Source organism: Podarcis erhardii (genome assembly GCF_964252035.2).
Source record: "Podarcis erhardii genome assembly, chromosome: 2".
NCBI classification, from domain to species: domain Eukaryota; kingdom Metazoa; phylum Chordata; class Lepidosauria; order Squamata; family Lacertidae; genus Podarcis; species Podarcis erhardii.
This window is the reverse complement of record NC_138498.1, coordinates 117,705,889-117,765,237: the sequence shown is the minus strand read 5'-3', so window position 1 is coordinate 117,765,237 and position 59,349 is coordinate 117,705,889. Positions and strand designations below refer to the sequence as shown.

At 46.1% G+C, this 59,349-nt stretch overlaps 3 protein-coding genes across 6 annotated transcripts; 1 reads left to right on the top strand and 2 right to left on the bottom strand.

Annotated features, from left to right (window-relative positions):
* Positions 1 to 29,598: 29,598 nt before the first annotated feature.
* Positions 29,599 to 43,505, bottom strand: LOC309336880 (uncharacterized protein). Of its 3 annotated transcripts, none has more exons than XM_081853351.1 (3): positions 42,247 to 43,505; positions 32,929 to 33,115; positions 29,599 to 31,237 (listed from the first exon to the last, which is right to left on the bottom strand). In XM_081853351.1, the coding sequence occupies exons 2-3, from the start codon at positions 33,026 to 33,028 to the stop codon at positions 30,204 to 30,206; spliced, it is 1,134 nt and encodes a 377-aa protein (XP_081709477.1). In that variant the 5' UTR covers positions 33,029 to 33,115; positions 42,247 to 43,505; the 3' UTR covers positions 29,599 to 30,203. The 3 variants fall into 3 exon arrangements, with proteins under 3 accessions (XP_081709477.1, XP_081709478.1, XP_081709476.1); XM_081853352.1 differs by having other exon boundaries at positions 32,929 to 33,079; XM_081853350.1 differs by lacking the exon at positions 42,247 to 43,505 and having other exon boundaries at positions 32,929 to 33,685.
* An 898-nt stretch (positions 43,506 to 44,403) lies between these two features.
* On the bottom strand, positions 44,404 to 50,632 carry LOC309336590 (uncharacterized protein). Of its 2 annotated transcripts, none has more exons than XM_081852593.1 (4): positions 50,339 to 50,632; positions 47,855 to 48,716; positions 46,869 to 46,989; positions 44,404 to 46,062 (listed from the first exon to the last, which is right to left on the bottom strand). In XM_081852593.1, the coding sequence occupies exons 2-4, from the start codon at positions 48,605 to 48,607 to the stop codon at positions 44,600 to 44,602; spliced, it is 2,337 nt and encodes a 778-aa protein (XP_081708719.1). In that variant the 5' UTR covers positions 48,608 to 48,716; positions 50,339 to 50,632; the 3' UTR covers positions 44,404 to 44,599. The 2 variants fall into 2 exon arrangements, with proteins under 2 accessions (XP_081708719.1, XP_081708718.1); XM_081852592.1 differs by lacking the exon at positions 50,339 to 50,632 and adding an exon at positions 49,578 to 49,684.
* LOC309336324 (uncharacterized protein) lies at positions 49,862 to 54,771 on the top strand (the record flags this gene model as incomplete). The annotated part of the gene is made up of 4 exons (XM_081851945.1): positions 49,862 to 49,924; positions 51,215 to 51,265; positions 52,057 to 52,177; positions 53,496 to 54,771. 4 exons carry the CDS (start codon positions 49,862 to 49,864, stop codon positions 54,506 to 54,508), a joined length of 1,248 nt encoding a protein of 415 aa, XP_081708071.1. The 3' UTR covers positions 54,509 to 54,771.
* Between the last annotated feature and the right edge of the window lie 4,578 nt (positions 54,772 to 59,349).

Here is a 59,349-nt window from a genome sequence, read left to right as displayed (position 1 = left end):
GAAGTTGCCAAGCGACTAAAGACCCCTCTTTACTATAAATCCCGTATTAAGTATATCAATCTCCTAGATATACCAATCCTTACCACCCTTTCTCTTCCCTCTTTCTGTCTAGACACGCGTAAAACATAAAATGGGTACCCAGGCTTCCAAACGCGAGCGGGCTCACTCTGGGAAGAAGGCTTCTAGAAAGCCATCTCAGTCTCAGAAGGACCCTGACTCTCCTCTCCAATTTGTCATCACGTATTGGAAGACGATTCCTGGCCACAAATTATTATCGAAGCAAAATTAGAGAACCTCTGTTCTGAAATCTGGCCCGCCAGCACCGCCTCCGCCAAGCCCGAATTGCGTTGGCCGGCTGGTTAACTGGTGGTGTTTGAAGAGGCAAGGAGGCAAGGAGGTTAACTGGTGGTGTTTGAAGAGGCAAGGAGGTGTTTGAAGAGGCAAGGAGGCTGTTTTAACTATGCTTTATAAGAGATCCTCTCCCTCTTAGGAAAAATGTTCACTTCAATCTTCCTTTAAAGATAATTTCTCTAGGAACTTAAAGGAAGCAAACTCACTCAAACTAATCTCAAGATCTGCTAAAGGGTTCTGTATAAAGTTGGGAATTTTTATTTTCCTCTTCCTTAGTACATGATAGGAGCACTGATTGTGCTCTCTTCCCCAGTAGTGCCTGTGTACATAAGTATGTGTGTGTAGTACAAATCTTGCTGTGAAATCTTGCTGTGAACCCTTTATTTTGGAGGGTTGGACTAGATGACCCCAGGGACCCTTTCAACCCTCCCAATTTGTGGCTGTGTGGAAGGACATGTGTCCGCAAGCATTGCAGGGTAATTCTTAAATTCTGGTGTGGTGATGGAGTTGAAATTCAGCCTAGCTCTTTAGTTTTAAAAAGGTGAGAGGTGAAGCTGTGATGTTTTGAAGCACAACTGGTAATATCAAGCATTTGAGTGATTACAGTGTTTATCATTTTGTCTACTATTTAAAAATCAGACAAATACATATGGGCCTTGACCAATCCTGTAAATAAAGGGGCAGGAAAATTTTTGTCTGCAAATGGTAAGGCCGAAAACTTAGAATGTTAAAAATATAAATATATATATATATATAAAATAAATCCTATGAATTCTGACTCTCTGGCCATTTTTTTTCCCATATATAAGGGCGTGGCATTGTTCCGCGAATGGCCAGAGGGATATTAGCCCTTTACTGTACATAAAGGAAGCAGTCTCTTTGCTTGGGCTGAAATTACTAGCTTTTGTTGGTGAATACTTCAATTGCTGAGTTTCTCTTTTTTGTTTTAAATCTAACCCTCTTTTAAAATCTTCTCCTTACTCTTCCCTTATTCAAATTCTAATTTTGCCAAAAGATGCAACATTTCAATAGTAAAAAGATTTGCTGAGACATGAACTCCGCACATGCACAGAGACTAGATCAGCTTAAAAAAAAAAAAAAAGATAGGAAAAGGAGAGAGAGAGAGAGGAAGGAGGGGGAACTGTAGAGGGGGGGAGAGGAGGTTTATGTAAAACTTGGAACCATTGAGAGAACTCACCCTTAATGTGTCCCAAGTTTGAAATCTTAACATGCCAAATTCTTTTCACAGGTAAATATCAAAGAATTCCACCTCTCAATGGGATTTAAATCACAGACTTACTTTGTGTGCATTTTAGGAACAGCATTTCCTGACAGGCTTCTCACATGAAATAATTTTCCCTTTTAACAGGATATGTGAACCCCGATAACAAAGTGTTTGTCCCTTTTTCTCCCACAACAACTTTCTTTCTGTTCTGTGAAATCCCTGCTGTATTAACTTTCTTTCTGTTCTGTGAAATCCCTGCTGTATTAGTGACTTCCATCTCTTCGTGGCTTTGACACTTTTAAAGTTACAAATAATCTGTTTCCATTTATTTAATCCGTTTTTCCATGATGTCTATGAAATTAATCGAAGCATCACCAAACATTGTTTGTGGAATGGTATTTGTTTACCTTTTGCCTGAGCATTTCTTATTAATTCTGTCATTTTGGCTAGTTCAAGGTACTTGCAGAACTTTAAATTGCCATTAAGTCATTTTCCAGTATTTTGCTATTAACATTCTAGCCGATGTTGTCACATCAAGAAACACTCTTTTATTTTCATTGTTACTTCAGATTTCTTAAAATTGTGTGTCTTAGCATTTATTTATTTTTCGTTCCTCATAGGTCACTGTGTGTGTGTGTTTGTGTTTTATTATTATTTTAACCTTGTATTTTTTTTACAGTTCTCTTTCTCTCCAAAGTGAAGGAAAGCAAACAAACTTAGCAGATAATAACAGTAATTATATGGAAATGTGATAATAATATTGGAATGAATGAAATGCTTAATCCGCTAAGGTTTTTATTATTTGCAGCTTCCCAAGTAAATTGAAGGACATCCTTTTGCCCCTTCCCCTTACTAACTCCTGTCTTTTAAGTCTCCAAAACCCTGCCCCTTACAGGACGTCACTTCTACAGATGTGTTACTACAGACCTATGATGAAAAAGCTTCGCCACCACCTGCAACAGCAGAAGACACAAAAGTTTCAAAGTGGCCACAGCTATCTCTTTCAAAGGATATAGACTGCGGGGGGGAGTGGGGCTGACAAAGGGGGGTGGAGTTGAATTACAAGGACATTTTCTGACTTTTGAACCTCAAGATACATAAAATATCCCAATTGTCTCAAGATATGCAACTGATATTTAATTAGTTTGTTTTGTATTATGTGTTATTACGTAGGAATGTTGAAATGTGTCTGACAGTGTGTCATTTCCACAAATGGGGGGGCTATTTTGTGGCTATTTTTGTGTGTAAGTGTTTTATGTCTAATGTCTTATTCCTTACACCCCAGTGGAGGATCCTCATACATTTTATACCTTTTAACAGATCAGGCTATTATGTAGTCCAATGTTTAGACTTAGATAAATTTATTACCATATTTCGTTGTTTCACCTGGCACTCTGCCAACTTCCCTACCCATTTTAAAAAATGTGCTAAAACCCACTTTACCAAGGAGAAGCTTCAGGACGGTGTATATGCTTTGGTTTAGCCGGAATAATCCCTTATAGAGTTAAATTGACTTATTTGGAGAAATGCCCCTTAAGAATGGTTTTGCTTTAATAGATTGGTTGAAAAGTTGAGAACCATGGGGCAAGATAAATTCAAATTGGACTCAGTTTGAATTGGGCAAGTGTATCCAGGCTGCAATTAGCTTTTGGTCCTTAAAGTGCAAGTGAGCAACTTCCCATGACTGCAAGACCTGAGCCTACAGTAATAAAACCCCCATAGGAAGCCAAGGCAAGGACATTTCCCTCAGGACGTGTCCAAACCTGTGGCAGCTGTGGTGAGTGCCAGGCAACATGGTTAATATGAAAGCCCTAAGTGGATTCACCAGGGATTGCCACTACTGTGAGACCACAGAAAAGCTACCGTGACACCTGAGAACACAAAAATGGCGGGGGACAAAGCAAACTGCATTTTTTTCAGTCAGTAGTGGACCTTCCTGCTAAATGTAAAGCATAGACCACTATTGAACAAAATACAACAGGTGTCCTTTTATGCGATATCCTATATCCGGCTATCTGCACTACTATACTTGCAAATGGCCTTAGGAGGCATGATTTGCAAGTCCCCTTCAGGTTTGCACAAACCCACACATCTAGTACGATAGATACAAAGTTATTATTTAGTGCATATCTATATAACATACACATACATTGTATTGGTCCGTGTTGCTCCCTCCTTTGTTGCCCTGCTCAACCCACCTCCTTTTCCATTAGGGCCTATTCCCACTCACACGGCACCCCTACCTTCACCGAGATTTAGGGTGCGGAGAAAAGATTTGCAAGTTCTTACAGAACTTTAATGCAAATCTATCTCCGAATGGGGGACTGTTACGGAAGGGGGGGGGCATGTCTTCTTCACCTTCTTCTTCGCTACAATATATCAATTTATTTCCAATTGTCAAAAGGGACTAAAATCTATAAAATTCATAGAAAATCAGCGTGCCAGTTTGCTCAATTACTCTAGGACTCCATCACATCTCCCCTGTCCAGCATAATCCCTCAAGCAAAGTGTCAAGACCTTAATCCTTTCAAATTGTTCTGATCAGCCTTTCCTCCAGACAATGTCAGGTGGCAGACTATGCATATTTGAGACCATTGTCTTTTCATCCCCAGGAAGTGTTTATCTGTGCATATCTCCAGCTCTGCATATTCCCCCCTCCCTCCTCCATATGTTAATCTGTGCAACCCCTACCTTACTGAACTGCTGATCTGTGTAACCCCACCTTTCTGTGATGTATTCATGACGTGTTTTGCACTGTATTCTGGGACATGGAGGGAGTTTCAAAAACTCATGTCACCCCTTTCTCACTGTTCAATCTCGCCTTGAACCTGTTGCGCAATAAACTTGGATCTTCTGCAGTTTGCTCCTGTCTCCGGCTGAGCTCATTTTCCTCCGCAGGGACCCACGGACTTGGTCCGATGAGCTGGGTGGCAGAGTAGCCTCGCACCCAGATTTTTGCCGTAACAACTCTTAACCACTACACCACACTGGCTGGAAAAAGGGGAAGTTCTTTTCTTGGCATTAAGTTGTGAAAAATAAAGCAATAAATTTTAAAAAACAACCCTTCTTTCAATGCTTTCTTTTTAAAGCAAAAAAAGAGGTAGTGCCATAGTTTGAACAGTTTTGCCTTGTATGGGAAGGATATATCTGAGATACAAATGCACACACAACGCTCTCCCCTCCATCCAGGCAAGGAGGAGGCATTGTCAGGAGTTTAAAGGGACATCCCGGCTGGCTAAGGTGCGAAGCAGAGCCATGGAAGGGGGTGGGGTGGATTCTGAGGACCACAGACCACATGTGCAATTGGCCCCCCCAGGTATGAATTTCTCCACCCTTGGCACCACATAACACCAGTCTTGAAAGATCTACATTGGCTCCCAGTACGTTTCTGAGCACAATTCAAAGTGTTGGTGCTGACCTTTAGAAAGCCCTAAACGGCCTCGATCCAGTATACCTGAAGGAGCATCTCCACCCTCATTGTTCTGCCCAAACACTGAGGTCCACGCTGAGGGCATTCTGGTGATTCCCTCCCTGTGAGAAGCCAAGTTACAGGGAACCAGGCAGAGGGCCTTCTCGGTAGTGGCACCCGCCCTGTGGAACACCCTCCCACCAGATGTCAAAGAGAAAAACAACTAACAGACTTTTAGAAGACATCTGAAGGCAGCCCTGTTTAGGATGCTTTTAATGTTTAACAGACTATTGTATTTTAATATTTTGTTGGAAGCTGCCCAGAGTGGCTGGGGAAACCCAGCCAGATGGGCGGGGTATAAATAATAAATTATTATTATAAATTATTAAGTGCAAATCAGGTAAGTGCAAAGAGAACTGTTTCAACCCAACTGTAGTGCATATGTAATACAGCCATACCTTGAATGTCAAACGCCTTGCAACTCAAATGTTTCAGAAGTCGTATGTCTGACACAGCTTCTGATTGAGTGCAGGAAGCTCCTGCAGTCAATCGGAAGCCGTGCCTTGGTTCTCGTACGGTTCCAGGAATCAAACGGACTCCCAGAATGGATTAAATTTGAGAACCAAGGTACGACTGTACAGGGATCAGGATCAGTGTGTTTGCAACTTCAGCTGAAAGTATTTTTCACAACTTTTTTTAACAGTAAAAACTTTTAATTAGTTCTATTTGACAAGAACATTGACAGCCACCAACAATTATGTGGATTTGTTTGCTAAAAAGGACAGATGTAAACAAAGCTCGGAGCTAAACAGGTAACTTCACAAATGAACCTTATATTTTCCTGCTTGACTAGACCAGCTGCCATGTTTGGGTTGTTTTGTTTTGGTTTTTTGAAAGGAAAAAAAAAGGCTCAAGCATCATTTTGACAGGCAGCAAACTTTCACCCTTAAGAACTATGGAATCTCTTATCTGCCACACAAGAAACAAGGCCTAATTCCACCCCCACCCCACCAACACACACCTTAATCCTCTCTAGCTATTTGCTGGTCCATCAACCCTGATGGACCTAGAAATATTCCCAGTTCCCCTAATTGCTGTCAAAACTATCCCAAGGTGGTGTCAAGCAGATATTTCCCCTAATATTTCCACACCTCAGACGATCTGATCCAAATCAACATTCATAAGCATGGAAACCGAATATGTTGATGCTTGCCCAAGTTTCCCAGATTGGCAACTTGCAATCCCAGTTCCTGGCAGTCTGTTTCTGAACTGTGCGTGCAGGTCCATTTTCAGTGCCTTGACCTTCTACTCGCGCAGCTGCCCTTGGAACTCCTCGTACTGGATGTGCTTCGTCCTGTAGTGCCTCTGCAGGTTGGCCTTCTTCAGGATGGAAAGGGCCTCACCACAAATGAGGCACACGGGCATGCCTTTCAGCTCCAAAAAAGAAATAGTCTTGTGTCCATTTCTTATTGAAAATGCGGCACTCCAAATCTATCTTCCTCTTCTTGTGCGACGGCATTGCAACCAAATGATCTAACAAAGAAACAGGTGGAGCGGTTAACTGGATTTCTTCCAGGGTGAGGGGAGTGATGATATAATTATAATCAAGAGAAAATACTGGAAACGAAGGCTCCACAACCACCATCTTGTGCTTCAGTCCCCTTCAGCCTTATTAGTGGGAGAGGAAGCCCTGCTGATGACATCCTTCCATGGCAGGATTAGAAACTCAGATATCTATCAGTTAATTGCTAAATGGCACCTTAAACCTAGGCTACGATCGCCACAATGGAATGTTGAAGTGCCGTTTCTTATTTTTGGCAATGAAATTATCATTATCATTATTCATTTCATTTCTATACCGCTTTATATTTTAAAGAAAAAGCCTCAAAGCGCTTCACAACACATCAAATAAAACAAAAAATAAAAAATAAAAACCAATTCAAGCTTCAAGGAAAATATTTCAGATCCTTCTTCTCCCCCTCTCCTCGTGTGGGTTCTCCCGTGTGTCAGGAGAGAGGGGCTACCTGGCTGAAGCTCTACCTGCAGTCAGGGCAATGGGAAGGTTTCTCTCACCTGTGTGGATTCTGACCCCCAAGCTCTCCCTGCATTCAGAGCACCTGTATGGCTTCTTCCCCATGTGGATCCTTTTGTGTGAAGGGAGCAACGATTTCCAGCCAAAGCTCTTCCTGCCCTCGGAGCACCAGTACAGCTTCTCTCCTGGGAAAGCCCCCTTGCACACAGTGAGCTCCTCAAGGCTTTCCCACACAGGCTGCAGTGATTGGGGTCAGGGCCATAGTTAGGGGACAGCGAGGAAAGCCCCCACTAGGGGCGCAGGTGAGGAGGGCCCCCCAAAAGCAGCTAAAAAATATGTCAGTAATATGTCCATAAATAAAAATTTCGATGATCGCCTGATAAGAAAAAGTTTTAAATAGAGGGTATTTATATGTTACCCGAGGGCCCTGCAACACAGCCGCTCAGAACACAAAAGGGATTGGGGTGTGGAGGGGGGTGTCGCCCAGAAGAGAAGCGGCTCTGGCCCAGCAGAAGCCCCCCCACCCCTCCCTCTCGGCAGCCTGACCAAGAGGGCAAGTTGAGGTTGAGGGCAGTGCGCAACGTGAGGGAAGGCAAGAGGGTGCATGGGTCTCTCTCTGTGTGTGAGAGTGGGTATCCAAGTGGAGGGATGGTGGAGGGAGCCAGCCCAGCACCAGGCTTCAGAGGTTCCTTTCGTTAGTGGAATGAGAGGGTTGCTGCCTCTGCCGCTGCTGCCGCCATCACAACACATGAAGGCAGCAAAGGCAGCAGCTGGCAATTTATTGTATATAGGCTCTACCACTCGAGCTGTGGGGGTTCGGATTGGTGAACACCGATCATGTATTAATAATGCTAATTTGGAGGCACCTCTGGTAGAACATTTTGTTTCTCATAATCATTCAGATACAGATCTATTATTTACAGTTTTATGGGTGAATCAGAAGGCAATTGGCATCAGAAAAGATTATGAGTGACAGTTACGGCAGCAAGAAACACGGTTTCTTTTCATGTTTCAAACCATTTATCCAGGGGGTCTCAACTCTAAGTTAGACTTTAATTGTTTCAAATTTCATTTCACTGGTCAACAACAATTTTGTTGTCTGTGTTTTTTCAGTTGATTTAGGACGAATCTGATGCACTGAATCCAAAAATCACATTGGTTTTGCTCAATCAGGTCAAGTTTTTGAGCTATGGCCACATGTCATTTTTTTACGTTTTTGTTCACATGTACGCTTGTGTGGGGGACGCGGGTGGCGCTGTGGGTAAAAGCCTCAGCGCCTAGGGCTTGCCGATCGAAAGGTCAGCGGTTCGAATCCCCGTAGCGGGGTGCGCTCCCGCTGTTCGGTCCCAGCGCCTGCCAACCTAGCAGTTCGAAAGCACCCCCTGGTGCAAGTAGATAAATAGGGACCGCTTACTGGCGGGAAGGTAAACAGCGTTTCCGTTTGCTGCGCTGGCTTGCCAGATGCAGCTTTGTCACGCTGGCCACGTGACCTGGAAGTGTCTCCGGACAGCGCTGGCCCCCGGCCTCTTGAGTGAGATGGGCGCACAACCCCAGAGTCTGTCAAGACTGGCCCGTACAGGCAGGGGTACCTTTACCTTTACCTTACGCTTGTGTGGAGCATTTTAGAAGAAGTTGGTGGGGGTAAAATGCCATGTTGAATAATTGTTTTGATTGGAAATGATTGTTTTAATGACAAGAAGTATTCAGGTCCGATAGTTCTGGGAGATTATGTCGAAAAGGGATCAGTTTGAAGTCATAAAACCTTGAAATCTTTCATAAATTGGTGCGGCAAAGCATAAAGTTGGGGGATCAAAACTAAGTTAATGGGGCAGCCGCCCCATGAAGTATCCTGATCTTCAATCAGCACGTCGTCCTGTAGCTCATTGTGATGAAATTCTAGTGCCCATCTTCGGAGAACTTCCTGACATTAGTGACGAAGATGCCTCCAGTGTTGAAGGACATGAAGAAGAAGAAGTGGTTATTGAAGATGATGCTCCACATCCATTTTCCCAAAAGGAGCTGAATTATCTAGTTCACGACCTCAGCTTGTCAAAAGACTCTGCCGGACTGTTGGCATCCAGATTGAAGGGAAAAAACCTCCTCTCTGACAGTGCTCGCATCAGCTTCTTCCGCAACAGGCATCAAGAGTACCTCCGTTTTTTCTTGGAAGAGAAGGACTTAGTGTACCGTGCAGATATTGCGTGGCTTCTGCTCAAGCTTGGAGTGCCACAGTACGAACCCAAAGATTGGAGACTGTTCATTGACAGCAGCAAGCGATCACTGAAATGTGTTCTGCTACACAATGGCAACCAGTTTGCCTCTATACCCCTGGCTCACTCGAATACACTGAAGGAGAACTATGAAGCGGTGAAGTATGTGCTGGAGAAAATTGGTTATGATCAGCATAAGTGGTTTATTTGTGTTGACCTGAAGATGGTGAACTTTTTGTTGGGATAACAGTCTGGCTTCACCAAGTACCCGTGTTTTCTGTGCATGTGGGATAGTAGGGACCGTGCTCAGCATTACACGGCCTGTGCGGGAGGAATTGGTGCCTTGCAAAGAAAGGAACGTCATCAATGACCCTCTGGTGGACAGAGACAGAATACTCTTCCCACCGCTGCACATCAAGCTCGGCTTAATCAAGCAGTTCACCAAGGCTCTGGACAAGGATGGTGACTGCTTCACTTACTTGTGCCAGGCGTTTCCAGGATTGACCATGGAGAAGTTGAAAGCTGACATCTTTGACGGTCCTCAGATCCATCAGCTCATCCGAGATCCAGAGTTCGGAAACTCAATGAACAAAGTGGAACTGGAAGCGTGGAAGGCATTTGTTCTGGTAGTGATGAACTTTCTTGGCAACAATAAGGCCAGAAACTACGCAGAACTTGTCAACAACATGCTGACTGCTTTCAGAAACCTGGGCTGCAACATGAACGTCAAGATGCACTACCTATTTTCACATATGGACCGGTTTCCTGAGAACCTGGGTTCCATGAGTGATGAGCAGGGGGAGAGACTCCATCAGGACATGAAAGAGATGGAGACCAGGTATCAGGGTCGCTGGGACGCAGTCATGATGGCTGACTACTGTTGGACTCTGAAGAGAGACCTCCCTGCCGCTGAGCATTCCTGGAGTTCCAAGAAACGGAAGTTGAAGCCCTGAAGTTTGAAAAATGGTGAAGCAACATGCAATTTACGTGAACTTACCTTTATCAATGCCCACCATTCAGTTTACAGTAAACTTGACCTGATGGAGAAAAACGAATGCCATTTCCTGATTCAGCAGCGTAAAAATACCCTAAATCAGTTGTAGAAATCTAGACAACATTCAAAAAGTATTTTGTCTGTAACTTTACACTGCTCCTTTAATCCCAGACTCCTTGTATTTGTATTGTTACTTTGCACTGTACCTTTAAACTCAACCTCCTTGTTATTAGCACCACCTGGAGTTGGCTTTATATGTTTTTCAAAATATATTGTTAGTAGCAGTGACTACATTATTACATGAGCACTGTTCCATAGCATTTGGTATTTTCATTTACATACATTCCTTCGAAATAAGATGGGGTATGTACTCTTTTTCATTACTGTTTGTATTCTAGTTTATAATTTTTGTAAAGTGGTATGTCATGCAGCTCATCGTCTGCAAAACTTTATTTTCAGTTTATGAAGCAATTCTATATCCTCCCACCACGCTGACAAGAATTCCACAAAACAGTAGTCAATATCCGGAATCACTGTTCAGTGTTGGACATCATATTTGCTGAACACACAAAGCTTCACAGCTTGTCTTTCATCCTACAAAGTCTGGTTCCTCACTTCATTGAAAGATTTCCACAGACTTTGAGACTAAAGATTTCATTTTGTACTTGTTATGGTTTGAAGGAATGCTGTAAAGCTTGTCCATTGTGTATATACATGGTAATCGTGCTGCCTAGACATTGCTGACGTGAGCTTAGGGGCGACAGCGGCCACAGTGCTGAAAAGTCCAAATAAATGGGCAGTCGCAGATCATGAATCTGACTTTCCTCCAACTTCCAAACCAAAACAGGAGGAAAAAAGCTTTCAGGTTTGAAAGTGGCATGTTAGTCAGGTTTGCTAAAACAAAACTAAGCCAAAATTTAGCTTAGTAAGTGTGAGGCAAAATACAGGGCAGTAAAACAAGGAACAGGGTGGTGAATCCAGGGCAGGACCCTTGTTGGGTCGAATTGCAGCTATAAAGATGAATGTATTGCCGAAGATGTTATTTTTGTTTCAGACCCTACAGATCGTGGACAGAGTGGAGTGTTTTGGGAAATGGCAGAAAGATATTTCTAAGTTTGTCTGGCAGGGCAAAAAGCCCCAAATAAAATTTAAAATACTAACAGATGCTAAAGAGAGAGGGGGGTTTGCCCTGCCAGATTTAAGATTATATTATGAAGCTGCGGCTTTCTGCTGGATGAAAGATTGGTTGCTCCTCGAGAACACTGATGTTCTAGATCTGGAAGGGTACTGTCAGGGTTTTAGGGAGAGAGGAGACAGAGAGCGAGGGCGAGGAGGAAGAGGACGACAACGAGCCGAGGTTGTCCCAAAGTCCGTCTAGCGAATCAGAGGATTCCCAGAAGGGAGCCCCCCTGGTCAGGCCAAGGGGCAATAGAGAGGGAATCAGTCAGAGAGAGGGGAACGAAGAGGGAATCCCCAGTGGGAGTGGCAAAGCGGGACCAGCTCCCCCGTCGGAACGGAGTAGAGGGGGGGGAGTTGCCAGTGTGTCAGAAAGAGCAGGACAGGAAGGAGGAAGGGGGAGGAGTTCGGAGCAAGACGTCCTGCCTGAAAGGGAGGAGTGTAGTACCGAGAGCAGCGTAACTGTAGAAAGGAAGGTCAGAGGCAACGTACGCGCGCCAAGTTCAAATATAGAGGCGCGTGGAAATGAGGAGAGCTCTGAGGAGGAGCCTGGTGCCAAAGCACGAAGGAGGGGGGAGCAGGCGGGAGAAGACTCAGCCTCTGGGGAGTCCCGGAAAGAGGGAAGACAGGGGGGCAGGAAGACCCTGCGGAAAAGGAAAGAGAGGAAAAGGTGGAGCAGTACAAGCCTCTTAAATTGGTGCAGGGGAGGGACGGACTCAGAGGGGACTTCTAACATCTAAGGGTAACAGATGCGGAGCCACGGAGTTTGGATGTAATGACGACAACGATCTTCAATAAAACCTTTTGTATATAGCTTGGACTGGACTTTGGTCTCTTGTGAGCTGGGACCCAGGGTGGCTCTGACAGAAAGTCCCCTCCAAAGAACGCAAAATTTTTTTTTTGCAAAGCTCACGAACGGTGACAGCCATGACTGCGGAGGAGCAGTTGACAGCGCTGCGAACTACAGTTTCCGAACTCACTGCTGCAGTCCTTGCGTCTCAGAAGAAGCATGACGAAATGGAGAAGCGCTGCCAGGACCTGCAAACAAGGTGGGAACGTGCAAGCAGGGAAGGGTTCCCAGGGTCCAGATCAGAGGGGATTGGACTTGGACGGAGGGGGGGCAGCCTAGTCACCCACTTCGATGGGAACCTGAAGCACTACCCCAGTTTCAGAGCAGACGTTTTGTATGCATTGCACTTGCTTCGTCATGACTTTAAAGATGAGGAGGAGAAAGTGGGGTTTATTGTTTCTCACTTGCATGGGCCGGCCAGAGACTGGTTGCGCAATTTGTGGCGTGAAGATGGCCCTGCCCGCCGCGATGCAGATGAATTCATTAAAGCGATGGATGCCTGCTTCCAGTCTACTGTAGATGTGGATCTTGCACGCAGGGAAATTTTTGGATTGCGGCAAGGCAAAGCCACTGTGCGTCAGTACCATTCTAGATTTTTTGCTTTACTGACTGCGCTAAGCTGGGAGAAGGATTGTGCACCTGTGAGGGATTTGTTCTGGGAGGGGCTCAGCGGTCCCATTAAGGATGAACTTGCCAGGGGAGACAGACCCCAGACCCTGGAGGAGCTTGTGCAGAGGGCTTTGGCGATTGGGATACGGCACGAGGGACGTCCTTGGCACACTGAGGAAGAACGTCAGGTGCGTCCACCAGCGAGGACGTCTTCTTTCATCCCCAGGGAGTTCAGTCAGTCACATCCTTCGCCACTGGGAAGGCAGGGGGAGGAGCCCATGGAACTTGGTGGTGCTAAGGCTCAAGCAACAGCCAGAGCCCCAGCTTCCGGTGCAGTGAAGGCAAAGCCTCCTAGAGGGACCAGGAAGTGTTACATTTGCGACAGTGCACAGCACATGGCGAAAGAGTGTCCCCAGAGGCTGCAGAAACACACTGCAGCTTTAGCAACTGTTGCAGCAGAAATGATGCAAGCAGAGCAACCTCAGGGAAACGACAGTGCCTGGCTGGAAGCAGAGCTGCTGGGGCTCAGCCAGGCGAATCTGTAGAGCAGTCCCCAGCGCTTTTGCAACGCACAGACCCTTTACCACCCAAGCCAGCGGTGCAGCTCACTGCAACACTTCAGTTGCCGAATGGAACCACCCTGGAAGTCCCCATCACGATTGATTCTGGGAGCAACGCAGATTTTGTGGGGACGCACTTTGTCAAGCAGCATCGCATAGCGCTTCTGCCAGCGACAACGCCTCTGGACGTAGTCACGGTGGATGGCAGGAAATTGCTAGGAGGACAAGTTGTGCAACAGACGCCTCCCATGGTGATGAGGATTGGAAATCATCGAGAAGTCATCAGCTTCAATGTCACCCGCCTTTCAGACACGCCTATAGTATTAGGCATGAGTTGGCTGGAGAGACACAGTCCTGCTGTAGCGTGGTACCAACGGCAGATCACCTTTTGCTCATCGTACTGTGCTCAACATTGCATCCAGTCCAGCCAGGAGGAGGGAGCTGAGCAGCAGTTGCAACTTGGCATGGTGCAGGCAGTACCCCGCAAGTACGAGGGGTTCCTGGAGGTTTTCTGCGAGAAGGAAGCTGACCAGTTGCCGCCCCACAGGCCTTATGATTGTGCCATCGACCTGGTGCCAGGGGCGCAGTTGCCGACTGCAAAGCTGTATTCCATGTCTGAGGACGAGATGCAAGAACTCAGGGAGTTCATAGAGCACAATTTGAAGCGCGGATTCATCCGAGAATCGAAAGCGGTGGGGGGCAGTCCTGTTTTCTTTGTAAAGAAGAAAGACACGCCCCAGAAAAGACTCATTGTGGACTATCGATTCATAAACAGTAAGACCAAACCCAAGGCCTTCCCCATGCCCAAGATAGATGATCTCCTGGCAACCGTAAGGAAGGGGAAGATCTTCACCAAATTGGATCTGCGTGGAGCGTATAACCTCATACGCATCCGGGAGGGCGATGAGTGGAAGACGGCCATGTTCACGCCTCTGGGCACGTACGAATACAGAGTTATGCCATTTGGTCTCCAAAATGGATCTCACGTCTTCCAAGCATTTATGCATCACGTGCTAGCGGGACTTCTCTACAAGAAATGCGTGTGTTTCCTCGACGACATCCTGATCTTTTCGGAAACGGAGGAGGCCCATGAGAAGGACGTAAAGGAAGTCCTGCAGAGACTACGGGAGAACAAGCTCTACGCCAAGTTAGAGAAGTGCCAGTTTGATGTGACGGACGTGGATTTCCTAGGCTACAAGCTGTCCGACAAGGGGCTGGCCATGGACAGCGCCAAGGTCCGCGCGGTGTTGGACTGGAAGAGCCCTCGCAATCGGAAGTCCAAAGATTCATCGGCTTCGCCAACTTCTACCGCAAATTCATCAGAGGTTTTGCAAAGGAGACGGCAGCGATCACGGACACTCTCAGTTCCAAGAAAAAGAGGTTCGTGTGGACGGAACAGGCGGAGCGCTCTTTTCAGAAGCTTAAAAGCCTTTTCGCCTCCGAGGAGCAGCTGCTGCACGTGAATCCAGGCAAGCCCATACGACTAGAGACCGACGCGTCAGACAGAGCGGTTGGAGCTGTACTCCTGCAAGAAGATCCACATGGAAACTGGAGACCCGGTGCCTTTTACTCCAGAAAGCTCAGCAAAGCGGAGCAAAACTACACCATATGGGACAGGGAGCTGTTAGCCATTCACGCAGCTTTCAAAGCGTGGCGACACTTCCTCATAGGAGCCAAGCACACAGTACAGGTCCGCACGGATCACAAGAACCTAGAGTATTGGCGCACGGCGAAGCTCCAAAGCCAGAGGCACATGCGCTGGGCGGAATTCTTCGCGGATTTCGACTTTCGGATAGAGTACGTCCCAGGAGATTCCAACGTTATAGCCGATGCGCTATCCAGGAAACTGCAATATCTCGATGAAGCGGCGCCTGTAGCAGCCAAGCACATTTTCGCACCGCAGGCGTGGTCGTGTGCTGCCGCCACAGTAGATCTGGACGCGGTGCGACGCGCGTTGCAAGTGGATCAGTTCGCACAGTCCAAGATGGAGGAATTGCGCAGAGGTGTGCAGAGTGGCGAAGAGTTCCAACTACGCGACGGGCTGCTAACTCGCAAAGGTGCCCTCTACGTGCCAAGCGACGAGCTTCGCGCAAAGGTTCTGCAGCAGTTGCACGACGCCCCCAGTGCGGGCCACTTCGGTAAGGAGAAGACAATAGAACTGGTGGCAAGAGACTTTTGGTGGCCCCGGATGCGTGGAGAGGTAGCGGATTACGTCGCCAGGTGTGACACTTGTCAGAGGTTCAAGCCAGTACACCAGAAGCCAGCGGGGCTGTTGGAACCGCTGGAAACGCCACAGCAACCGTGGGAGAGGGTAGCTCTGGACTTCGTTACTGACCTGCCCAGCTCCAGGGGGAAGACGGCGGTACTGGTGGTTGTGGACCTGTTCACCAAGATGGCGCACTTCATTCCATGCGCAAAGGTGGCGACGGCGGAACAGACTGCCAAACTCTTCATCGATCACGTGTTCAAGGTGCATGGGCTGCCGCAGTCCATCCTGTCCGACAGGGGGCGCCAGTTTGTTTCCAATTTTTGGCAGAAGCTTTTAGGTATCCTGAACGTCAAGATCAACCTCACGTCGGCGAGACACCCACAAACCAACGGCCAAGCTGAGAGGGTCAACGCGATCATGCAGCAGTACCTGAGATGTTACGCCAACCAGCGACCAGCAGTTTGGGTGGACTACCTGCCGATGGCAGAGTTTGCCTATAACAACACGAAGCACGCGTCCACGGGGGTGACGCCGTTTTTCGCGAACAATGGTCGTCACCCCAGAACCTTCCCGGGGTTCGTGGCACCGGGAGAGGGGGTGCCACAAGGAGCCGACCAGTTTGCAGCGGAGCTGCAGGAGGTGCACGAAGAGTTGCGGAGACATTTAGAGCTGGCCAAGCAAGCATATAAGGTGCAGGCTGACAAAAACAGGAGAGAGGGAGAGGAGATCCAGGTGGGGGACTGGGTGTGGTTAGCGGCCCAAGCGATGCCAGCCAAGTCGTTGGCCAAGAAGAAGCTGGGGCACAGGCAGTTAGGGCCGTACCAGGTGGAGGCTAAAATCAACCCTGTAGCCTTTCGACTAGCCCTCCCCGAAGGTTCCAGAGTGCACCCGGTCTTTCATAGATCGGTGCTCACTCCCTACAAGGCACCGCACAGGTTTCAGGAGTCTGACACAGTCACGCAACAACACACTAAGTCACAGGAGAGGGAGAGGGCGCCTAGGGCCGAACCACTCAACGAGGTCACAGAGATCCTGGACTCGAGATGGGGGCAAGAGGGAGTAGAATATTTTCTAGTCAGAGAGGGTGCCCCAGTCAGTGCCAATGGTTGGGTGCCGGGCTACGCCTTAGACGAACCTCTTTTAAAAGACGAGTTCCATGCCCTTTTCCCTCATAGACCCATGCCAGCCGAGTACTTTGATGACTGGCTCTTTACGCCCACATGTTCAGGCAGCACTTTCCACGGCTTTTCTTCAGCTGAAGAAAGGTCGCCGGACTCCAACTCGCCCAGGGGATCGTGTTCGGGGGTGGACACAGAACCCTCTTATTGGTGGGACGAGCAACCAGAGGAGGACTGGCGCAGGAAATGGCTGACGGGACCTTGGCAGGCAGCACCGGACCAGGTACCAATGGAGGAGGGAGAAGAGAACACCTTGGGTCAAGAACCCGAATTCGAACACTCGTACAACGAACTGCAAACAGAGGAGATGGAGGTGCAGAATCTGTATCCTGCGTCCGCCTCCGAAGAGCGGCAGCTTCCACAACCTGCACCCGATGAGCGGAAGGGGGGAAGGGGGGGCTTCGAGGGGGGGATGGATGTCAGGGTTTTAGGGAGAGAGGAGACAGAGAGCGAGGGCGAGGAGGAAGAGGACGACAACGAGCCGAGGTTGTCCCAAAGTCCGTCTAGCGAATCAGAGGATTCCCAGAAGGGAGCCCCCCTGGTCAGGCCAAGGGGCAATAGAGAGGGAATCAGTCAGAGAGAGGGGAACGAAGAGGGAATCCCCAGTGGGAGTGGCAAAGCGGGACCAGCTCCCCCGTCGGAACGGAGTAGAGGGGGGGGAGTTGCCAGTGTGTCAGAAAGAGCAGGACAGGAAGGAGGAAGGGGGAGGAGTTCGGAGCAAGACGTCCTGCCTGAAAGGGAGGAGTGTAGTACCGAGAGCAGCGTAACTGTAGAAAGGAAGGTCAGAGGCAACGTACGCGCGCCAAGTTCAAATATAGAGGCGCGCGGAAATGAGGAGAGCTCTGAGGAGGAGCCTGGTGCCAAAGCACGAAGGAGGGGGGAGCAGGCGGGAGAAGACTCAGCCTCTGGGGAGTCCCGGAAAGAGGGAAGACAGGGGGGCAGGAAGACCCTGCGGAAAAGGAAAGAGAGGAAAAGGTGGAGCAGTACAAGCCTCTTAAATTGGTGCAGGGGAGGGACGGACTCAGAGGGGACTTCTAACATCTAAGGGTAACAGATGCGGAGCCACGGAGTTTGGATGTAATGACGACAACGATCTTCAATAAAACCTTTTGTATATAGCTTGGACTGGACTTTGGTCTCTTGTGAGCTGGGACCCAGGGTGGCTCTGACAGGTACGATAATGCTTTTGGATGGCATGCATATTTGTGGTATGACAAGGTAAAGGTTCATAAAAAGTTCAAGAACCATATTGTCAGGAAACCTATATTTATGGTCTGGACAAAATATAAGGACTTATTAGAAGGTAAGACCCCGAGGTGGTTATCACCAGTGGAGGCTAAGGCCAGAAAAAGACTTAATATGGAGGTTGGATGGCCAAAATATTGTGAAATAATAGAGAAAACTGGAGACGTTTGGAGGTTGCAGAGTTTTGAAAAATTAAAGAATAGTGTGCAAGATTGGTTTCATTATGCTCAAATTCAAGAGGTTTTTAAGTTGGACAAAAGAACAGGATTCCAGGTGGAAAAATCGAAATTAGAGACAGAACTGTTAGAACCTAAGACCAAAGTACTTTCGAGAATGGATAACTTGCTGCTTAAATGGAATACTCAGGATGAGACTGTCAAATCAGCCATGATAAAATGGGCTCAGGATATTGGGTACAACATTATGTTCGAAGACTGGGAAAGGTTATGGACCACTGGAATGAAATTTACGGCATGTAATGCCCTGAAAGAGAATATTATGAAAATGATATATAGGTGGTACATGACCCCAGTCAAACTTGCAAAAATTTACCATCGATCTGATAATAAATGTTGGAAGTGTAAGGAGGCTGAAGGGACATTCTTTCACCTTTGGTGGACTTGTCCAAAAGTGAAGGTTTTCTGGGAAATGATCTATAACGAGTTAAAAAAGGTGTTTAGATACACAGTTCCTAAGAAACCAGAAGCCTTCCTCCTGGGCATTGTGGACCAAAAGGTGTTAAAGAAGGATAGAACATTTTTTATGTATGCAACTACAGCAGCAAGAATACTTATTGCAAAATACTGGAAGTTACAAGATCTCCCCACGCTGGAAGAGTGGCAGACGCAGTTGATGGACTATATGGAACTGGCTGAAATGACTGGCAGAATCCGAGATTTGGGAGAAGAGACAATGGAAGAGGACTGGAAAAAATGTAAGGACTATTTACAAAAGCATTTTAAGTTGTATGAATGTTAAGAATCTGCATGACTTGGAAATTTTTGCTCCTGCAACTAGATTGAGAAAATAGAAGGTTAAATTATAAGTAAGAAAAAGATGAAATTTAAAGTTATTATATGTTTTTGTTTAAGGTATAAATATTTGACAAAAGGTACTTTAAATTTAAAAGTTAAATATTCTGAAAGATATAAATAAGACATGAAACAAGGTAATAATTTACTGATTATATTTATTGTAAAGAATGCAGGGTGAGGGAAATGTGGGGAAGTCAGATGGTGACTCAAAAAGGTGTTTTGAAAGTTGGATTATTATTTTCTTTCTTCTTTTTCTTTTTTTCTTTGGTATATTCTTTTTCCTTTTTCTGTAAACTGAAAATACAATAAAATATTATGTTAAAAAAAAAAAAAATCCAGGGCAGGGCAGGGAGGGGCGTTGGTGGACAGTTGGTTTTCTCTTTCCACCTGGTACTGAAGTGACTTCAAAACAATCCATTCCAATCTCCCGCAGCCTCACAGGATGCCCCCCCCCCTGGAATTTGTCACACATGCATGCACGAACCCAGATACTCATGAATCTGTCAGTCTGTCTGTGCTTGGCTACCCAGAGTTTAATGCAGGACTTTTCACACACACACACACACACACACACACACACACCCTTTCAAACACAGGTCCTTGGAGAGGATCCCTAATTTGGCAGAGAGAGAGGGGGGAGAGATAGATCTGAAATACTGGACAAAACAATCAATACAGGACATGGCATTTTTGAATTAGGCAAAGCAGGACTTTATAGGTGATAATCAGCACATTGTGTCCAGAAACAGACAATTAGGCAGACGGAGCTGTTCTCATATGGGAGTCCTATGCTGCCTATAGCCAGCCCTGGTCAGTAATGTGTCTGCAGCTCTTTCAGCCAGTTGAACTTTCTGAGCTCTTTTCAAAGGCAGCCCCAGGTAGAGTGTGTTAAACTAACTCCTACGCAATGTGGCGCCAGACTGCTCTCTTTTTTTGTAATTATCTGTTTGTTTTAAATTCTGTAGCTTAAATTCTCTTGATGCTTGTTTTTTTGAGAAGGGCCTCTTACGGTCACAAAGCAATGATTTTCAGGGCAGCTCCATAACACTGATTGTGCCCTCACAAAGCCCCTTTTTGTGTGGGGATTTGGATCCAGAAAAGGAGCAGACAGGGAAAGGTTAAGCAGAATCCCACCCCACCCCCCCGGGGTCACCCTTAGGTGTGCTGAGCCTTCGCCTGCTTCATGACTCCACCTTGCATGAGAAAGAAGGATGGAGCTGCAGGAAACAGGAAGTGGTCCTTCAACCGGCCAGGACATCTCACCATCACAGACAGATCCAGTCTCCTGCTGGGGAGTCAAGAGTGGCCCTGGGATGGCAGAGAGAGGAGGGGAAGGGCCCAGCGACAGAAGGAATGGCAGGGCTCCAGATGCTCCCTTGGACCCCTTCCTTGACACCAAGGGGAGCTCCTCTTCTGGGGCTGAAAGCATTGCCGTGGAGGTTTCATTTTTGTCATGATTGCAAGGGAAGAAGGGAAGGTTAACCCCCCCCCCCCAACACAAAGAACTGAATGAAAAAAGCCCTGTCTGAGCGATTAGCTGCTGGACAGCATAATGTGGGGTTTAGCTGTGATGCTCACCTGTCTCCCTGGAGGAGTCTTTTCTTGGGGTCAGGGAGCAACATGAAGTTCCCAGGTTACATTTCCTTCTGGTCAGCTATTCCAGCTCTTGTCTCCTCCCCATTTCTTTATGGAGGGGCAAAGGCTATGCACTTTGTATAGATGCAACTATAACCAACAACTGGCGTCTTCTGGGTGCACTGAGCTTCCCCCCTTCCGCCTTCTCTCCTCCAGATATAATACAGATTCCCTCAGCATCGTGCCCCACCTTCCAGAAGGCAAATATATATGGTTGTTTATTTAGGACATATTTATCAGCAGTGATAAATATGACATTAATTGGTTACTGAACAACAGCTTCAATGCTGTCAACATGAGCTTTGTCTGAGGTTTCAGACATATACATTTTGTTCAAGAAAGATGCAGAAAATACTTTTCCTTTTTGATTCTGGGCACTTGACTTCTCCCATCCTGCTACCATCATGGCAGACATTTGGGGGTGAGATCCAGGGCCACCTCAGCAGCAGCAGCAACAACAGATGGAGCCCCCACAAATATTTGTCACATCTTGAAGGGGTTTTTTATTAAAAACAAACAAAAGGCTTTTCCTTAGGCTCTCATAGCCCTGAAATTAGCTCTTGAAAAAGAGAGGGTTGCCAAATAGCATGGCCCCCAAGAATGAAAACAAACACTTCCAAATTCTTTTTTGCACCCCCAGAGACAGGGCTCAGCAACCTTTTAAAGCCGAGGGCCAGATCACTGTCCTCAAACCTCGCCGCGGGACGGAGTATGCGTGCGCATTCTTTCATTACTACACGATCCAAAGATTAAACCAAAAAATAAGGTCCCAGTTCTGCACCGCAGCATATCTGTCCCGTTCTGAGAGACCCTCCCAGGGTTCTGGGGTGTATGAAGCCTTGATTCCCTGTTTTTAACTCCGCTACCGAATGCAGCGAGCGGTTCCTTCTGCAAGACGCGTGTTCTCCGCTCTCCTGTATTGGAGGGGGAGACGCTTTTGGAAGCAGAGTTAAAAACAGGTAATCAAGGCTTCATACACCCCAGAACCCGGGGAGGGTGTCTCAGAACGGAACCACTCGCTGCGGCGGCAGGAGCAGTGAGCCAGTTGAGGGCCGGAGAGGGGCTGCCTTAAATGGCGGCTGTTGAGCAACCACGCTGGCACAAACAAAGCCCAGGCCCTTTCCTCTCGGCTCTAGGAGGAGGGAGGGAGGAGGAAAGAACTCTGCAACCAATCATTTTTTTTTTTTTATAATAATTTTATTAAGTTTTCACAACATAAACATAACCACATAAACATAACAAGAGAAAATAACAATACAACATAGAAAAAGAAAAAACACAGATCATACAAACTTGAAAACTTCCCCATACCTCTCCTGTTCTGCACCCTTATTTCACAATTCTCTCTAGCAACCCTTCAGTCAATTTTTACATATCACCTCCTTAAAACTTCTTCCCTATGGTTTGTAATTTACAGCTGTAAATCTTTATTTCTTACCCCTCGACATCTTTTCAGTCCTTAATTTGACAACAATTCTCAAGATTCACTTTAAATTTCTTCCAGTCCTCCTCCACCGCCTCCTTCCTCTGGTCACAGATTCTGCCGGTCATCTCTGCCAGTCCCATATATTCAATCACCTTCGTTTGCCATTCTTCCAGTGTGGGTAGTTCTTGCAACTTCCAATACTTTGCTAGTAGTATTCTTGCTGCTGTAGTGGCGTACATAAAAAAAGTCCTATCCTTCTTTGGTACCAATTGGCCCACCATACCCAAGAGAAAGGCCTCTGGTTTCTTAGGAAATGTCCACTTAAGGACTTTCTTAATTTCATTATAGATCATTTCCCAGTAGGCCTTAATCTTTGGGCAGGTCCACCAAAGGTGATAGAAGGTTCCTTCAGACTCTTTACATTTCCAACATTTATTGTCAGGCAGATGATAGATCTTAGCCAGCTTGACTGGGGTCATGTACCACCTATAGATCATTTTCATTATGTTTTCTTTCAAGGCAGAACATGCCGTAAATTTCATACCGGTGGTCCATAACTGTTCCCAGTCAGCGAACATAATATCATGACCTACATCTTGCGCCCACTTAATCATTGCTGATTTTACCGTTTCATCCTGTACATTCCATTTCAGCAGTAGATTATACATTCTAGAAAGATTCTTAGTATTGGAATCTAGTAGCTCTGTTTCTAACTTAGACCTCTCACTCTGAAAGCCTATCTTCCTGTCTTGCTTAAATACTTCATTTATCTGATGATAATGCAACCAGTCTCGGACTTTTGACTTTAGCTTCTCGTAGCTCTTAAGTTTATATTTATCACCATCATGTTCCAAAATTTCCGAGTATTTTAACCAGTCGGAGTCCATGTTAAGTCTTTTAACTGCCTTTGCTTCCATTGGTGATAACCATCTGGGGGTTTTACTTTCTAATAAATCCTTATATCTAATCCAAACATTATACAGCGCCTTTCTGACAATATGGTTTTTGAAACTCTTGTGTACTTTTACCTTGTCATACCATAAATACGCATGCCAACCAAAATTATTGTCATATCCTTCTAGATCCAAGATATCTGTGTCCTCAAGAAGTAGCCATGATTTCAGCCAGCAGAAAGCTGCTGCCTCGTAGTAAAGCCTTAAGTCCGGCAGGGCAAAACCCCCTCTATCTTTCGCATCTGTTAAAATCTTAAATTTAATTCTTGGCTTTTTGCCCTGCCAGACAAATTTAGAAATATCTTTCTGCCATCTTCTGAGGCACTCCACCTTGTCCAGAATTTGTAATGTTTGAAACAAAAACAGCACTCTTGGCAATACATTCATTTTGATAACAGCAATACGGCCTAGCAAGGAAAGTTTCAGCCTCGACCATGTGTCTAGATCTTTTTTAACTTCTGTCCAACATTTTTCATAATTGTCCTTAAATAAATTAGTATTTTTTGATGTCACATCCACCCCCAGATATTTCACTTTCTTTACTATTTCCAAACCAGTTACACTCTGAAATCTATCTTTCTCTTCCAATGTCAAATTTTTCCCCAACACTTTCGTTTTTTGCTTATTCAGTTTAAACCCTGCCACTTGACCAAAAACTTCAATTAGTTCTAATACTCTTTTAGTACTTTCATCTGGCTGTTGCAGTGTTAACACCAGATCATCTGCATATGCCCTTAATTTATAGGATTTCACTCCGACCTGAATCCCTTTGACCAGCGGGTCCGCTCGAATCATATTTAATAAAACCTCCAGGACCGATATAAAAAGAAGGGGGGATATCGGGCATCCCTGTCGTGTCCCTTTTTCTATAGAGATTTCGTCCATAACCATACCATTCACTATCAGTTTAGCTTTTTGTTCAGAATATATCGCACCAATACCGTTTTCAAATCCCTGGCCTACCCCCATCCCATGGAGATTCTTCCTCATAAAACTCCAACAAATATTGTCAAAGGCTTTCTCCGCGTCCACAAAGATCAAAACTGCTTTTCTGTTAATCTCTCTTTCCAACAATTCCAAAATGTCTAAAATGTTCCTCACATTACTCGAGATATGTCTTCCTGGGAGAAAGCCTGCTTGGTCCTTATGAATCTCCCCTACTAAAATTCCTTTAAATCTTTTTGCCAAAATGTCTGCAAAAATTTTGTAATCCACGTTTAGTAAGGATATAGGCCGGTAGTTTTTAACCTGGTTTTTTCCAGTCTCTGTCTTCGGTATAAGTGAGATGAATGCCTCTTTCCACGATTCAGGAGCTCTTTTCCCTTCTAGAATTTGATTACAAACCTCTTTTAACGGTTGGATTAACCAGTCTTTTAACATTTTATAATATCTTGCCGTTAAACCGTCTGGTCCTGGTGATTTCCCCACTTTCATATTCTGAATGGCACCCTCTATTTCTTGTTCTGTTATTCTCCCATTTAGGATCCTTCTACTTTGTTCTGGAATTCTTGATAGTCCATATTTTCCAATAAATTCCTCTATCTTTTGTTCATCTATTGGTCCTTGAGTATACAATTTCTTGAAGAAACTCTGAAAACAATTGCTTATTTCATTTGGTCTGGTAATAATTTTCCCCTCTTCTTCAAGGGATGTCACGGTGTTCAAACAACTTGGTGCAGTCGGTGGAAGAGCTACCCAGTAACAAAAATGTCTCTGCAACTCTTCAGCTGGAACTGTAATGGTTTGAACCACCCTCGAAAAAGGGGCCAAGTATTTCATCTATTAAAGAAGGAACATCTAGATGTAATCTGTCTACAAGAAACTCACATTGCCAGGATACATAGAAAACTTTTAACAAATAAGAGATTAGGACAAGAATTTATTTCATCAGATAGAGTTAAGAAAAGAGGAGTTGTGATCTATGTCAAGGAAAAATTTGAACCAAAACTGATCTTTAAGGATGACCAAGGAAGATACCTGGCAGTGGAAATTCAAATTTATGGAGAAAAGATTTTGATTGTTGGAGTTTATGCACCAAATGAGGGGAAGGCTGAATTCTTCAAGAAGTTGCACGAGACTTTAATGGACTTTTTGGATTTTAAAATTATAATGATGGGTGATATGAATGGAGTCGTCTCCACAAACATGGACAAGGCCCAAAGACAAACAATATCTAATGATGGAAGACTACCAAAGACATTCTTTGAACTGACTGACACTATGGACCTGATTGACATTTGGAGAACTAGGAACCCTCTGGAAAGGGAGGGGACCTTCTTCTCTGAAGCAAAAATGACATGGACTAGAATTGATCAAATATGGACTTCTAGTAATCTGGCATCAAAAGTTAAAAAAATAGAAATCTGCCCAAAGACCTGTTCTGACCACAATGCTGTCAAGATGGAAATGAAACTGACAACAGCTGGAACCTTTAGATGGAGAATGAATGACACCCTCTTTGGAGATGAGGAAATTTGCAAAAAGGCCCAAAAAACACTTAAAGATTACTTCGAGATTAACATGAGATCAGACACCGAAAAAAGAGTTATTTGGGATGCAAGTAAAGCCGTGATGCGTGGCTTCCTAATACAACAGAATTCAATAAAGAGGAAAAAACAGAATGAGAAGAAAGAGAAAATTTGGAATCTAATAAAAGAAGGGGAGAAGAAATTGAGATCTAAGCCAAAATCTCAAGAGATATTAAGAGAAATAAAATTCTATTAAACACAATATATGGAATTGATGAATCAGGAAATAGAATGGAAAATTAAACAAATGAGACAAAAGACTTTTGAGTCCGCAGATAAATGTGGGAAGCTACTGTCTTGGCAATTGAAAAAGAGGCAAAAATTGAATACAGTGACATCACTCGAAGTAGATGGGAAGTCTATTAATAAACCAAATGAGATAAGTAATTGTTTTCAAAGTTTCTTCAAGAAATTATACAAACAAGGGCCAAAAAACGAACAGGAGATAGAAGAATTTATTGGAAAATATGGCTTACCAAAAATCTCTGAAAATAATAGAAGGAGTTTGAATGAGAAAATTACAGATCAAGAAATAGAGAGCGCCATTCAGGATATGCAGCTGGGAAAATCACCAGGACCAGATGGACTAACCGCGAGATACTATAAAGTACTGAAGGATTGGTTAATACAACCATTGAAAGAAGTTTGCACTCAAATTTTGGAAGGGAAAAAGGCTCCCGAATCGTGGAAGGAAGCATTCATCTCACTTATACCGAAGACAGAAACTGAGAAACATCAAGTTAAGAATTACCGCCCTATATCACTCTTGAATGTGGATTATAAAATCTTTGCAGACATTTTAGCAAAAAGATTCAAAAAAGTTTTGTTAGAGGAGATTCACAGGGACCAAACTGGCTTTCTACCAGGCAGGCAATTGTCAGACAATGTGAGGAATATTATAGACATTTTAGAACTTCTGGAAACTGACATAAATAGAAAAGCTGTTTTGATTTTTGTGGATGCAGAGAAAGCCTTTGACAACATTTGTTGGAGCTTTATGAAGAGGAATCTCCAAGGGATGGGGGTAGGCAAGAACTTTGAAAATGGTATAAGTGCAATTTACTCTGAGCAAAAGGCCAAACTAATTGTAAATGGTATGGTTATGGACGAAATTCCAATAGAGAAAGGGACACGACAGGGATGCCCAATTTCCCCTCTATTGTTTATATCGGTACTGGAGGTTTTCCTAAATATGATTAGAAGAGACCAGCTGGTTAAAGGTATACAGGTCGGAACTAAACATTATAAGCTAAGAGCATTTGCAGATGATCTAGTCTTGACATTACAACAGCCAGAAACCAGTACAAAAAGAGTTCTGGAACTTATTGAAATATTTGGTCAGGTAGCAGGATTTAAATTAAATAAACATAAGACAAAGGTGTTGGAAAAAAATCTTACGGTGGGGGAAAAAGATAGTTTTCAAAGAGAAACTGGTTTGGAAATTACTAAAAAGGTAAAATATCTGGGGGTGAATTTAACATCTAAGAATGTGAACCTATTTAAAGACAATTATGAGAAATGCTGGGCCGAAGTGAAGAAAGATTTCGATATATGGTCAAGATTGAGAATTTCCTTGTTAGGCCGAATTGCTGTTATCAAGATGAATGTATTGCCGAGATTGTTGTTTCTGTTCCAGACATTGCAAATTCTAGATAAGATGGACTGTTTCAAGAAGTGGCAGAAAGACATATCTAAATTTGTCTGGCAGGGCAAAAAACCCAGAATAAAATTTAAGATTTTGACTGATGCAAAGGATAGAGGGGGCTTTGCCCTGCCGGACTTAAAACTTTATTATGAAGCAGCAGCTTTTTGCTGGCTGAAACCATGGCTACTTCTTGAGAATACAGACATTCTGGACCTGGAAGGTTATGATAATAGTTTTGGTTGGCATGCATATTTATGGTATGATAAGGTAAAGGTACATAGAAATTTTAAAAACCATATTGTTAGGAAAGCATTGTATAATGTATGGAATCGATATAAAGATTTGCTTGAAAGTAAAACCCCCAGGTGGTTGTCACCAATGGAAGCCAAGGCGGTAAAAAGACTGAACATGGATACAGATTGGCCAAAATATTGTGAAATTATAGAATATGATGGTGAAAAGTTGAAACTACAGAGTTTTGAGAAATTGAAACCTAAAGTCCGAGATTGGTTACATTATTTCCAGATCAATGAAACTTTTAAGCAGGACAGAAAATTAGGATTTCAGAAGGAGAGGTCAAAGTTAGAAACAGAATTGCTAGAACCCAATACTAAGAATTTGTCTAGAATGTATAATCTGCTGCTAAAATGGAATACACAGGATGAAACGGTTAAATCAGCCATGATTAAGTGGGCACAGGATATTGGTCATGATATTATGTTAGCTGACTGGGAGCAGTTATGGACCACAGGTATTAAATTTACGGCATGCAGTGCCCTGAAAGAGAACATAATGAAAATGATCTATAGGTGGTACATGACCCCAGTCAAGCTTGCAAAGATATATCATTTGCCCAATAACAATTGTTGGAAGTGTAATGAATGTGAAGGAACTTTTTATCACCTTTGGTGGACCTGCCCAAAGATTAAGGCCTACTGGGAAATGATCTATAATGAAATTAAGAAAATCCTTAAGTGGACATTTGTAAAGAAACCGGAGGCTTTTCTCCTGGGCATGGTCGGCCAATTGGTACCAAAGAAAGATAGGACCTTTTTTATGTATGCAACAACAGCAGCAAGAATCCTTTTGGCGAAGTATTGGAAGACTAAAGAATTACCTACTCTGGAAGAATGGCAGACCAAGGTGACTGAATTTATGGGACTGGCAGAGATGACCGGCAGAATCCGTGACCAGAGGAAAGAGACAGTGGAGGAGGACTGGAAAAAATTTAAAATCTATCTTAAAAATTGTTGTAAAATTTCGGAATGTTAAGATGTCAAGGGATTGGATACAAAGAATTACAGCTATAAATTGAAATTTATAAAATAGAATTTTTTTTTAAAGAGAATTAAATATAAAAATGGGATGAAGAATTGCTAAAAATTTTAAAATATGGATGCAGTGAAGGGGAGGTATGGGGAAGTCGTGTTATGTTTATTTGTTTTTTGTTTATGTTGTAAAATCAATAAAAATTACTTTAAAAAAAAAAAAAAACAACAACAAGGGATGTCACGGTGTTCAGTTTTTGTCTTTTTTTCAATTGCCATGCTAGCAGTTTCCCGCATTTATCTGCTGATTCAAAGGTCTTTTGTTTCATCTGTCTTATTTTCCATTCTATTTCCTGATTCATCAGTTCCATATATTGCATCTGATAGTATTTTATTTCTCTCAAAATTTGTTGTGACTTTGGATTAGATCTCAATTTTTTCTCTGCTTCTTTCATCTTATCTAGTATTTTCTCTTCCTTCTCCTTTTGCCTTTTCTGAGAACTCTGCAACCAATCAGAGGGAAACAATGCTGCTGGCACCAATCAAAGGCTGGCCCCCTTCCTCCGCAGGGCGGGGGAGAAGCCAGAAGGGAGGGAGGAGGCGCCGCCGTCAGGAAGAGGAAACGAGAGAGAAATGGTGCAGCCCAAACTATATGAATCAGAACCATGAGGCGATTTCTGGACCTTCCGTGGGCCGGATCCAGAACCCATTCGGGCCGGAACCAGCCCGTGGCCCTTAGGTTGCTGACCTCTGTCCAGAGACTTCACAACCATCTTCACTTCCTAGGAACTCTGGGAACTGTAGTTCTGGGAGGAACCTCTCAGAGGTTTCTGAGCCTCCTCAGCCAACTACAATTCCCAGAAAAGCTCGACCAAGGCCTTTAGCCACAGCCCTGACCAAATAACGGAGCTCTCTCTTCTCTCCCTCTCCACCTCCCACATTCACAACAAATCAGTCTCCCACTCCTCAGTCCCTTTCACTAACCTCCCCTAGCCCTAATTCTTCCACATTCATTTAAAACATTTCTGTGAACTAAGGAACACAAAAAACACCCTCACTGGTCACCTTCCACAGGTCAAAAGCCAATGCAGAAAATATTTAATAAAAACAGCTCTAAACAGGTACACAAGAGCACAGAAAAAAGGAGATGAGTTTCAAAAGCAATACCAAATGAACATTTAACACAGGGACCTTTCATTCAGCTGGAAAATGCTATCAGTAAAAAAGGTTTTCAATGGGTTATGCAAAGTTCAAGTAATGAGCGCCTGGAATACTGATCTACAAGACAAGGGCAGCCCATCATTTTGGCAGTGAAAGGCGGACCTGAAAACTAAACAGATTCAACACACACCTTGAGCATTCCAGATTCACACTCCCTCCCTGTTTATCTAGGAAAAAGTTGCCACTTATTTTGTACATTTAGTATATATGACCTTCATTACTTTTATACATACATATGTGTATACAAATTTAAGTACAAACACTAAAACATCATTCCATGCATTTACATCTGATTTCCCCCTTTATGAGTTTCTTGGTGTAAGTAGTGAACCCTGAGTGGAAAACTCCATACATTTATATCATTTCCCTAGTGTGAATTTGCTAATGAATATTAAGGTCTCCACTCCCTCTGAAGTCCTTTCCACATTCAATAAACTCGTAGTTTTCATTGTGTGTGAGTTAGCTGATGTCTTCTAAGGTGTCCACTTTGACTGAAGCTCTTTCCACACCGCATACATTTAAATGGTTTCTCTCCCATGTGAGTTCGTTGATGTATTCTAAGTGTTCCACTACGACTGAAGCTCTTTCCACATTCAATACATTTAAATGGTTTCTCCCCTGTGTGAGTTCGTTGATGTCTTCTAAGATTTTCACTTCTACTGAAGCTCTTTCCACATTCAATACATTTAAATGGTTTCTCCCCCGTGTGAATTTGTTCATGTACTTTAAGTGCTCCGTTATGAAAGAAGCTCTTTCCACACTGCATACATTTAAATGGTTTCTCTCCCGTGTGAGTTCGTTGATGTATTCTAAGTGTTTCACTACGACTGAAACTATTTCCACATTCAATACATTTAAATGGTTTTTCTCCTGTGTGAGTTCCTTGATGTATTCTAAGGTGTCCATTTTGAATGAAGCTCTTTCCACATTCAATACATTTAAATGGTTTTTCTCCTGTGTGAGTTCCTTGATGTATTCTAAGGTGTCCATTTTGAATGAAGCTCTTTCCACATTCAATACATTTAAATGGTTTTTCTCCTGTGTGAGTTCGTTGGTGTATTCTTAGTGCATCATTTCGACTGAAGCTCTTTCCACATTCAATACATTTAAATGGTTTCTCCCCCGTATGAGTTCGTTGATGTATTCTAAGTGTTCCACTTTTGCTGAAACTCTTTCCACATTCAATACATTTAAAAGGTTTCTTCCCCGTGTGAGTTCGTTGGTGTATTCTTAGTGCATCATTTTGACTGAAGCTCTTTCCACATTCAATACATTTAAATGGTTTCTCCCCTGTGTGAGTTCGTTGGTGTATTCTAAGTTTTCCACTTCGACTGAAGCTCTTTCCACATTCCGTACATTCAAATAGTCTCTCTCCTTTGTGAGTTTGTTGTTGTATCCTCAATTTCTTTGTCCTTTCGCATAAATTCACAGGTGGCTCCATAGAATTCTGACTTTCATCTTCCTCACCTGTTTGGGAGTCTGGGAGGAAAGAGAATCCTGTTAGACTTTCAAGAAAGACAAAAAGGGAACTGAACACCTGTCAATTCCAGTCTGCACCTTCTCTCATTGTAACACCTTCATTCTCCACTATCCTCTCGAGGTTCCAAATTTTACGGAAGCTAATAATGGCAAGATAATGGCAAGAGCAATACATGATCACTCCATTCACACTTACTAAGGCATCTTCATTTTATAATACAGATCTATGCTGGAACTGGTTTATTAGACACATCTCTATTTCTCTTTCTCAAGTGAATGATCTCAGGCTAAAGTAACAGTATTTCCCTTGTGAAATAAATAAAACTTAAGTGCTACATGTAACTGTAAAAATATGGCACTATGTTGTAACTTAAGAAGAGCCTGCTGGATCAGGCAAAGGCCCACCTAGTCCAGCATCCTCTTCTCACAGAGGCCAACCAGATGCCTGTGGGAAACCGGCAAGCAGGACTGGAGCACAAGAGCCTTCTCTGCCTTCCTGTGCTTTCCAGAAACTAGTATTAAGAAGCATTATTGCCTAGACCGCGAGGGCAGAGCAGAGACGTCAGTCTTATCCTTTTTTTCAAGCTATCCAAGTTGCTGGCCATCACTGTCTCCTGTACGATAGATTCCATAAATGAACTATGCTTCTGTTTATTCATCTTTTGCAGCCCTTAAAGGCTGATAAATGTATTATTTCCTAAGCTTCTGTGGGCTGCAGTCTGACAAAGTGGACTCTTGACCAGGAAAGCTGGTGCCACTATAAACCTCTGAGTCTCTTTGTTGGCTTTGTGTACTTATTTTGAAATTTGCACCAAGGTTGTACCACAGTATCTCCATGGAAGCTTAGGGACGGACAAAATTACAGGGTGTCAGCTCCATGAATCTCAAGCCTCTCGTGGCTCCGCTGACAGAGCCTGAGAACGCAAGAGATGGGATTCAGTTGGAATGTGAAGCAGGGGAGGAGCAGCCAAGCTGCAGCAGGAGCAAAGAACAAAGAGCAGGGAGGGGGGGTGCCGACGGGGGGGGGGGACAGACTGTTATCTCCAATTTGAGGTCTGACACAGAGACCCTGGAAACAGCCTGTCCAAAAAATCGTAGGCTCGAGAGAATCTGCGAGAAGAGGGGAAACCCAGTCTGTAAGATTGGCAAGTTTACACAATTTGCTTATAATACCAGACACTCTTGGACTTTATATGCCCAATCCTAAGTGTAGAGCCTCCAGCCACAGGAATTGTGTATCATGATAATGGGTCCTTTGTCCCTTAACCCCACCAAACTGGGGAGGTGCATGCATTTATTGTGTTTTGGTGCTGGTGGAATGTATCATTCTGACTCTGTCTATAAAAAATAAAGGTAATAGAAACCACTTAAATACATTAATTATAAATAATTATGGGAAACATTTCCATTCCCCTTCACCCATTGTTCAGGATTGGTGTGCAACATCATTATCATCAATTATTCCTGCCATGGAAATAACACCTAAGATTTCAAAGCCTGGAGGAAGAAAATCTGCCCCCACTACTTTAGGAAAAGGATTCAAGAAACAAAAGAGCTGCTTCGGAGAAGGCCTCACCCGTTCCTTCTTCCTGTCAGGAACTTCCTTCCATTTGTCTCCTCTCCATCTTTTCCTCTTTCTCCCTCCACCATCCATCTATCCCTGTCCCCATCTCCTCTTTCCTGGAACTCACCAGATTTCTCCAAGGGTCCTGGGAGGGAATGCTCAGAGGTTGTGGGGAGGGATGCGGGAGACAGCCTGACCAGGTCAACCGTCCATCTTCCTCCTTCCATCCTGGCCAGGGTTGCAGGTTCAGTCTCAGCTAGGTTTGCAGGTTCAGCTTCCTGAGGAGCGCAGAAGCCAGAGCAAGTTGCAGCTTCCTGGGAGGGAGGGAAGAAGAAGCCAAGGGAGTCTGAGAGCCCCTGCAGGGATTCTCCTGCCCAAGACATTCTGCTGCCCTGGAGAAGCCCCAACTGGGCACCCCCTTCCCAAGAGCCTCCACCCATTTTCAAACACCTTTGGCAATTCCTTTCACCTGCCTGTCCTGCCTTCCTTCCTAAGGCTGGCATGGTGTGCACATTAGTGGCCTGAGAGGAGATCCCTTGGAACTTAAGAGTTAATCTGCAAAGGACTGCTCTGAATACATGGGTGGCCCTTGCATGGAGAAGGAAGCCCCTTGCTTGCATCTGGACCCCCTGGGAGAGGCGGTGGATCCGCCCACTGCTCCCTCTGCCCTCGCTGCCTCCTCCTCTGCCCTCCTGCCCTGCAAACACCCTTTGCTCTTGTTCCTCAGGGGAGAGAGGCAGAAAGAGCCTTCAAACCCATCCCTTTCCTCCTCTGCAGCCCAGTGAGAGGGGAAGGAACTGCAGTGCGTGGTTCACTGCAGATACACACATGGTAAACACTGGGATTGTGAATGAACACGTCCTCCGCCTTCCAGTGGGAGTGGGGGGGTTAAAAGCGGTGAGGAGACCCCCCCCTTCAGGTCCTTTTGGGAAACAGGAGTTTTGGCCAGGAGTAAACAACTTACATGGCAAGTTCACAAGAGAAGCACTTTGGAGCACTGCTTGCTCATACTGTGGGTGTTCTGTGTGTGTTTGAACCTAGAGGACAACATACACATTTACACCACGTGATTTCTTAAAGAGGGCACTTCTTTAAAACCTATTTTTACTGCTATTCTTTCCAATTCTATACTGCCCTTCCTCCAAAGATCACAGGGCAGCTTACAATAGAAAAACAAAGAGATGCATAGCAGAGTAGGAAATAAAAACGACAACCCTCCCCCACCCCCAATGCAGTTGTGAAGTCTATAGATTGTTTAATGAGCCAAACGCCTGGGAGAAGAGCAATGCTTTCACTTGGTGCCTAAGGGGTCTGCGTAAAAGGCGGATCTACACGGATCCTCATGGATCCTCCACTTTTTAAAAAATAATTCCAACGAATGCAATGTCAAATCACACCTAGAAGGCACGCCTACAAACTGGACTATAAAAAAGGTGGATCCAACACTTTGCCGCGCTGCAGCCCCACAAAAACATGGATCCGAGGCACGGATCCTCATGAATTCATATGATATTTATATTGAAACAAAATAAAAACACCATGCTACTGTAGACCACATCTTAGTCTGTAGGAGGAACCAAAAAAATCACGCATCCACTGTTTCGTAGTGCCGCAACGGCGCAAAAACATGGTTAAAAAACACGGATCCTCATGAATCCTAATGATTTTTGCACTAGATCAGCCCAAACTCACTGTCAAATTACACATCATGTCCAGGGGCACAGCATCCACCACAGAAATCACGGGTCCATGGCTTCCTGGCCATACCGTGGCCCAAAAACGTGGTTTTGAAGCACGGATCCTCATGGATCCTCATGCTTTTTGCATTGGGCCAACCGAAACTCACCGTCAAATCACACATAATGTCCGGAGGCACAGCTTACACCACAAAAAACTCGGATTCATGGCTTCCTGGCCACTCCATGGCCCAAAAACGTGGTTTCGAAGCACGGATCCTCATGGATCCTCACGATTTTTGCATTGGGCCAAACCAAATTCACTGTCAAATCATACATCATGTCCGAGGGCACAGCCTGCACCACAAAAATCATGGATCCACGGCTTCCTGGCCATACCATGGCCCAAAAACGTGGTTTTCAATCACGGATCCTCATGGATCCTCACACTTTTTGCACTAGATCAGCCCAAAGTCATCCGTCAAATCACACATGATTTCCAGGGGCACAGCTTACACCACACAAAACTCAGATCCACCGCTTCCTGGTCATACCACTGCCCAAAAATGTGGTTTTGAAGCACGGATCCTCATGGATCCTTATGCTTTTCACATTGGGCCAACCCAAACTCACTGTCAAATCACATATCATGGCCAGGGGCACAGCATCCACCACAAAAATCACGGATCCACGGCTTCCTGGCCATACGGTGGCCCAAAAACGTGGTTTTGAAGCACGGATCCTCGTGGATCCTCACGCTTTTTGCATTGGGCCAACCCAAACTCACTGTCAAATCACATATCATGTCCAGGGGCACATCCTGTACCACACAAAACTAGGATCCACGGCTTCCTGGTCATACCACAGCCCAAAAACGTGGTTCTGAAGCACGGATCCTCATGTATCCTCACACCTTTTGCACTAGATCAGCCCAAAGTCACAGTCAAATCACACATCATTCCCAGGGGCACAGCTTACACCACAAAAAACTTGGATCCACGGCTTCCTGGCCACTCCATGGCCCGAAAACGTGGTTTCGAAGCACGGATCCTCACGCTTTTTGCATTGGGCCAACCCAAACTCACTGTCAAATCACACATCATGTCCAGGGGCACAGCCTGCACCACAAAAGACTAGGATCCACGGTTATCTGGCAATGCCATGGCCCAAAAACGTGGTTTTGAAGGTCGGATCCTCACGGATCCTAACAATTTTTTCATTGGGCCAACCAAAACTCACCATCAAATCACATATCATAAGGAGGGGCACAGCCTACACCACAAAAAACTCGGATCCATGGTTATCTGGCAACGCCATGGCCCAAAAACGTGGTTCCGAAGCACGGATCCTCATGGATCCTCATTATTTTTGCACAAGATCAGCCCAAAGTCACCATCAGATCAAACATCATGTCCAGGGGCACAGCCTGCACCACACAAAACTAGGATCCACAGCTTCCTGGTCATACCACAGCCCAAAAACGTGGTTTTGAAGCACGGATCCTCATGGATCCTCACACTTTTCTCATTGGACCAACCCAAACTCACCGTCAAATCACACATCATGGCCAGGGGCACAGCCTGCACCACAAAAATCACGGATCCATGGCTTCCTGGCGACGCTGTGGACCAAAAACGTGGTTTTGAAGCACGGATCCTCACACTTTTTGCACTGGGCCACCCCTAAAGCACTGTCAAATCACACTTCATGCCATGGGCAAAGCCTGCACCACCAAAAATTCGGATCCACGGGTTCCTGGCCATACCGTGGCCCAAAAACGTGGTTTCGAAGCATGGATCCTCATGCATTTTCCAGTGGGCCAACCTAAACTCACCGTCAAATCACACATCATGGCCAGGGTCACAGCCTGCACCACAAAAATCATGAGTTGCACTACAAAAATCCCAAAAATGCACTGTTAATGTCACCACTGCAATATTATTATTAGAGCCGATAGGAGAATATATGACTACCGTATTTTACGCTCTATAGGACACACTTTTTCCCCTCCAAAAATTAAGGGGAAATGTGTGTGCGTCCTATGGAGCGAATGCAGGCTCCTTGGCTTCAGCGATAGCAACACGAAACCTCCGAAGCACAGAGGGAACGCTCCCTCCGCACTCCAGAGGCTACGCGTTGCTTTCGCTGAAGCCTGGAGAGCGAGAGGGGTCGGTGCGGGATAGCCGCCTGAAACCTTTGGAGCACAGCGCAAGTTCCCGCTGCGCTCCGAAGTCTTGTGGATAGGCGCCTGAAGCCTGGAGAATGAGAGGGGTTGGTGTACACAGATCCCTCTTGCTCTCCAGGCTTTGCTTCGCTGGAGAGGCGCTGCACAGTTTTTCCTCTCTGCGCAGCGCCCCTTCACAGTGAAGAACAGCACCTGGAAATTTTTGACGCTGCTAAACCTCAAGAATATCCAAGGCAGAGATTGTGATGATCTTACCTGTGAATGTAAATTATCAAACCAACTAGATGGAGCCCACCAAAGTAACCATGAAAAACAATTACCTGTCTTGCGTCAATTCAGCTACAAATGGTTTTGGGACAAAAGTTGGTTGCTTTGCGGGGGTGGTAATTATAAATGGAGGTTTAACTGCAAGTTTTCTTGCCAACAGATTTTGTCAGTGCAAACTTAGAAATAGGGGGTTTCCAACGTGGTGCCCATGGGCACCATGGTGCCTGCTGACAGCTTTCCTAGAGTCCACCACGTGTTTTTAGAAAAAGAACACGATTAGTGGTGAATTGTGCCCAGCATGACTTCAGATTGTTCATAGTACATTTGATTGACTGCAGGGGCATACGAAGGGGCAGCGGGGTGATGGTGCCCCGGGGTGCCATGCTGGGGGGAGAATGACAGTACGGTCGCTGTACTAGCTGCCGCTTGTGCGGCGTCCATGTGGGCTGCTGCTCTTGCGGCAACTGTACAGGCAGCCCCTCTCACAGCGACCGTATGGGCCATACGGGCAGCCTCTCTCCTGGCGACCATAGAGGCTGCCGCACGCGCGGTGTCCATACAGGCTGCCATGCATGCACAGTCCGTACAGGACTTGTTACCATATTATAGCTGCCACAAAATCTATCGGCATGCCACCAGAACCAGGGAAGCGTTGCCAGTTGCAGCTCACACAGTTGAAGTGAAATAAAAGACAGAAGAGTAGATCGGGAAGAAAGTTCCCCAGACTGCAGGAAAAGATAACAGTAGCTCCAGCATCTGATTCAGTGCAGGCTGCTGAGGGGTTTGACTCCTTAAGATCACCAACTGACTATGAGACACCTGGAAAGCACTCAGCCTCGGATGACCTCCACTCCAAAAAGTGGGAAAGAGGATTTAACAGTGACCAATATTGATTCTTTTGATAGCAGCCCCATATTCTCAACACAAAGTGAGAAGTGTTTGGACAAATCACTGATTTGTACATCAGTTCCCCCATGGCACAACTGTACCTTCCCCACACTCAGTCTACAAACCATGGGACTTGTGGGTTCAGTTGGCAACATCTGTGTGTATGACTATGACATAAACACACTGAAAGGATCAAACTGGATAAATGATTGCATAATAGATGCCTTTCTTGCCTCCAGGGTGATCATGGCCAAAGAGCTAGGTCACGATGGAACCATTTTCCCACTTACCGTACTTGCCACTTCATGCAGATATGTCAAAGATTGCCAGTGCAAGTTCTGAAGAACTGTTTGAGATTTGGAGTGCTAAGGAAAGATGTTTTGATTATTCCAGTAAATGACAGAGAAGTCCACTGGATACTGATAGTAATAATTTTTAAAAAGAAGACCATGCTCTATCTAGATTCCAAACATGGATTGAATCACTCTGTGATTGATGCAATAACATCCTTCTTAGCATGTCTGTATGAGATGGATTCAAAATATCCCTATAGTTTTGCAGCTGGTCATTTTTTGCACCAACTGATATACCCAGGCAAGGTAATTCCAGTGACTACGGTCCTTTCACATGTACCATTGCCCATCTGATTGCTTCTGCTGCCCAATTACAGTTCATACAAAAGGATATGGCTGCCATTAGACCCTGGATTGCAAAAGAAATAATACAGTACTGTGGGAAAACCTATTTTGAAGGACAAGACAAATATTTTCAAGTGGAAATTGATGCTGTTCCTCCCAAGAAGAGACAAATCTTGAACGAGAGTTACATTACTGTGTCTCGATCATGCCCAGAGGGATGGAAGGATACACTAACCTATTGCTCAGATATTTTACCTTCCTTGTTTGAACGCTGCCGGTCACTATGTTTCTTGAAGGAAGGGTGCAGGAGGCCCAGTGGTGACCTTACTATGGTTTACTGTGAAGGAAACTGCAAGGACTGGTACCACTGCTTTCGCATAGGCATTGATTCAAAAGATATTCCAGAGGTTTTCGTGTGTCCAGACTGTCAATCCACTGTGGCCAAATAGATTTTGAAACTGCGAACTGTCATATTCCATAGGTTGGTATAATACAGCAAAATCCAAACATATAGTTTTCATCATCGTGGCAGGGTTGGTCCTTTTCCATAGAATTCTTATTTATGGAGTTAGTTTTTATATCCTGCTTTTCTCTACTTGAAGGAGTCTCAAAGTGGCTAAAAATCTCCTTTCCCTTCCACCCCCACAACAGACACCTTATGTGGTAGGTGGGGCTGAGAGAGTTCAGAGACCTTGGGCCAGTCACACTGTTTAGGGCTTTAAAGATTAGCACCAAAACATTTAACCTGATTCGATACTCCACCTGGAGCCAATCCAGCTGATGAACAACCAACTGAATGTGGGCTCTCCACAAAGTCCAAGTAAGAACTCATGCATCTGCATTTTAGACCATATGGAGTTTCTGGAGCAGTCTCAAGGGTAGCCCTACATCTCTCTCTCTCTCTCTCTCTCTCACTCTCTATCACATTTATACCCTGCACTCCCCGGCTCAGGTGTACAGCAAGTTAAAGTAGTCTAGTCTGCATGTGACTACTGCATGGATCACCATGGGTAGGTTGGAAAGGGACAGGTACAGTACTGATTGCCTAACCTGACATAGATTCAAAAATTCCAGTTTGGCTACATTTGTGACCAATGCCTCCATAAAGACAGAAGCATCCAGGATCACAAAGGGACTCCTGATGGCAGCTACAGGTGACTATTGCGCCCCATGAAGAGCTGGGAGCTGGCAAACCGAACTGAAATCATTCTGGCCCAGCCATTGGGCGCCCATCTTTAATGGATAGAGATTAAGCCGACTCCATTTCCTCCATCCCAGCACACCCACCTAAAAATTGGCCAATATATCCAGGGTAGCATCTGACCAGGGCCATGAAGCAGTAGCTCCATGATGTTTGTGGTCAGATCTGTGGTTATGTACAATATATTTGAATAAAGGGTGAATTTGGGGTTCCCTGTCCATGAGGATCCATGCTTCAAAACCACGTTTTTGGGCCACGGTATGGCCAGGAAGCCGTGGATCCGTGATTTTTGTGGTGGATACTGTGCCCCTGGCCATGATGTTTGATCTGATGATGACTTTGGGCTGATCTTGTGCAAAAATCATGAGGATCCATGAGGATCCATGCTTCAAAACCATGTTTTTGGGCCACGGTATGGCCAGGAAGCCGTGGATCCGTGATTTTTGTGGTGGATACTGTGCCCATGGCCATGATGTTTGATCTGATGGAGACTTTGGGCTGATCTTGTGCAAAAATCATGAGGATCCATGAGGATCCATGCTTCGGAACCACGTTTTTGGGCCACGGTATGGCCAGGCAGGCGTGGATCCGTGATTTTTGTGGTGCAGGCTGTGGCCATGGCCATGATGTTTGATCTGATGGTGACTTTGGGCTGATCTTGTGCAAAAATCATGAGGATCCATGCTTTGGAACCACGTTTTTGGGCCACGGTATGGCCAGGCAGGCGTGGATCTGAGTTTTTTATGGTGCAGGCTGTGCCCATGGACATGATGTGTGATTTGACAGTGAATTTGGGGTGGCCCAATGCAAAAAGCGTTAGGATCCATGAGGATCTGTGGTTTGGAACCACGTTTTTCGACCACGGTATGGCCAGGAAGCCGTGGATCCATGATTTTTGTGTTGCATGCTGTGCCCCTGGCCATGATGTTTGATCTGATGATGACTTTGGGCTGATCTTGTGCAAAAATCATGAGGATCCATGAGGATCCATGCTTCAAAACCATGTTTTTGGGCCACGGTATGGCCAGGAAGCCATGGATCCGTGATTTTTGTGGTGGATGCTGTGCCCATGGCCATGATGTTTGATCTGATGGTGATTATGGGCTGGTCTTGTGCAAAACTCACGAGGATCCATGAGGATCCATGCTTCGGAACCACTTTTTGGGCCACGGTATGGCCAGGCAGGCATGAATCCAAGTTTTTTGTGGTGCAGGCAGTGCCCCTGGACATGATGTGTGATTTGACAGTGACTTTGGGCTGATCTAGTGCAAAAAGTGTGATGATCCATGAGGATCCGTGCTTCAAAACCACCTTTTTGGGCCACAGTATGGCCAGAAAGCCGTGGATCTGAGTTTTTTGTGGTGTAAGCTGTGCCCCTGGGAATGATGTGTGATTTGACGGTGAGTTTCGGTTGGCCCAATGCAAAAAGTGTGAGGATCCATAAGGATCCGTGCTTGAAAACCACGTTTTTGGGCCACGGTATGGCCAGGAAGCCGTGGATCCATTATTTTTGTGGTGCAGATTGTGCCCCTGGGAATGATGTGTGATTTGACGGTGAGTTTGTAGTGGCCCAATGCAAAAAGCGTGAAGATCCATGAGGATCCGTGGTTCGGAACCACGTTTTTGGGCCACGGTATGGCCAGGAAGCCGTGGATCCCTGATTTTTGTGTTGTATGCTGTGCTGCTGGCCGTGATGTTTGATCTGATGGTGACTTTGGGGTGATCTAGTGCAAAAATCATGAGGATCCATGCTTCAGAACCACGTTTTTGGGCCACGGTATGGCCAGGCAGGCGTGGATCCAAGTTTTTTGTGGTGTAGGCTGTGCCCCTCGTTATGATATGTGATTTGACGGTGAGTTTGGATTGGCCCGATGCAAAAAGCGTGAGGATCCATGAAGATCCGTGCTGCAAAACCATGTTTTTGGGCCACGGTTTCGCCAGGAAGCCGTGGATCCGTGATTTTTGTGGTGGATGCTCTGCTCATGGCCATGATCTTTCATCTGATGGTGACTTTGGACTGATCTAGTGGAAAAATCATGAGGATCCATGAGGATCCGTGTTTTTTAACCATGTTTTTGCACCCGTGCGCCCCCCGAAACAGTGGATGCGTGATTTTTTTGATGCTTTCTACAGAGTAAGACCTGGTCTACAGTATCATGGTGGTTTTATTTAATTTGAATGAAAAAATCATATGAATTCACGAGGATCCGTGTAGATCCGCCTTTTACCTTTTTCCGTGCCGGGGTAAGGAAGGAAGGAAGGAAGGAAGCCGGACACTGAGGCTGGGGTATAAATATTAAAATTAAAATTAATACTATTATTAAGGCGATCCTGGCCAGCAATGCCCACCCCTCTCCCCTTTCCCACCTCCTCGCCTGCAACTCCCTTTGCACCAGATCCCTGCAGGCTGAAGCTTCTCCCCCCCCCCCTCCCCTCCAGGCCCCCTTTAAGAGAACAGCTCCCTTCCCTCCCTTCTCTTCTCCCCGCCCGGATCTTGTGCAGGGCCGCCTCTCCCCGTCCCGGAGCTTCTCATCCTGGACCCCCTCGCAAGGCCCCTTCCCTCCTTCCCCGCCATTGCCTTTGCACTCACCCGACATCCCGGGCAGCGGGGGCGGGAATGGGAGCCCCCGCGTGGGAGGCAGGGAGTGAGGGCGCTTAATTAGGAGGCTTGATTAGGAAGAAGCCCCCTCCTCCGCCTCCGCACAACGCAGCCCCGCTTCCCGCCTCCTCCCCCCTTTGCAAGCCCCAATTTTATCTCTGCTGGTGAAGCCGGAAGTGGAGGCAACTCGGAGGAGGAAGGAGAAGTTTGTTTCCACGCTCAGTCTCTTGTCTGTTATTTGATAAATGGGGGGAGGAAAACCTTGTAGCACCCAAGCAAAGGGGAGACGAGGGAGGGAACGTGTGCATAGGGAATATAAGCTCATTCTTTGCCCCAGCTGGACTGTGCCTGCTTTGGCTCTCAGCTCTTGCAAGAATATATTGTCCTCACTGCTTCACCAGTTTTGCTCAGATTGCTTTTTAAGGAGGAAGTTCAAGGGTCTTGTTATAGGAAAATCCTTGGGCTCACCTGGATTACCAAACAAAGACGCCAGCCAGGAATATAGGAGCAAAACAGCAGCCAGGAGCCCTGATCTTTATTTTTAAAAAACTGTTGCAACAGGACTTCCACCCACCACCAGGAAGGAAGCCCAGAGCAAAGGATGGCTCCCACTTTGTTCAGTTTTACAGAGATACCCACAACACCCCTAAAATTACATCATGGATACATTACAAATTACATCACAAATTGGGAGGGTCTGGAGACAGAAACCTGAGCATCAGGGCTTGCCCCCCCCCCTTCCACTGACCTCCACCATACACTCATCAAGTGATGCAAAAGAGATATTTACATGTCCCTGTTTCCCAGCCATGTTAATCACACCCTTTTGTCTTGATCTGGGTTTGCTATTGTTTCTGGAATGGCTACCTGTCCCGCACTCAGGTATCAGGATGCCAGAGATTATATCACTCAGGCAGAGGGGCTGCTGAGTACATGGGCTCACACTTTAGAGATTATGGCTGCCCTCACTCATGTCCCAAGCTCCTCCCTTGGCAGCCATTTCCTTCCTGAAGAGAAGAACGTTGGAATGTGTAAATCCGACACTCAAGTTATTCTATATGAATTTCTGAAGATTTCCCAGTGAGCCAGTGCATAGATGCATTTATCAGGGAATTGTTATGTGCAGCAGAGGCCCTTTGAATAGGTAGGAAAAACTGTAATGAAGTGTTTTGTGGGGACATTTGCAGAAGTGATTGTGTTGATTTTGGTAGTCAGTGTGTGTGTGTGTAATTAAATTGTATTGATATAATTTGGAATGACTAATATGATAACGATTGGTTTGTTAAATGGAAACTTAATAAAAATTATTTTGTTAAAAAAAAATAGTCATGCTGGCCACATGACCCGGAAGCTGTACGCCAGCTCCCTCGGCCAGTAAAGCGAGATGAGCGCCGCAACCCCAGAGTTGGCCATAACTGGACCTAATGGTCAGGGGTCCCTTTACCTTTACCTTATTCCATTGTGATCCTGGATTTATCCCATGTCTCACCGAACTGTTGATATTGCCACATTTGAATTTACTGATATGTGGTGCGGCAAATTGGGGTGGGCGTGTTTTTAAATGTCGGGCATCTTTATAATTATTCAGTTCTACAAAGCTATAATGCCAGTTACAGATAGGTAGCCGTGTTGGTCTGCCATGGTCAAAACAAAACAAAATCCTTCCAGTAGCACCTTAAAGACCAACTAAGTTAGTTCTTGGTATGAGCTTTCGTGAGCTGTGTATCTGAAGAAGTGTGCATGCACACGAAAGCTCATACCAAGAACTAACTTAGTTGGTCTTTAAGGTGCTACTGGAAGGAAAGCTATAATGTTCATTGTGAGCTGCTTTGGGACAGAGGTTCTTGCGGGAAAGTGGCATTTGAAAAAATTAAACTAAGCTGTGGTAAACCTGCTGTTGGGACTCAACAGGCCTTTGGGTTTCCTGATGTTCTTAGGTGCTTCTTTCATCCCTGCAGGATTTAATTACTGAATGATAGGGAAAGGACGTTCGCAATAAGGTCTTGCCATCTGCAATGAGACACGACTGTGGCCCGGCGCCCTCCCCTTCCTTTCGCACCAGATAAAAAGCACGCACATCCCCTAATATTCCTCGTTGCCAACTAATAATGGCAGTAAATGCCAAGAAACTGGAGATCTCTAAAAGCAGACAGGTGACCTTATTTTATTGTTCAGCCATTTGCTCCTCCATGGATGCCCAGGGAGACGGTACTCCCCACCCTCTAAGCCAATGTATACATCATCATCATTATTTATTATTTGTACTCCGCCCATGTGACTGGGTTGCCCCAGCCACTCTGGGCGGCCTCCAACAGAATATAAAAATACAATGAAACTTCAGATATTAAAAACTTCCCGATACGGAGCTGCCTTCAGATTTCTCCGGAAAGTCGTGCAGTTGTTTATCTTTCTGACCTCTGAGGGGAGGGCATTCCACAGGGCAGGGGCCACTACTGAGAAGGCCCAATGCTTGGTTCCCTATAGCTTCACTTTTCACAGTGACGGAACCGCCTGAAGGCCCTCCACGGAGCTGGACCTCCATGCCCAGGCTGAACGACGCGAGTGGAGATGCTCCTTCAGGTATACGGGGCCGATGGCTTCTTGAATGCGAGAGGAGGCTTGACTTCTGAGTGAAGCCCTTTCCACACTCTAGGCACTTGTATGGCTTCACCCCAGTGTGGGTTCTCTCGTGCTTGAGAAGGTTGGAGCGATGGCTGAAGCTCTTCTCGCAGATCGAGCACTGAAACGGTTTCTCCCTTGTGTGCGTCCTGTGGTGAACGACAAAGGCCGACTTGTCCCGGAAGCTTTTGGGACAGTCCGGGCACTGGAAGGGTTTTTCTCCCGTGTGGATCTTCTCGTGCTGAACCAGGCCGGCGTTCTGAGAGAAGCATTTCCCACACTCGGCACACTTGTACGGCTTCTCGCCCGTGTGGGCTCGCTTGTGTTTCATGAGGGACGAGCTTTCGACAAAGCTCTTATCGCACACCGTACACTTGTAGGGCTTCTCTCCCGTGTGGAGCCTCTCGTGCGTGAGGAGGTTCGTGCGATGACGGAAACGCTTGCCACACCCTGAGCACGGGTACGGTTTCTCCTCGGTGTGGATTCTCCTGTGCACGACAAAAGCCGACCTGTTCCTGAAGCTTTTGGGACAGTCGGGACACTGGTGCGGTTTCTCGCCCGTGTGGATTCTCTGGTGTCGGTTAAGGTCAAATCTCTGCCGGAAGCTTTTCCCACAGTCTGGGCAATGGTAGGGCCTCTCTCCCGTGTGGATTCTCAGATGAGCCGAAAGCCCGCTGTGCCCTCTGAAGCTCTGTCCACAATCTGGGCAAACGAAGGGCTTCTCTTGCCTGTGGGTTCTCTCATGTGCCGTAAGATGCGACTGCTGGCTGAAGTTCTTCCCGCAATCTGAGCAACTGAAGCGGTTCTCCCCGGTGTGGATTCTCTGATGGGCAACCAGGACATTCCTACTGCAGAAGCTCTTCCCACAGTCGGAGCAGATGTAGGGTTTCTCTCCTGAGTGCATTCTCTGGTGTTCGGTGAGCTCCGCCTTGCAGCGAAAGGATTTTCCGCACTCAGCGCATGTCTCACCCTTGAGGAACCTTTGCTGGACTGGCATGGCAGGGAGCTGGAAAGGAACGGATTTGCCTTCTTCATTATGGGGGTGAGTTTCCTGCTCGTTTTCGGATGCTTCTCCCCAGTAAGGATAACGGGAAACTGTCTGTTCTGCTCTGCCTGGCAGCATCCAACGTGGTTCAGCTCCTTCAGAATTGACTGGCAGATTCTTCTTCCAACATGCCCTCTCATTGTCTGTTGGGAAAAAAACAGAGATTTCCCTTCACCAGGAAGAAAGGATGGCTTGGATCAGATTACACAGCAAAGAAGGGGTTTGGGGCCCAGTTATTTGAAGGGCCACCTGCAGAAACCCACACAAGCCCTAAGAGTGGCCTCAAACATCCTGCTTGCTAGTGCATCTATAAGGTCAGTTAGATTACCTGGCTGTGAGTCTTGAAGGCTGCTCCCTGCAAAGTCCTTTCCACCAGACCTAGGGGGCGAGGCCCACACTCACTAGCTCTACTAAAGAGGCTCCTGGTGAGAACCAGAGGGGCATCGCTATGCCTGACAACAAACCCTAACAGTTGAATTCTTTTGCTCCATCTTTTTGTGCCTGCCAAACAGCCGTGCCATGCTTATGATAATATTTTATTCTCTTGTTAATTACTTTACTTTACTAGTAATGTGTTTTTTAAAAATGTTTAAGTTTTTATTTTGTTAACTTTGTTTGTGTCAAATATGTATTCTGTACTTCACCTCCTTTGTAATGTTTCATTTTATTATCTTTAAGATCATATTTTAGTTTTCTGTTAATTATGTTGCTTTGGCTGTGTACTCTATATTTGACTTTCTTCAAATTGTTTTATTGATGTTTTAATATTCTGTAAACTGCTTTGAGATTTTTCTTAAAAATATCAAGCTGTATAGAAATGAAATAAATCACAATGTTAACCATAATAATTGGTGTGCACTAGATCTGTGGGCAGAGCCTTTTTTGTGGTGGCCCCTCATTTGCACAACCTGCTCCGTAAGAGAACTCCCTCCAGCCAAAGACTCCTTACCCAGCCAAGGGGCATCAGCAGCCGAATCCTCCACTTTGGTGAGCGGCCACTCACCAGAGTCTGACAGAGCCCCGTCAGCCTCAGGGGAATCATCCGCTTTCTCCTTGAAGGGCCAGAGGACCTGAAACAGCAGAAAGAACAAGACAAAGAAATGGGTGCGAATCGCCTGAGATTCAAGGGTGGGGAACCTCTGGGGCTTCTCCAGACGCTACAGGGCTCTAATTCCCATCAGCCCCCAGCCAGCATGGCCAGGGGTCAGGGGAGTGGGAGTCCAGCAACATCTGGAGGGCCAAAGACTCCCTGCCTTTGACTGGGTCAGGCCATTGGCCCATCTTTCACAGTATTGCCTACACTGACTGGCAGCAGCTTTCCAGAACCTCAAGGAGACCTTCTTCAGGCAAAGGCTGTCCTCTGCGCTGTCTTTGAAGGGGGATGCATTAAACCAGCTGGGGCAGGATGTGGCAGCCCATCTCAAGACAGGGACTGGAGCACAGGAATACATCACTCCTGTGTCCACATAGCTTCTCTCCAACCAACACTGACTGCCTGTTCACAGCAGTGGAAGCTGGTCCGTTAGGGCAGAGAGTGCGCTGCCCACCATCCTTAGTCTTCCCCCAGCAAGTGGCGTTCTAAGGTACACTGCCTCAGAACCTGGAGGTTCTACTTTGCCAATGAAGCCAACCCCTGCTGATTCGGCCAGATTCCATTTTCGAACCATCTAGGGCAAGCATAGGCAAACTCGGCCCTCCAGATGTTTTTGATCTTCAACTCCCATGATCCCTAGCTAGCAGGACCACTGGGTCAAGGATGATGGGAATTGTAGTCCCAAGACATCTGGAGGGCCCAGTTTGCCTATATCTGATCTAAAGGAACAGTCAGTCCAATGCATATTTACAGTCAGCAAAAACTGCCCCAATGGCTAGTCCTCTGGGCTCCTTGCCACTGTTCCTTTTGTTCTTCCCAAGACTGCTCTCCTGCCCTCTCACCTGTTGTATTTCGTGCTCGTTCTCTTGCTGCCTCTCCAGGAAATCCTCCGCCAGGCCGACTGCCTGACCGCAAGTCTCCGGCCCGCCTTCCCTGACCCAGTTCTGCATCTCCGGGGGCAGGACGGCCAGGAACTGCTCCAGGATCACCAGCTCCACGATCTGCTCCTTGGTGCGCCTCTCCGGCTGCAGCCACCGGTGGCAGAGCCTCCACAGCATCCCACAGAGATCTCGCGGCCCCTCGGCCTCCTGGTAGAGGAACTGCCTGAAGCACAGGCGCTCCACCTCCTGGCTGGGAGCCTCCTTCTTCACTTCCCCACGATCCAGGGCCAAAATGCTGTGGGTGGGCGGGGGGATGTCTCCTCCAGGGCTGGGCAGGTGGCGGATCACCCTGCCTCGCCCAATGTCTGGTCGCCCCTCAAAGGAAGCCTGAGCGTCCCTTGGGCCATTGCTGGCCAGCTGCAGGTTTCCTGGTTCAGACTGCGGAGACTGCACAGCCTTCAGGAGCCCCTGACACTGAGCTCCCCAGCACTCCTCCTGAGGCCCTTCCTCTGGTTCCTGCTTAATGTGCTCTGTTATGGTCCCTTCCCACAATTCCTTGAGGCTCTCTGAGCGGACGGCCAAGGGGCCTGTTCCTGCAGCCTCCTCTGGTTCAGACTCCGATGCCTCCTCCTGGGCCTCCGTCTTCACTGTGTCCTCCAGCAGGGCATCTCGGGGGACAGCCCAGACAGCTGCATTCCTGCGTTCGGATGCCATCACCCCTCTTAACTCCGGGGTTTGGCAGGGATCACTCACACACTGCTATCCCATGTTTCTCGGTGATGTCAACTGCCAGGTCCAGGGTTGTTTATAAGGCCTGGTGCCTCTGCAAGGAAAAAGAATCAGTGGGAGCTGCAGCAAAAAGTTGCATCGTAGAACACTCCTGTTCAGGATACTCCATTCCATTCTCTGCCCCCATGTTTTTCCATCCCACCAATCATCAGTCCGTATTCCGTGAAAAACTGAGCATGCTCAGTCCTCTGGGAACTGTAGCTGTGAGGGGAATAGGGGGGTCTCCTAACAATCTCAGCACCCTTAACAAACTACAGTTCCCAGGATTCTTTGGGGGAAGCCATGACAGTTTAAAGTGGAATTACTTTGTGCTAAATGCATAGTGCGGACGTCACCCTGATTACAGCCCTTTCACTCAAGAGTGCAGTCCTGGTTTCCCACTGTGCTTTCTCACATTCAGAAGCTGTTCCTTTCATTTTTGCAGGGTTGTTGCTACTATTTCTAATCAGCTGGCAATCAAGGATCCTTAGAGACACTTAGTGATGTACTGCAAATCCCCCCCCCCAATCTGACTTCTGGCCACCCCTGCCATAATGTCCCTGAAGACATATCAAGCAAGAGATAGGCAAGACATAGCCATGATGAAGAATAGTCCTTGATAGACTTTATGTTTAAAGGGGGTGGAGAGAGAGAAATCCACGGAGGATGTTCCAAAACTCATCGCAGCTCCGTGGAACCTGCATGTTCAGGAGCAGTTTACCTGCAAAGTGCTGGAGGCAGAGAGCAGCAGGAGGTTGGCTGCTGCCTTGCCGCCTCTGAGCCTCCCAGAGAGGTCTGGCTGGGAGCAGGAGGCTGGTCCGGGAGGGGTCTGTCTGATCCAGCAGATCCCTAAAGCACACCTTCCTATTCCAGGCCGGCTCTCCGCTCCTCCTGCCTCAAGGCGCTTCTCACTTACCGGATTCCCTCCCCGGAGCTGAAAAACCTCTTTTTCCAGCCTCTACTTTGCAGCAAAGAAAAGCACCATAGAGTCGCGAAGGGGGAGAAAAGGAAGAGGAGGGCCTTCAGTAGTCAGAACAATTTCCGTCCGCAGTGCCGCTCTGGAAATCCCGACTCTCTCAGCTTAACCCTTCGTGACAACTAGAGCGCCGAGGGGCTTTCCTTTGTATTTTTGAATACCCTTCGCCTGTGCCAAATTGGAAGCATGTTGGTCTGACAGTGCAAATAAAAACCTAAGCGTGCATGCATTTTAGGGGCTGTTGTTCGGTGGCAGAGCATATGTTTGACATGAAGAAGGTCCCCTTGGTATCGGCCACTGAAAAGGCGAAAGGAAGGACCTTTCTGTGCTGGAGACCCGAGAGAGCCGCTGCCAGCCCGTGCAGGCAATACTGGCCTTGGTGAACGAATAGGCTAACCTCTGGTACGGAGCAGCTTCGCGGGCAAACATCTTGCTAGCTGTGCGCATACAAAAAAGAGAGTTAGCAGAGTCAGGCCAAAGGCCCATCGAGTCCAGCATCCTTTTCCCACAGTGGCCAGCTAGATGCCTGTGGGAAACCAGCAACCAGGATCTGGCCTCAAGATCTTTCCTGTGGCTTCCAGCAATTGGGACCTCTTACTCTGTGGAGTTTGGGCACAGAGGCGAGATTTGAACTGAGGGCTTCGCCCTGAGCTCCTCCATTGCAAAGATTTGATGTGCTAATTATAGAATTTATTTCTCACCTTTATTTCTTCAATAAGTGGTGCTCATGGTTCTCCCTCTTCATTTGATCCCCACTACAACCTTGCAAGGTAGGCTAGGCGGAGAGGCAGTTGCCAGTCCAGTTTCCTGGCCCAGGAGGGATCTGAACTCAGGTCTCCCCCGGTCCTAATCCAGCACCCTTAAATACTACATAACATTGGCTCTTGTGTGTAGACATCATACATTAAAAGCAAATCTCTTCCCCCCACCCCGAAAAAAACAGAAACATAAGAACTGTAGTGTAAGGGTGCTGGGTGCAGGGCAAACTACAGTTCCCAATATAGAACTGGGGTTTGCCTCGTTGCAATTCGGCTTACGGGTTAAAGTGTGCGAGTTTGCAGCCCTAGAAAAGCGAATTGGCAGGAAGGAAAAGATCTGCAATGGGGCTGAAGTCATTTCCTGCCCCTCCTCTTTTAGGGAGAGGGTTGTGTGTGTTTTTTTAGGGGTGTTGCTGTTCGTTGAATTGTTTGGTGGTGGAGATCAGCGCCTGCGGAGCCTGTTTGCTCAAAGAGGATTTAGGAGAGAAGAGCCGAGACGGGGAAGCAGGAAGGCAAAAGTGGGGTTTTCCATGGAATAATATGCAAAGGATGATGGCTAGGAAGATTTCTTAGTTTGTGGATCCGGAACAGCAGGATATTGCAAGCAAGCAAGCAAGCAAGCAAGCTGTGCAATCAGTGATTTATCCTGCTTGTCTTTTTATATAAAATGTTCTTACTTCTGTTCAAGCTATAAAAAGGTTTTATCCTGTTTTTCAAGATCCTCAAAGGTTTTGTGTTGCCGATAGGGCTGCATTGTCTTCTTCTTCTTCTTCTTCTTCTTCTTCTTCTTCTTCTTCTTCTTCTTCTTCTTCTTCCCAGGCACCCCCAAGATCTGAGGAGAGCGGGTCGGGGGTTGCAAACTTGCGAAAGGTGCACTTATTTCTTGACCCCTCACACGTGTATTTTTGGAACCCACCCAGTTTCGGTGTCCGAAACCTGTTTAAATTGTTTTTAATTCTGGATTTTAAACGGTTGTAACCCATAGCTGTCAACGTTTCCCTTTTTTTAAAGGGAAATTCCCTTATTCTGAATAGGATTCCACACAAGAAAAGGGAAAAGTTGACAGCTAAGTTGTAACCTGTCCTGCTACTGAAGGGATGGCAATAAACCACCACCACCACAATAATCCTAATAATAATATTATTATAAGTAACAAATGTTTTTCGCCGTTTTTAATTTATGAATTTACTTTTTTTCTAAGCTGCCTTGAGACCTGCCGGTGAAGGGTGGGCAATACATGGGCGATGTGAAGCTCAAGAGCAGCAGGGACACTTAATCCATGGCGCTGCCTATCCGGCTTCTGATGACACACACTTCCCTTCCCAACCTAGGAAAGGAAGAACCCCCAAAACACACCATTTTTAAGGACCATGCGCCAAGATGGTGCTTTTTGCATATGGGTTGGCTTTAAACCTGTTCCAAACTGCCTCATTGAACTTGGCAAGGCTGAGGGCACCCCCTGGTCAAGATGGCCCATTTCTCATAGAATTGTATTGTTGGAGGGGACCCCAGAGGTCATCCAGCCCAACCCCCTGCAATGCAGGAATCCTGCCCACAGCCATCCCTGGGTGGGCTTGAACCAACAGCCTTCTGGTTAACAGCCAGGCGCACTGACCCATTGCCCCACCTCTTACCTCTCTTGGGATCCTTAACCGTTTCAGGTGTCGGTGCTGTTGATGGATTGGGCCGCTACCTTCCCCGAGGCAGAGGATGCTCCTTCAGACAGTGCACAGAGGCTCATGTCCCAGGGAGTCAAGCAGGAGGATGGCCAAGATTCACTGGGTAAGGTGAACGTAGAATCGTAGAGCTGGAAGGGACCCTGGGGTCATCTAGTCCAACCCCCTACAATGCAGGAATCTCAGCTAAAGCATGCGAGACAGATGGCCATTCAGCCTGTGCTTAAAAACCTCCAATGTGTACTTGAGCAGAGAGAAAATGAGGAGAACCTTTGGGGAGGAGAAGCTGAGTGGTGGAACATCTAGGCCCCAAAGTATTATTATTATTACTACTGTGGTACCTCAGGTTACAGACGCTTCAGGTTACAGACTCCGCTTACCCAGAAATAGTACCTCGGGTTAAGAACTTTGCTTCAGGATGAGAACAGAAATCATTCTCCGGCGGCGCGGCAGCAGCAGCATGAGGCCCCATTAGCTAAAGTGGTACCTCAGGTTAAGAACAGTTTCAGATTAAGAACGGACCTCCAGAACAAATTAAGTTCTTAACCGGAGGTACCATTGTAGTCTTAATCTAAGGGTCACTGGCCTGAGCACCATGTTGGGCAAAAGGTTCCTGCATTGTAGAGATCTGGACTAGATGACCCTTGTCTACCCCCATCATACAGCCTGGACACTTGAGGTCCAGCGCTGAGGGCCTTCTGGCGGTTCCCTCATTGCGAGAAGTGAGGTTACAGGGAACCAGACAGAGGCCCTTCTCGGTAGTGGCGCCCGCCCTGTGGAACGCTCTCCCTCCAGATGTGATGGAAGTAAAGCAGCTGTCTTGTCTTTAAAAGACATCTGAAGGCAGCCCTGTTTAGGGAAGTTTTTAATATTTAATGGTGTACAGTGGTACCTCACAAGACAAATGCCTTGCAAGACGAAAAATGCGCAAGACGAAAGAGTTTTCCATTTTTTGAGTCGTTCCGCAAGACGAATTTCCCTATGGGCTTGCTTCGCAAGACGAAACGTTAAAGCTGCTAAGCCGTTAATAGCCGCTAAGCCGCTAATAGCCGCTAAGCCGTTAAGCCGTTAATAGCCACTAAGCCACTAATAGCCGTGCTTCGCAAGACGAAAAAACCGCAAGACGAAGAGACTCACGGAACGGATTAATTTCGTCTTGCGAGGCACCACTATATTGTTTTAAGACTTGATTGGGAGCCGCCCAGAGTGACTGGGGAAACTCAGCCAGATGGGCGGGGTATAAATAATAAATAATTATTATTATTATTATTATTATTATTATTATTATTATTATTATTACTGGGCCGAGGCCCTGATTATCTGTCAATAGGGAATGCTTGCTTCTTCTTTTGGGGACTGATGAAATAATGTTCCAGTTAACTGGTGTCTCTTCCCCTTGGCTCTCATTTCTTTCTCGGCTCCAGTAGGAGGACGCTGGGAGAGGGAAAACGAAGGCGAACCAGGAGGAGCGTCTACAAAAATGGAAGATCTAGACATGGATGTCAGCACCAGTACTCAAGATGAAGCCACAAGGCAGAAAGGCAGGCAAACGCCCACCAGAGATAAGCGCGGGAGTCCGTCCAATGCCAGCAAAGATGGGGAGGCCCACAAAACCCCAGCCCAAGTAGATGTGCAGGAGGAAAAGAGAAGGAACAAGTGCCCTGTGTGCGGGAAGATGTTTTGTTCTAAGTCACGCCTTAACGTACACCAGAGAATCCACACCGAGAAGAGGCCCTATCAGTGCTTTGAGTGCGGGAAGAGTTTCAGGCAGAGCGGGCATCTCTCTCAGCACCAGAGAATGCACACGGGAGAAAAACGCTACAAGTGCTTGGAGTGCGGGAAGAGCTTCAGCCAGAGCACCTATTTTATCCTCCACAAAATAACCCACACGGGAGAGAAGCCGTTTACGTGCCTGGAGTGTGGCAAGAGCTTCAGTCACAGCAGGCGGCTGACCATCCACCGCACCATCCACACAGGGGAACGGCCGTACAAGTGCCAGGAGTGCGGGCAGAGCTTCAGCCAGAGCACACACCTTACCTCTCACCAGAGAATCCACACCGGGGAGAAACCGTACAAGTGCCAGGAGTGCGGGAAATGCTTCAATCAGAGCACGCACCTCACTTTGCATCGAAGGATCCACACCGGAGAGAAACCTTACCAGTGTCTGGAGTGTGGGAAGTCCTTCAGCCAGAGACCGCACCTTACTTTGCACCGGAGAATCCACACAGAGGAGAAGATGTACAAATGCTCGGAGTGCGGGAAGAGCTTCCATCGGAGCGACCACCTGACCTCGCACCTGAGAGTGCACACGGGGGAGAAGCCGTACCAGTGCTCACAGTGCGGGAAGAGCTTTAGCCGAAGCGCAATCCTGACGAAGCATCAGATAACCCACAAAGGTGGAGAAACTCCGGTGGGAACAGATGAAGGCTCCGCCTGAGCATTTCCTGGGGTCCCTGGAAATTCTGGCCGGTTGTGACGCACTGCTGTTCCAGTTGTGGTGCCGCTCCAGAGAGAGGGTTGACGTGTGATTACACTGTGCAGTGGTACCTCGGGTTACAGATGCTTCAGCTTACAGATGCTTCAGGTTACAGACTCCGCTAACCCAGAAATAGTACCTTGGGTTAAGAACTTTACCTCAGGATGAGAACAGAAATCACATGGTGGCGGCAGGAGGCCCCATTAGCTAAAGTGTTACCTCAGGTTAAGAATAGTTTCAGGTTGGACTAAGTAAAAATGGATTGTTAATTGGTGAAAGAAGAGAATGTAAAATTACAGTATATTAAGATAAATTATTAGGATAAAAACAAAGATGGAAAGGATTTGCTGAAATATCTAACTGAACTAGAATACAAAAAAGGGAGGTGTGAGGAGGTCAAGGAAACAAGCAAATGAAAGATAAGTTATGGGAAGGTTTGATTTGTTTTTTTAATTTTTTTGTTTTTATTTATTGTGATGTATTGTTTTTTGCTTAATTTGGTGTTTTTTCTCTTTTCCTTTTGTAACCTTTAAAACTTTAATATTTTTTTTTTTTTAAGTATAGTTTCAGGTTAAGAACAGACCTCTGGAACGAATTAAGTTCTTAACCCGAGGTACCGCTGTACAGCAGCACAATCCACAGGATTCCTGGATCAAATGGAATGTGCTTCAAACGTCATTCACATGCTCTTTACGCTAGAGTTGGAGAAACCCAGAGCTCTCCTCTGGATCAAGTCCCCTTAAGCCCCAGGCAGCATGGCTGATGGTCAGGAATTATACAGCTTCTGAGAGCTCACAGGCTTCCCTATCCGTACTGCAGATCAGCGGTTCCCAAATTTTTTTCAGGCCATTGTTTTGATAAACTTGTGCCCAGTGCCCCATCCCATACCCTTTCAAAAGCATTATTTGGAATAGCAGTTTGCACAACTCCCTTAAGAGATTAACACAATAAAATTCGAAACAGCAACAATTAAGTGCACATTGATTTAAAATCCAATTAAAATGACTTAGTTTAATTTATTTTAACAAACTAGTGAACTTGATCCGTTTTGTTGTAGGTTTTTGAACAGGTTGGATGGCTGTCTGTCGTGGATGCTTCAGCTGTGATTCCTGCACAGCAGGGGGTTGGTCTAGATGACCCCTGGGGTCCCTTCCAATTCTCCTGTTGCCTCTTAGCCCCCAGCTAGGAAATCCCCCCTCTCCAGGGGGTGGTACTGCCCATTGTGGAAACCACTGATCTCAATTAAAGAACTCACATAGGTGGAAAATCCTGTAAAATGAAAATTGTATGCTCACAGAGCACATTCCCAGCCACGCTCTTTATTAGCCTTTTTCAGTCTAGTGCCCTCCAGATAATTCAGGCTATTTTGCTGCCTCTTTCTCTGCAAAAAATCATCTGGAGTTTGAGGGATCCTTTCCTCCTCTCTGTCCCAGTTGGTAGCTTCTATTTTTTTAAAAAAAACACACCACCAAAGGGGTTTGTAGATAAGCAGCTAGGGTACTTCTTTCAAGTAGATGATCTGGTGGAAGTAAAATGTCTAAACCTGCCTTATTTCATCCTTTGTTTGTCAAATCATTCCAGTTTTATTAGTTTCAGACTAAGACCTGACAGATCTGGGTTCACTTAGCCAAGAAAGGGAGGCAAATATTGGCAGCCTACATCCCAGGGTTTTTCTTACGAATAACACAATCACAGTTGTTCAAGACCCTGGAAGTCAGTTCTTGTCGCACCAGGGAATGTATATTCTTCAAATGATTTTTTTTAAGAACTAGGAAGCAAATCCTGCTATTTGTTATTATTCATTTGTACATGGTTGGTGATATTAATAAAGAAATGAGCCTGTCTTGGGTAGTAAAATGCATGACTGGAAAGCTTGGAGTGGGGGAAAGAGAACTGTTACGATGGGATTAGGGTGGGAGAAATGGTACTCGCCTTGCGCAACCAGCTTCCTGTATTTGCAATAGGATGGTAGTTATCATACACTTCTAGTCCCAGGGAGCATTTATTCAGGAGAGAAGTGAACCAGGCAAAGGGCATTCTCAGCTGTGGCACCCTCCCTGTGGAACGCCCTCCCGTCAGATGTCAAGGAAATAAACAACTGTCTGACTTTTAGAAGACATCTGAAGGCAGCCCTGTTTAGGGAAGTTTTTAATGTTTGACATTTTATTGTGTTTTTATACAGTGGTACCTCGGGTTACATACGCTTCAGGTTACAGACTCCGCTAACCCAGAAATAGTACCTCGGGTTAAGAACTTTGCTTCAGGATGAGAACAGAAATTGTGCTACGGCGGCAGCAGGAGGCCCCATTAGCTAAAGTGGTGCTTCAGGTTAAGAACAGACCTCCGGAACGAATTAAGTACTTAACCCAAGGTACCACTGTATTATTAAAAGTATTATTATTATTAGGCCACATAGGTGCTCCTGTCAAGGTGGCTGGCACATACACATTCACAGAAGGACATGTTCATTGCTCCATCAGCCTCCCGATCAATCTTGGGTAACTTGGACAAGCCACAAAGGGCAATGTTCAATTCACAATACAGCCACACATGCCAACTGATACAACACAAACTTGCGCCACGTTCAACAGTAAGTCAGAAAGTGAGAGAAGCCTGCAGGAGGTCAATGGTCCATCAAGTTAGGTTTCCTGTTCTCAGGGTGTCCAAGCAGATGACTCAATTCCGCAGGTCGCTGCGCCGTTCCCAAGATAAAATCACAATATAAAAACACAAAGAAAAAATAAAAATAAGAACAGCCCATAACCTCCCTTCCCATGATGCAGCAAGTGTGTGAGGAACAGGAAGCGAAGGCTTCACTCCACAAGAGGCACTGTGGCTTGGCTGAGTCTAGGAATCTACTCCTGGTTTTTTTAATCCTGTATGATAGAGATAGGGATGCGGGTGGTGCTGTGGGTTAAACCACACAGCCTAGGACTTGCCAATCAGAAGGTTGGCAGTTCGAATCCCCACTCAGTTTGAATCCCCATGACGGGGTGAGCTCCCGTTGCTGGGTCCCTGCTCCTGCCAACCTAGCAGTTCAAAAGCACATCAAAGTGCAAGTAGATAAATAGGTACCACTCCAGCAGGAAGATAAACGGCGTTTCCGTGCGCTGCTCTGGTTCGCCACAAGCGGCTTAGTCATGCTGGCCACATGACCCGGAAGCTGTACGCCAGTTCCCTCAGCCAATAAAGCGAGATGAGCGCCGCAACCCCCGAGTCGGCCACGACTGGACCTAATGGTCAGGGGCCCCTTTACCTTTACCTATGATAGAGATGGGAAACTTCCAGCCTTTGAGCCAGATGTGGTCCTCCAGGACACTCTATGTGACCCTTGGGGACATGTCCCTCACCAGCCTTGCTCCCCCCTCCCCTCAGGAGCCTTTGCCCGACTGGAGAGTCCTATCGCTCAACTGTCCCAATTTGTCTGGGACATCTCTGAATTACAGAAGCCATCGCGGCTTCTGATTGGATCCCAGAATGTCCCGTTTTTTTGGTCCCACTCTCGCCTTGCACCTGTGCACCAGACCACCTCCTTTGCGTCACGTGGCCTGAGCGCGCAGGCTTCCAGAACGTTCAGCTTCGTTGGATGACAAGTTTCCAGTGCTTTCTGTACACTGGGCAAAACTGTACATGCCTCTAGCCTGTTCCCTCTTCTTCACCTTTCCCCTCAACCAAAAGACCCCAGTGTTGCAACCTTTCCACATAGGGGAGTTGCTTCCCTTATTCATTGTTCCCCTTTTCTGGTAAGGTGTGATTGATGCCAGAAGCTTTTTCCACAGACGGCATTTATATGATGAGTCTTGTTTCTGAGTCAACATGTACAGGATTATCCTGTTAGAAAATTTAAGCAAAGTCTGGAGAGACATCTGTCAAGAGATGCTGTAGTTGCATCCCTTATTGAGCTAGGCTGGATTGGAAAAGACCTTATTTACTATTATTTAATTTCTAAACTGCTTTATTGCTTTTTTAAAAACCCCTCTAAAAATTTAAATTATTGATAAAACCAAAATTCAAAAGATTAAAATCAATTTTTTTTTTGTTTTTTAAAAAAGATAAAACACAGGTAACTTCTACATGTCTGGCTATGCTTGCCTCACAAAAATGTTTCAAGCAGGTGCCGAAAAGAATACAGCAAAATTGCCTGCCTGGTGTCAAAAGTGTAAATGCTGCCATGTTAAAACATTTCTTACAAAAGCAGAATGGGTATTACTGTATGTGGCACCCGTAACAAGTGCTGGTTTTGCAGAATGAAGCGGTCAAATATGGTAAGGCGATCCGGAAAGCAAACTGGTCCCGAGGTGTTAAGGGCCGAATAGCAACACCTTGAACTTGGCCTGTTTGCAAATGGGAAGATCTCTGAGCGGAGGCATCATATGCAGTCAGGGTCTCACTCCTGTCAGTAACTGAGCGGACGCATTTTGTGCTAGCCGCAGCTTCTGGATCAAGCGCAAAGGAGACCCCACATGGAAGGCAACACAGTAGTCCAGTGGGGGATGGGATTTGTGTTTCAAAACGTCTGCAGGGCACCGGGTTGCCGAAGACTAGCCTGGACCACCTACAAGCTCCCTTACATCTCTCAAACTCTATTATTTCAATCATTTAAATTTCCGTGGCTTTCTCTTGCTGGAGGCATGATATTCAAGGCATAAACCTTTGTGCAGGTGCAGGGAGCAGTGTTAGAAATTCCCCAGGCGCGTTTTGCTACTGGTGAGGGTCCAATTGCAACTGCGTGAAGGTTTGTGGGCACCAGGTTGGCGACCACAGTTTAAAAATCTCCGCCTTAGTCCATCTTCAGTACCATT

Coding starts and splice junctions, on each gene's coding strand:
- LOC309336880 (XM_081853350.1), bottom strand. CDS start 33,421: ATGCAAGCAAGGGGCTTCCTTCTCCATGCAAGGGCCACCCATGTATTC. Junction 31,238..32,928: donor AGGACCCTTGGAGAAATCTG/GTGAGTTCCAGG, acceptor CTTTCCTCCCAG/ACTCCCAAACAGGTGAGGAA.
- LOC309336590 (XM_081852593.1), bottom strand. CDS start 48,607: ATGGCATCCGAACGCAGGAATGCAGCTGTCTGGGCTGTCCCCCGAGAT. Junction 46,990..47,854: donor ACGAGCACGAAATACAACAG/GTGAGAGGGCAG, acceptor CTGCTGTTTCAG/GTCCTCTGGCCCTTCAAGGA. Junction 46,063..46,868: donor TGCTGATGCCCCTTGGCTGG/GTAAGGAGTCTT, acceptor TTTTCCCAACAG/ACAATGAGAGGGCATGTTGG.